We start from the raw sequence: 72089 nt of genomic DNA on the forward strand, positions 1-72089 counted from the left end.
TAAAAAATATAATTAAATGTAAATATGTAAATATGATGTAAATAAAACTGCCCAGTCCCAGTCCTACCCTACCGAGTCACGTTATAGCAGGTTGAGGTTTGTAATTGCTGATACCGAACCCAGAGCTACTGGCAGATGAAACAGAGTACTGATACTCCACGAATCAGTTGGTGAGTTTCTTTTCTGTGATTCTTTTTATCTGTTTAATGTTTATTGATAAATCAAACATTTTCCAGCAGGTTACCCTCACCCACTTCCTTTACATCAGGTTACCCTTACCCACTTCCTTTACAGCAGGTTACCCTTACCCACTTTCTTTACAGCAGGATACCCTCACCCACTTCCTTTACAGCAGGATACCCTCACCCACTTCCTTTACAGTAGGTTACCCTTACCCACTTTCTTTACAGCAGGATACCCTCACCCACTTCCTTTACAGCAGGTTACCCTTACCCACTTTCTTTACAGCAGGATACCCTCACCCACTTCCTTTACAGCAGGATACCCTCACCCACTTCTTTACAGCAGGTTACCCTCACCCACTTCCTTTACAGCAGGTTACCCTTACCCACTTTTTTTACAGCAGGATACCCTCACCCACTTCCTTTACAGCAGGTTACCCTCACCCACTTTCTTTACAGCAGGATACCCTCACAAACCTCCTTTACAGCAGGATACCCTCACCCACTTCCTTTACAGCAGGTTACCCTTACCCACTTCCTTTACAGCAGGTTACCCTCACCCACTTCCTTTACAGCAGGTTACCCTTACCCACTTCCTTTACAGCAGGTTACCCTCACCCACTTTCTTTACAGCAGGATACCCTCACCCACTTTCTTTACAGCAGGATACCCTCACCCACTTCCTTTACAGCAGGTTACCCTTACCCACTTCCTTTACAGCAGGTTACCCTTACCCACTTTCTTTACAGCAGGTTACCCTCACCCACTTTCTTTACAGCAGGTTACCCTTACCCACTTTCTTTACAGCAGGTTACCCTCACCCACTTCCTTTACAGAAGGTTACCTTTACCCACTTTCTTTACAGCAGGTTACCCTCACCCACATCCTTTACAGCAGGATACCCTCACCCACTTCCTTTACATCAGGATACTTTTACCCACTTCCTTTCCAGCAGGTAACCCTTACCCACTTCCTTTACTGCATGTTACCCTCACCCACTTCCTGTACTGCAGGTTACCCTCACCCACTTCCTTTACAGCAGGTTACCCTCACCCACTTCCTTTACAGCAGGATACTCTCACCTACTTCCTTTACATCAGGTTACTCTCACCCACTTCCTTTACAGCTGGTTATGCCCACCTTTTATGTTTCCAGCAGTTTATCCCTGCCCTTTACCTTTACAGCAGGTTACCCAACCCGTCCAATTTACAGCAGGCTTCTATTATTTATTGACTTTACTGCATAATAATCCTGTCTGTTTCAAGCACATGCTTTGTATGGAAAGTTCCCCTTTCTAAAATGGCGGTACCATTGACGTCCTCGCTTACTCTTCAGACGTCATTTTTTTTATTGTCCAAAAGTCTTGTTGAAAAGGTTTTGGCGCCCTCTTGTGGCTAGATTTAGTTCGATTTGATTTCTAGTCTGCACGAAGGATCACTGATTTTAGAGCAATTTAAACTACATTTAAACACATATTGATTATTACCTTCATACTTTATAACGTTTCCCTTAGAGTCGGTAAAAACACTCGCTATCTCGCTAGAATGTAAACAACAAAATTACATAGACTTATACACAGTAACTACATAAACATACAGTAAATTAAACTTTTATATGTGTGTACATTCACCTACATACAATGTTCCTTATATGCCAAAACAAAAACCATGAAATATGTTTATATAAAAATCTTTGTGGTCGCAGTTGTCTTAGAGGGACACAGGGGGTCACAAGGGGGTCATTGCTAGTTAAGATACATTGCAATCTTAAACATGTGGGATTTCAGTTTGGCTTCGGTCTTACTGTAGCTCCAAAAATCAAAAGACCAATACATTGTTTTGTCAGTCACTATTTTCCAGCCAACATTCTTTAATAAGAATACGGCATAGAATTTGTGGAGACAACATAATTTGAAATGAACGTTTAGGACTGGCAGCACAAACACATTTTGTATTTAGAAACTGCAATGCATATGGGGATTTGTTATGGTGGAAGCCCACTGGGGCAGTAGCCCATATTAAGGATCGAACCATGGATCAAGGCTACCTGAGAGAGCACTTTATCTTTTCAGGTGATATTGCTATGACATAAATGCATTTATGTAATAAATTATTATTAGAATTATTATAAAATTATTTTGTAAATACAAATAAACAAGTAGCTTTTATAATTGATCAGCCACTTTCTGTCACTGACAAATAATCAGCAATTTGTCTTGAGGGGTTTGACATGTCGGACTGTAACTGGAGATCCAGCTTGCCATTCCCGGGGGTTTACAGTTGTTAAATATAACCCAGATCAGCCAGCTAAGCAAAAGGAGCCACCACAGGAGCAGAGATAAGCCTGGCATTAGCCATGCTAGCATCTGCACTCAGGCCTGACTTAGCAACCATGAACTGATGTGTCAGATTTGTTTTTTGTTTGTTGTTCTTTGTTTTTCAGAAAATATATAAATGGAATGGTAGCAAAGAAAATGTAAACTGCCTATAAAGACCACGAGGTCTGAGAAGAAATATAGTATGTGGAACTATGAAGGGTAATGTAATGTGTAGAGGATTTCAGAGTACATAATTGTATAAAAAAAGAATAAAAAATTGTATAAATTACACAAACTGAATGGACTACTTGAGTTGCAACAGTGTAAACGTAATATAGGATAAAGTGTATTGTACCAAGTAAAGACATTTTTAGAAAAAAAGGTCTAAATCAGAGTTTCAAGTGTTAAGAGGGTGCAACATGTAAAGGAAGTGTAAATATAAAAGAGGAGATGTACAAAAAGTGTACATAGAAGTGTAAACAAAACAAAAAATACATATTTATTAAAAAGGTTGTAAAAGGAAGTGTACATTGAATTGGAAACATTAGAGGAGTTGTAGAAGAAAATGTACCTAGGAATGAAAATATAAAGTACAACTTGACATGTAGAGCTGGTGTAAAAAGGAAAGCAACTTATAGTAGGTAAATGTAAAAGGAAATGTAAAGGAAGTGCACATGTGAGTGTTAATATAAAAGGAAATGTGACGTAAAGGAAGTGTACATGGAAGTGTAAATGTAAAATAAATGTGATGTAGCCGGAGTGTACATGGGTGTGTGAATGTAAAATGAAATGTTGTGTAAAGGCAATGTAAAGGAAGTGTAAATGTAAAAGGCAATGTAAAGGAAGTGTTCATGTTAAAGGCAATGTAAAGGAAGTTTGAATGTAAAAGGCAATGTAAAGGAAGTGTTCATGGGAATGCAAATGTAAATGTAAGTGAAATGTAAAAAAAAAAGGGGGAAAAGGAAATGTAAAGGAAGTGTAGACGGGAGTGTAAATGTAAAAGGAGATGTAAAGGAAGTGTAGACGGGAGTGTAAATGTAAAAGGAAATGTAAAGGAAGTGTAGACGGGAGTGTAAATGTAAAAGAAAATGTAAAGGAGGTGTAGACGGGAGTGTAAATGTAAAAGGAAATGTAAAGGAAGTGTAGACGGGAGTGTAAATGTAAAAGGAAATGTAAAGGAGGTGTAGACGGGAGTTTAAATGTAAAAGGAAATGTAAAGGAAGTGTAGACGGGAGTGTAAATGTAAAAGGAAATGTAAAGGAAGTGTAGACGGGAGTGTAAATGTAAAAGGAGATGTAAAGGAGGTGTAGACGGGAGTGTAAATGTAAAAGGAAATGTAAAGGAAGTGTAGACGGGAGTGTAAATGTAAAAGGAAATGTAAAGAAAGTGTAGACGGGAGTGTAAATGTAAAAGGATATGTAAAGGAAGTGTAAATGTAAAAGGAAATGTAAAGGAAGTGTAGACGGAAGTGTAAATGTAAAAGGAGATGTAAAGGAAGTGTAGACGGGAGTGTAAATGTAAAAGGAGATGTAAAGGAGGTGTAGACGGGAGTGTAAATGTAAAAGGAAATGTAAAGGAAGTGTAGACGGGAGTGTAAATGTAAAAGGAAATGTAAAGGAAGTGTAGACGGGAGTGTAAATGTAAAAGTATATGTAAAGGAAGTGTAAATGTAAAAGGAAATGTAAAGGAAGTATAGACGGGAGTGTAAATGTAAAAGGAGATGTAAAGAAAGTGTAAATGTAAAAGGAAATGTAAAGGAAGTGTAGACGGGAGTGTAAATGTAAAAGGAAATGTAAAGGAAGTGTAGACGGGAGTGTAAATGTAAAAGGATATGTAAAGGAAGTGTAAATGTAAAAGGAAATGTAAAGGAAGTGTAGACGGGAGTGTAAATGTAAAAGGAGATGTAAAGGAAGTGTAAATGTAAAAGGAAATGTAAAGGAAGTGTAGACGGGAGTGTAAATGTAAAAGGACATGTAAAGGAAGTGTAAATGCAAAAGGAAATGTAAAGGAAGTGTACATTGAAGTGTAAATGTAAAATAAATGTGACAAAGTATAAACAGAAATATAAATAAAAAGTGAACATAGGAGTGTAAATTATGTAAGTAAACGTGACAATAAACAAGGAATTGTAAATATAAAATGAAATGTGACACGTCTGGGAAGTTTCAGGAGGAAGTGTATCGTGCAGTAGGTGTTAATGGGAGTGTCAGACGTAAAGTGGGTGTAGCGTGTAGATGGAAGTGTACAGAAAAGGAAAATGAAATCGAAAACGTGGAAGTGTGAGAAGTAGAATGAGTGTAAATGAAAGTGTAAAGCATTAAGCGAAGTGTGAGCTGCAGGGGGGAAAAGTGTGATTAGGACTGAACGCTAGCGCACTGACGCAGCTTGGCATTTAGCTGCGCACTGAGAGGGCCGGCGGGAGGTAAACAAGATGGCGGCTACCTTGGAGCAGCTGCAGCATTAGGAGCAGAGGAGAGAGGTATAGGACTGCGGTGACAGCACATAGCGGGGGGGAAACGAGCCGGTTTGGGGAATAGATTTGATATTTGCACTTGTTCGTTTCACGGCCTGAGGTGAGACGTTTGCTTGCGGTTCGTTTTGCGGTTTCTCGGGACGTCTCTGTGCTGCATTGACTGCTCGACTAGCGGTTAGCTGATTAGCTTAGCCGTGTGTGTGGATGTTAGTAAACCCTTAGCTAGCTAGTGGACCAGACTAGCCGAAACTTGCTGAAATGGGTTTGGGAGTGAGTTTTGGGTTTGGTGGATATTTTAACCAGATTCTGTAGGTTGGTTTGGGGTTATTGAGCTACCAGTTGCCTTGGCTTTACAACAAATCGATAGGTACAGAGGCGACATGCTAAACATGTGTAAATTAGTTTGAACGTCCACTTAAATGAGGGCCTGCAGATAAAATTGGTCCTGGAAATGTTTTAGACAGAAAAATAATAATTGTGAGAGTAATAATATTTCTGAATGTTTTAAGGAAATATTGCTGTAGCTGTTGACTCCCAGTCAAGTTTGAACCTAAAGGATTCAATTACCTTTCACATTTATTTAACTGTGTAATTTCCCTTTTTTATTTTTTAGAATTGATTTTATTTTATTTAGATTCCCCATAAAAGCATGACCATGTCTAATCAGCTTATTTGACTAACCTGCTGATAATGTTACCTGCTTGTGCCTAACAAGTTGTTTTCAAGTTTACAGATTTCTAGAAAATAATCATAAAAATCATTTTATTCTTTAATTATGCCACCATTTTCCCATTCATCTGATCGCTTTGTGATGAAAAACAGCGTTTCGAGTATAAGAAGGTGTACTTTGATCCGTTTTGCTGTACATTTGTTGATTTGGGACAAATAGGAGGCAAGTTATATCCTGTTAATTTTTTTTAGAAAGTTGACCTTGAATTTCTTTATTTCAAAGTTAAGACTTTAAAGAAATGAACACAAACGGCTTGTCGTGTTCCCGAGAAACCAGAACTTTTATCAGCTTAAAGCATCATATTAAGATCTATAGGTTTCCTCTTAAACAACCACACACACACACACACACTTTATTTCTGTAGATCAAGTCTATATGAATGAGGTGTGACTATAGAAATGATATTAAAGTATTAAAGTTTTCTTTGAGTTGCCGTTATTTGAAAAGGAATTAACGGCGCTATTCATGACGGCTGTGTCCAATTTTGCTTTTGGTTACTGATTAGGATTTTTCCATATTTGCAGGTTTCTCGTCTTCGTTGGATGAGATTTGGAGTGCTTTGAGGGGAAAAATCCATCGTAGCAAGATAATCTGGATCTTCATTCTGGATATCAGTGTGAAAATGCATCACTCCAGGATGGACCTCATGCCCTAGTGGATGTTGTTGTCCAGCAGGAAAAGCCTTAGTGAGTCCCCAAGACGGGTTTCTTCACGATTTCTGAACTAAGTTGCTTTGTACTGGACATGTTGTCAGAGATGAATAGGTGTCCAGTCATTCCAAATGTAGGCTAGCGGCGGCCTCTGATTGGACAGCGTATACTGAATTTGAAAGGCCAGTGCTCGGTGAAGTCTAACGATCTGCTTTTTTTGTTTGTTTGAGCTTTTTTTTTTTTGTTTGTTTGTTTTTTGCACTGGACCTTTTTTCTCATACCCATTCTTGGTGACCCTTGCACTAGTTCTACTCATGTTTACATCCTTGTTTTACCTGAGCCTTCATAAAAGCAGCAGCTTTGTTGCAATTAAGTGTCAGTTCTTTCAAATGCTGTTCTAAAAGGTTTCTTAACTTCCCAGCCAATCAGAATTGGAGATACATACCACATCTCCTTGTAGCTCTTAGGGCGTGAGTAAGGAAAAGGGAAAGGAAGGTTTCAAGAAAAGATGAGTGTCGGGGAGCTTCAGAACGCGGGCTTCCTGACCGAGAACGAGCTCATGTCCATGGACGCTTTCATCCACCGCATCGACTCCACCGAGGTGATCTACCAGCCACGGCGCAAGCGCGCCAAGCTCATTGGGAAGTACCTGATGGGAGACCTGCTGGGGGAGGGATCTTACGGCAAGGTGAAGGAGATGCTGGACTCTGAGACTCTGTGTCGGCGAGCTGTGAAGATCCTCAAGAAGAAGAAGCTGAGGAGAATCCCTAATGGAGAGGCCAATGTGAAAAAGTAAGCTGTTGATTGTGTTTGATGTGTGCTCTCTCGCTCTCTCTCTCTTTCTTTCTCTTTCTTCCTCTTTTTCTCTGGCTCATGGTGCTGCAGTAAAGTTCTTGATGACGGGGAGAAAAAAAAAAATCGTGTTTCAGCACTCAAGTTGTAACTCTCAGTTGCTGGAGAAGCGTAGCAGGCTGCAAAGTGAATCAAATGTGTGTCTCCATTATTTTCATCCTCATCAAGCAATTTCATCAGGGTCGACTCGTACGCAACCGAACCCTTCACAGGTATCGCACTGTCTGGTTACGGATGTCCTCTCGTTTAGCGTTTTGGACTCCAGTGTCTAAAAGCTGTAAATGGGAATCAATAGAGGAATCTTCAAAGTTTAAAAAAAACAAAAAAAACATTTTATTATTGCCAAACCCAAAACAAAACTTTTGCCAGTGGGGCGGTTGCTATTTTATTTGAATTTTTTATAAATTTTGTATTTATTTTTTTTTATGTAAAAGTTAGACGTTGTGGGTACGTCACGTCACATACCAGTGAATGTCTCGAAAATAGCCATCATGTTGTTCTTAGTTACATCGGTTTTAACATGTTGTAAATCTGTTTTATTTCCTCTTCCTTCACCATTGCTTTCTGCCAAAACTTAATATTTTTCTCATTTGCCAGCCAATTTGTGACCTGAATGGTCCGGGTGTAAAAATAAATAGATAATATAAAACAAATTGTTTCTCATACAGTGCTTTGGAACATGTATTATGAAATCCCCCTAGGGTGCCTGGATATGAATCAAAATATGTGACTATATCATGCAAATTTTTAAACTTCTGCACAAACATCAACAGTCCTGTATTAGACACGAAAGTAATCGTTCCTGAAGGTTGGGTGGTATCTATTCGGCTTCAGATCCTTTAGTATAGAAAGAGGAAGGTATAAATTCTTGTTTAAGCATGAAGGTGTTTTTTTTAGGGGTCTGTGGTGGTGAAAACAAGCCACAGATGTAGTAGGTAAAGATTCAGCTGGACTACGCTGGAGTTTTTCTTCACGCTTACAAAAAAATGACTCTTTCCCTTTATATCTTCTGACAATGCGGCATCCAACAGAGGCTTCAGAAATTTTTTCCATTTACTTGTTTACACCATAAACTGGCAAATTCCTTCCTGGCCTGCTCACCGATTCAATTTCCTAAAGGTCTTAGCCAAAAAAAAATGTTATCCCCTAATTCATTTAGAGCTGAGTTTTTTCCGAGTTTGATCACAGCATGAGGTTTAATTAAAATGCTGCAGCGTGGAGCCCCGGGTGCTTCTTTCAATAGCGTTGAGGGTTTAGACCTACATCAGAAAACTTTAGTGTAGCAACGAGATGGATTATCACCAGTGATTAGAAGAGTTCACGTGTATATTGTGTACGATCTTAAGTATATCCGCGTAACGATTTGCTGTAAATTGCCTGTATTCATTAATAGCTGTAAAAGTTAATTGATTCAATCCAGGTGAAAATGTTGCACGGTGAGGACAGAGAAGCCAAAATAAAGATCTAGCCTTATATGGATTGCTGGGATGCCATAGTAGCCTCCTCATTCACAGCAACAATTAGCATTCCTGCTTTCCAGCGGCAGCGTGCCCTGACTGGTGCATGCACACAGGCTCTGGTATTGCATAACAGCCCCTGTTCTCATGGTGGCGTTGGAGGAATGTTGAGGTGGAGTCAAACAGGGCCGAGGTTAGTAGTCCAGAGCCCGGCCTGGAAAGAGTTTTAAAAAATACAAACCAATTTATTTAGAAATAACTTTGAAACGTCAACATGACTCAAACTTTACGCCATATCGTGACGTTATATATAATATATAATGACTACGGAGCCAATTTTCAAATATACACACGAACAATGTAGAGATAAGTGGAGAGTAATAAAGCAAGGCGTGAGAGCAGCTCTGATTTATCGTGCGTATGTTTGTTTAGCTTCTGTAATACACGTGACCGCACGTTTCAGCGCAATTGTAAATGGATAAAAAAGTATAATAGAATCCATTATTAGATAATAGACTTTGAGGTGGTCACAGTAACTCCCTCTCATGTCTGGACATAAAGTTGTTGGTTATTTTTCCTCGAACAACACGCCTAGTCATGTTTTGTCGTATTTCTATGTTGTCGTCGAACATGCGTACAGTTACTGTAGATTGGACTGTTTAATGATTTCTACATGATGTTCTAGAAAGCGCACTTTTTCAATGTTTACTGCTTGACACATTTCTGATAGATGTTTTATTGATTGGACTTTGCTGATAGACCCATAACGTTCCTGTTTTGTGTGTGTTTTGTGAGTTTGCACCACCACCCTTCTCTTTGTGGCTATTTTTTTCCCATTTGGAAACAAGACAGTAGTGTGAACTAAAGCTACAGAATAATGTTAATGTCCTCATAAGGTTGGTTTCCATAACAACTCAAGAACAGTTACAGGTTTAAAGCAGAAATGTCTATTTCATATTGAAGTAGAATTACAGAGAGTTATTTGTGAGTATATGCTGAACAGATCACTGTGCAAAATATTACTTATTTATGAAAGAATGAAATTTTGGCCTTGAAGCTTCTGAGTGTCAAAAATCCAAGATGGTATTAAAAAAAAGGTATTTGAGAAGTTACATTTGCTAGTTACATGTAGAGTTCAGCTATCAAGTATTTTACCAATTATTCCATTGATTAATCAAGTAATATGATAAGTAGTACTTTTTCTCTTAGCAAAGAGAAATACTAAATACAAAATTACTAAATAAGAAAAAATGTACTTGTTGCTGAGGGGGAAAAAAAAGAAAATATAAAAATAATTTTCAAATGACTTTTTTAAAATTATTTTATATATTTGTTTGAATTGATCCCAAACCTGGAAACTTTCTGTTGTGTTCTTTGGCCTGAATCTTTTCCTCACCCCCTCGCCGTTTTTCTCCTCGTTCATCCGTTTTTCATTCTGTGTTGTATGGAAGCCTGTTTCCGCCACATGGAAATTAATTTTTTTGCCTAATTAGGATTATTTTGCATCATGCATTACTTTTTCCCTCACAATTCCGACTATTTTCCTTCATAAACATCCAACATTTCTGGTGCATCCACCGAAAACCATGTTGAAGTTTGAAGCTGTTGGTGTATGAACGACGCTCCTCTGCTTCATCTGTCTTGTTCCTTCATCTCCAGAGCTGATTGTTAGACAAAGTGCTCTCCAGGGATTGGAGGCTCGATTTGATACCATGCGATTGGTTCTATTGATTGTAGCCCATTTCATTTTCAATGTGTAAAACCTTTTGGAACTACAGAGAGGGTGACTCTGAACGGTTGGCAAGAAAATAGTGTTTACATGTCCAGAGCGCTCCCGAGTTTAGCGGGTGGTGCATCAGTAATAATTTTCCATGGGATAACCGTGCTCTGTGTATAGATAAATGGTCAACAAAGCATTTTTGTATTCGGATTACTGGAGATACCCAAGGAATCGTTCCAGCCCTAGTAACATGTAGTCTTTTGTTTTCTTCTACATTTAATGGCCAGATGCTTCCGTGGACATCAGACCATTGCACTTCTTGTAGTTCTTCCTCAAATTGTTGGGATATAAGATGTTCTTTATATGTTGGAATACATTTTCCCTTTAATTTAAACCTGGCTTTTTCTTTCATTTGGCTGAAATTTAAATGTCACTGAAAGTCTTTGAATTCAGTAACAGAATACAACCGATTACATCTTTTTCTCACCAGAAACCAAATGAACAGTATTTTGAGAAATGTATCAACTCAACTGGCATATAAATGTAGTCGTGCGACTCGTTTACGATCCTTCAGGTGACCGTGTTGAGGAAATAAAGATGTATTGAATCATTTCCTTTCTGTTTGGCTTTCATCAGTCTTTGTTCAAAAAGTGCAACTGTGACGTTCAATGATGTCCATCCCCTTCCTCTTTATCAACACTTTACAGTAAATGGGAGCTTTTTGAGTCACAGTACTTGCTCTTTCCAGTAAAAAATGAATTGAGGAAAGATGTTGGTAATTACTTTGTCAGGGAGTGTTAAAGCTGGTCGTGTGGCTTGCAATGGCTTAAGTTCTTAGCTTTTATTTTGTGTCGTCTTTCAATTTGTCAATGTATCATGTTTCATTGGTGTTAAAATGGTTGTGAAATGCCCCAAAAATCTATACATTTGATCTTGTGTAACTGTTTATACCTGTTCTGAAATTTCACATCTTGAGATCTCAAGTGTTGATTAATATTGGCATTGATGTGAACAAGTAATCTGAATTAAAATGATCAGAAATTCTCTTTATACAAATTGATCAGCGTTTTCTGATTAAATTGGATTTAGGAAACAAACAGGTCTTTGCTGTTGTAATAACCTCCACTCTTTTGGGAAGATGTTCCACTAGATTTTGTGGAGATTTGTGCTTCTTTAACCATAAGGGTGTTCGTACAGTTAGTACAGGTACCGATGCAGGGTAAGGAGGCCTGGGGTGTAGTCAGCGTTCCAGTTGTTTCCAAAGATCTCTGTAGCAGGACATTCAAATTCTTGAACAACGAATCATTTGAACTATTTCTTCATGGAGCTGGCTTTTTTATACAGGGGCATTGTTGAGCTGGAACAGGTTCGAATCTCTTGGTTCAAGCAAAGGAAACTTTTTGTTCTGTTGCATACTTGACGTTCTATAAACGCCGATTTCTTCCGTTGTGTACTTTTATTGTATAAGACCGAAGGGACAAACGCGGGGCGAATTGATATTGCCGACAAAGTCCGGTTTTTCAATTATTTTATAAAGTGTATATAATTGGTATATCCAGAATTAAATTCTGATGTCCAACAAAGATTTGAAGCATTCGATTGAATTTATGTTGTATAACAACCATTGATTTAAAGTGCATCACGTTGCTGTTTGTGAGAGAAATCCTAGCAAATTAATTGGGTTTTTGTGTACTTGCAAATCGAGCTTTTCAATTAATTTTTATTTGTATAGCGCTTTTAACAACGAACATTGTCTCAAAGCAGCTTTACACAGATAATGTGGTGATAAAAATAAATGTTCTTTAGAAGTGTAAATTTGTCCCTGATGAGCGAGGCGGTGGCGACTGCGGCAAGGGAAAACTCCCCGAGATGGCATAAGGAAGAAACCTTGAGAGGAACCAGACCAAGATTTTCTCTTTGTATCTCCAGTTTCTATGCAAGTTTCCAAGATTTCAATATTTCTTTTGTGTGTTTCAGGGAAATTCAGCTGCTACGAAGACTACAGCATAAAAATGTGATCCAGTTGGTGGATGTGTTGTACAATGAAGAAAAGCAGAAAATATATCCTTTTGTGTATTGTTTATTATTATTATTATAATTATTATTATAAATTTTTTTGGTAAACGTGAATGTGTTCATCACTGTTGCACACGTTGCTCTCACTAGTGGTGTTGCTTCTCTCATATTCACACACAATCTTGCCGGGGGTATAAAAAGCACTCGTTTGTGGTGTTGAAGTTGATGAATAGCTTGCAGCATGGTGCAAAATGGGCTTATTGAATGTTCTAGAAATGATGTTTGGTGTTGGGTAATGCATGCGCTGTGTTTGTGTACTAATATGTTTGATCTTATCCATAAGCAGAGATGTTTGCTGCTGCATCTCATTTGATTGATTTGCATTAAAAAACCCATTGCTGAAATTTTTCTTTTCCCTCAGGGTTTTTGTGGGGTCTTAAAAAGTTTATTTTCTGATGTCCATTTAGAGCCAACGCTATTGTTTATTAAAATGCTCATGCAGCACTTTAGAATGTTTTTTTTGGTTTGGTTTGGTTTGTTTGTTTTTGTTTTTCTTCGTGGAGTTGTACTTCTTCTTTCGCTAGTCCAGATCTAATTCACTGTATTACGACTACAATCAGCTTTTTGTTCCTGGCACAAATCTCTCTCAAGGATTGTACCACAAATTTAAAAACGGATTTTATTTTAGCTATGAAGAAGTGCAAGTTTAGCCATACTTGAAAAAAAAAAAGTAATTTAGGGCATGGTTCATTTATTTATTATTTTATTATTTTTTAATCTTAAATCTGAAACCTGCAGCAAGCCTGATTTACGACATTTAGCAGACGTCCTTATTTATACCATCTTACAATTATCTAATTTATACAGTTAAGAAGTTGTGGGTTAAAGGCAGCTAAGTGTTGCTGGGGTTTGAACTCGCAACCTTCCGAAAAGAATCCCAACTTCTTGGTTACTGTTATTAAAGCCTACAAATAAACATCATTCCATCGCCATCCCTCTTGGTGTTCTCTCACTAGTTTGTGAATTATAATAAATTCCAGTACCATTTAAAGCCATGCTGGGTGAACCTGGGTGTAGTATAGGCTAGTAAAAGTGTCCCTTTAAACTTTCACTTGAGTAAAAGTACAAAAGTATTTGCCTTCAAATGTACTTGAGTATCCAAATGACTGATTTATAATGTTCCTTTATTGTCATTTTTATCACAATACTTTTTGCTCAATCAACTCTGTTTGTTTGCTCTCAGATCTAATAATTAGCCAAACACTGATTATCAATTTAAATTATCATGAAATTAAAACCTTTTTAACTATTTAAAAAAATAGTTTTGTGCAAAAAAGGCCAGGGATGTTGTGGCAAGTTCGAGTCAGGAGTTCCTTCCATCGTTTATTCCTCTAAATGTTCTGCTTGCTGTTGCTGAGATTAATGTTCGTGTTAAATAGATACCACCAAGCAGCAATCCAAAAAACCAAAAGGAACGACTGATTTTGCTAAATGTTCCGTAAAAAATCAGATATTTTACTTTGAATTGTAGTGAAGTAAAAGTCTCTCTAAATAGAAATAATTACACTACTGGTATCGGAGTTGTTTGAATGCAGGGGAAAAAATAGAATAAGTTTTTTTGTGCACGTTGATATTGTAGTAAATTAAAAGGGCAATTAAAATCAGCTGTGCAGTGAATCAGTTCTATTTTTTAATCAGGTGGATTAGTTGTCATGTTCTTAAATAGCTACACAATTAAAAAGTAATAAACCACTCAGGACTTTATTACAGCACGTTTAATACGCAGTCAGATCCCTTGCACAATTTCAGGGTGTCGTACCTTCCAGAGTGAAACGGTGGGATCTGCGGTTTTAGACAGTAATAGCCTTTTACTGCCGGAGAACTCGCTGAAACGGGCATTTACTTAAATCTAATTAGTTGATGATTAAGTAAAAGGCCTGTAATTTATAACTCTTATGACCAGCAGTGGGCTATTTTTATCCAGGCACTAACTTGAAGGAGGCAGCAGACGCCTTGTCCAATTCTCACCTCAAAACCTCATACAGAATTTGACATGTCCTGATGTAGCAGTGTGAGCGGAAAATATTTGATGTTCTAATATGACGCACAATTATTATTTTTATTATTATTATTTTATTATTTATTATTTTCCCAGTTCAAATGTTTTTTTTCCTTGACCGTTCCCGTACGTATATGGTAATGGAGTACTGCGTTTGCGGCATGCAGGAAATGTTGGATAGTGTTCCTCAGAAAAGGTTTCCAGTATTTCAAGCTCACGGGTGAGAATCCCCGATTCTTCCAGATAATTCAGCTAACCATTGTTTCAGGACAATGTTGGTGTCTCGCCATTCGTCTGACACGTTCATGTAACCCCCCCCCTCCCAGGTACTTTTGCCAACTTTTGGACGGTCTTGAATATTTGCACAGCCAAGGAATCGTTCACAAAGACATTAAACCAGGGAATTTGCTGCTGACCACAGACGGCGCTTTGAAGATCTCTGACTTGGGTGTAGCCGAGGTGAGAAGCTCTGTTTGCTTTATTTTTAATAATAAAAGCAGGTGGAAATGCTTGAAACCACGAACAGCACATTTCAGTGAGTGGAAACGGCTTGTAGGGTTTAATATGCATAAAGTGTGCGATATATTCACTTATGAATCTTCAAACAGTGTTGCACTTTATGTCCTCCTCAGTTAACCTGCTCACCAGTGCAATTTTTTGGGGGGAATAAAAAATAAATAAATAAATAAATAAATAAATACAGTGCAGTGTATAAGTTTCAACCTTCACAGTGCTAGTACCAGTTCTAGCTCATATCTGAGGACTAGTCCAGCTTCCTATCTATATTATCTGTAAAGGTCAATTAGAGATCAGTTTAACACCGGAAGAGGAGCTGCGTGCGTGCGTGTGTGTGTGTGTCTACAGTTAAAGTGAGACGCCGGATTGTGCAGCGGTGGACGTCCCAAAAAATAGACTGTTATTTTGAGTTACTTTGCCCGTGAAACTTCAGTTAAACATGGTGATGTAAAACTCTTTATTTTCACAAGATTAATCATGAAGGGCAAAGTGGTGGTTGTTATTCGTAAATATAAAAAGAGAAGGTCTTCAGAGGACACCTAGGTTTGTTCTGTGACCAAAAAAATGGTCAAATTGTCAAAAGCCCTAGTACTCGAGCATCTTTTTAACCCACTAAATTTACACCGTGAGTTGCGTCATATACATATATAAGTCACTAACAATTGTGACCTTTGAGTCACCGAGCCAAATGATGGTTACAGCCCCAGAAGCTTAAGAGCTGACATTTGACCAAACGTGTGTGTGTGTGTGTGTGTGTGTGTGACCAGCAGAGTGTACATTTACTGCTAATTGCAGTCTACACTCCCATAACCCCTTTGAAATTCCTTAACGCTAGGATGAGTCATTTCCATCTGAGCATTTGCTACTGCGTCATTGACATCGAGACATTTGCATTTGTTACATCTCGAAGCTGAATGCATGCTTGTGTGATCTCTGACCTCCCGCTCTAGGCTCTCCACCCATTTGCGGAGGACGACACGTGTCGAACGAGTCAAGGCTCGCCTGCTTTTCAGCCGCCCGAGATCGCCAATGGCTTGGACACCTTTTCAGGGTTTAAAGTGGACATCTGGTCTGCGGGGGTCACACTGTGAGTGACGTAAACACACAGGGTCAGGCAGCTGCTATTGATCGTCAGGAACTGTTATTAATCCTAGATGAACATGACATTGTATTACTGCAAAGACACGACACAAAAAGCTGCTAATTTTAATATAATCGCATCATCATTATGAGCATTCTGTGTGTGAAGTAAGAATTGGGTATGGCTTTACATGCACTTACCCACATGCACTCGAACACTCGTGTAAAGCCTGTCCAAAAACAACCAGCAAAATCGAATAACCATCCAGTTTCAATAATTCAGCAGTGCTGTGTAGAGATTATCAAATAGGATTTAGGATTTGTGAATAGCAGGCACTTGTTTTTTAACGAATGGTCGACAATCTAATATGAAGGTTTACACACAAAAAATACGGTCCACTTAGATGAGTCTGTAGCACCAATTAATTTATACATTATTATTATTTTTTTTGCTTTTTTACAGATACAACATAACAACAAGCCTGTATCCGTTTGAGGGGGATAACATCTACAAACTTTTCGAGAACATTGGAAAGGGAGATTACACTATTCCAGAGGAGTGTGGGCCGCTGCTTACAGACCTGTTAAAAGGTATAGTGTTGATTTTTGAGCCTTTTTTGTCGCAGTGAGGAGACTTTAAAGCAGGGGTCCTTAAAGTTCTTCTCTGAGGGACACATTTTTTTTTTCTTTTTTTTAATAGGGGTCGGTCTGTAACAGAAAATCACATGGGCCGTAGGGAAGAACGGTTTTATTGTAGAGATTTTATTGTGATTTCAGTGTATTTATTTTTCATAGCCTCCTAATGCTATGTGGTGCGTCAGTAATAATGGTCCGTGGGAAACGCAGTGCTCAGTGTTTAGTTAAATGGACTAAAAAAAATTTGTAATGGAATTGTTATTCGAGGAATCGTTACAGCCCTTTTTCTTTTTTTACATATATTTTTATATAATGAATTATTAATTAATACTCAATTAATTATTTTAAATATATTATATAGCACTCTCCCTGCTGCTCGTGGTATCACCGATTCGTCTCTAGAGGACGCTCTCATAATGACAGCCGACTGGAAGTCGGAAAAACTCTGTATGGACTTTTGTGTTCCAGAAATCAACTATCGGGGCCTCGTCCTCTATTTATAACTAAGAGAAATTTTAGTTTGAAAGTGAACCTTTTTATTATCAAATACAGATATAATATCCGAAACATGTATTTAAAATTACATTTATAAAATACTTCTCTGGCATTGGTCAGAGGGCTGTTACAGGCCGTACTGACCCCTTCTAGGCAGCATTGCTTTATGTGCTGCAGTTCATCGATTTGGAGAGTAGATGGCGCTCTGGCCTCACATCTGCATGAGTGTTTTTTTTTTTTTTTTCTTCCTCTCTGAGTCATAAGTGAGCCTGTATGAATTCCCGGGGTATGTTTTCATTTCTGGCTGATGTTTGGCTCTGAGGAGAGGGAGTTTCAATACTGGAATCTGGAATCACGTCCAACTGGATGCTCATATAAAATGATTTCAACTTTGGAAAGGGCAGCGCTTATAAATGCTGCCGTTTCTCAGTCATACTCTAACATTTAACCATTTGTCTCTTTTACATTTTTATCCCCCGCTTTAATTGTTCTGTGTTAACTCTAAACAGATTTTCCTCAAAGATCTATAGAAAAGTGTCGTCTTGATGTCCTTTACCCCCTCTTTTTGATTTCTCACTGTTTCTCTCTCGATCACTGTCTGCTATTCTGTGTGTGTGTGTGTGTCTGTGTCCATACACACACACTCTCTCTCTCCACCTGTCTCTTCACCTGTCTCTTCATATGTATTCATATATTTTATATATAATATTTCTCTCTCTCTGTCTTTGTTTTTTGTGCCTCCCTCACACGAGTAGTTATATTTTGGTAGCAAACACAGTCTACGGTTACATGTTCTGACCTTTGTTCATTTAGGACAGCTCTGTCCAGTTTTTTTTTTTTTTTTCCTCTGTTCAGTGTGTCATCACTTGTTACTGTCTAACATTCACATACCCACCCACTATGCATTTGTGGTAAGCTCTGACTTCTGCCCTTGAGGCTGGTCACTCGCTGCAGAGGCTCATCATTCATCTAATGAATCAGTCTGCATTTATTACATTCCTCTTGCATGTAAATTTGGTGTGTGAAATTCTCTCACTCTTTTTTTTTTTTCGCTTCTTTTTGTTTTGTTTTTTATGCAGGAATGCTTGAATACGATCCTGTAAAGAGATTCTCAATACAGCAAATTAGGCAACACAAGTAAGTCAATCCGAAAAATGTAATGAGTTTTCTGAATCAGTTTCTTGTAATAAATTTTAAACATCTACAAGATGATTTTTTTTTTATGAAATTGGAATGCATACTGATTCTGAGACTTTTTAAATGTTGACATTAAAAACTTCTGTGTAATAACTTGCTGTCTTTCAGCAAATTGTAATTATGAATTATGAAAGCTAGACATAATATCTAAATATTATGTCTAGCTTTCATAATTCATACCAATTACAATTTTGTGGGACATTTGAAATACACTTTCCACAATTGTTTTTAAATGTAAATCCTTGATATCGGTTCACTTTTTTTTAATTTAATACATAATAGGTTTATTATACACAGCATTTATAAATCAATCTTTCTTACTGCTTTTATCTTGAATAGTAAATAAAGCAAGCGCAACATCGTACAGCTCAACATCGATGCACTGAAAAACTAACGTTAATTTACAGGATTTAATTAGAACAGAATATACACTTAGAGACTATTTAAGAAGTTTTTAAATATTGAAATCCCTGCAACCAAGATGTTCTTGTGTCGGGTTACGGCTCATGGAAAGTGAAACGGTTGGATTTATTCCAAATTTCTTTATTTTCACTTTTTTTTTTTCTTCAGCATTATCCTAATGGGCTGTTTATTAACTTGTTGATGGGGGATAGTTCTAAGTAAAATCAGACATTAAGAACCCCTAATATAACCAAAATGGCAGGACCCATGTTTCATAACACCTTTCACAACACGCACACTTTTTAAACAAGGAAATGCATTTAGGAGACTAATTGCTACAAATCACTGACACTGGAGACTCCTTTCCTAAACTTTTCCTTACTGCACTTTCATTTCTGCACATTTTTAATCCTAGTTTTATGCGGATAGGTGTATTTTCTGCTTTACAGGTCCTTTGAACAAGCTGTTGCTATAGAAACTAATTCATTAGAATGAGCACATTGATATTAACCTGCGACCTGAAGAATCTTTTTCAAGCTGCTTTTCACCCTTTCTGACCAATCGGGTTTTAAACCTAAGAATTAGACATAGATTTAATAATCATTAAAAATAAGTCTGCAGCACTGTGAAACACATTATAAGAAGGTGCTAGAAAAGTCTTTCTGGAAGAAAATGATTTACAAGTCAGTCATTTACGGAGGACAGGAATCTATTTATTTATTTTTTTCCTGTCGTTAGCGTTTCAGGAGCCGACTTTGATTTGATTCCTGAAGAGCACTTAAACACTCGTAAAGATCCGTTTGAAGTAGACTGCTGTGTATTCATGCATTTTGGTAGACTAGCAGAGGACTGGAAAATACTGTTTGAGATTAGATTACGTGCGAGCAGAGCAGGCCTACTGTGACGCCATTCATTTTTGTGCAGGAACGAGAGCCGAAGCAGAATCCGGGGAGAAGAGTTTCTTACGCAATGCTTTATTCAGAATAAAAGAGAAGAGTGGGAGAGTGTCAGAATAAAGAAAATGGGTAAAGATTAAACGAGGGGAGATGTAAGTTTGGAAAATAGGTGAAATGTAGGATTGCGATGGAGCAAAGGAGTATGAGGTAGGTGTTGAAAAATATTTAAAAAAAAAGAGTGGGAGAGAAAACGGGAGTCGGGTTCTGAAAATGAGGCATTTGATGAGGGAGAATGAGGAGAAAAGGCGGCTCAGCGCACTGCTCCCAATGAGTTCATGAGCTGTGATTTCCATGATTGTTAATAACAGCCTTCATGTTCTGCAGGGCTGATTGACCTTCAAACATCTTTTAAAAGAAGTGAGCGAGTAAGTGAAGGAGCTAGGGGACAGAGATGAACAGTATGAAAGAGGTAGAGAATAAATAGAGAAAGAGGAACAAAAGGAGTGGGAAAAAAAGTCTTAGGACTGAAATTGCTGCTGACTTTAATAAAAAAAAAAACTGGATAGTGAGGTCTTAACTATGTATAATCAAGAACACGTCACAAACGTCAAATTATTTAATGCTACTAATTATTTTAACACATTTCTAAGAGGTCTGTTTTAATGTTGGGGAAATCAGTCAACATGTATGTAGTTGGATTAAACCGCAATATGTATTTCTTCCTCTTTTCTATTTTTCACACCTAATTGTTTTTTTGTTTGTTTGTTTTTTTTTTTTTAAACAAGTAGCTATATGGTCACACATTATTTATTCTTTTTAACGTGCCACTAAAACGCTAAGATTATGAGAAAGTTGTGGCAATACGAGAACTAAGTGGAAATTACGAGAATAAAGACGTAGGCGCACCGGTGTTTCTTTCTCTTGTAAAACTCGTCTCCTCTTATATTAGCGCGCAGATGTAACCACCGATATCTTTGGAGTCGATCACTGGGTCGCCATTTCAGACTGCACAAAAGAGCCAGTTTGTGTGTAATATTGACGGTTACATCTCCTTGCTGTTTAAACAAGATATGTTGTTTCTCAAGAGAAAGAGACACCTTCACGTAAGTACTTCAGCCGGCGCCGATACTATTTTATTCTCTTATTGCTACGACTTTGTTCTCATAAACTTGTAAACAATAGTTTCGAATTTGGCCAAAAACTAAATTCTGCACGTGTAACTGTCTTTTCCAACAAAGTCTTTGACCAAAGTAATCATTCCTCATAGTCTTCCAGTACAAATTGTCTGTATGTGAGATAATAAGTGGCTGAACTGAGAATCTCTAATGAGGCACCTAAGGCTTAGGAATGCTGATTACAGCCCTCGTTAGAGCATCTCAACTTTGTCCTTGAGAACCATGTCCAAATACGGACTGTTCTCTTCTACTCGGAGACTAAGAAGAAGGGATAATGTTTGTCAAAGGCAGGCAGACATAAGGCAGGTAATCAAGGGTTGAGTTGAGAACCTCAAATGACTTTCTCCTGGGAATGCTGATTACTGTTTCATACAAAAATCAGAAAATCCTTCAATTTTCCTTCCCATGATCCAGGAGGTGTTCGTGTTAATCAGTTCTCTTGTGTGTATCTAGTTGGGTGAGGAAGAAACACCCACCATCGGAAGACCCTGTGCCTATCCCACCCAGCGCTGAGACCCGGGACACTTCAAGGAGCATGACAGTGGTGCCCTACTTGGAGGATCTTCATGGTTATGGTGAGGAGGAAGAGGATGACGAGATGTTTGACGGTGAGGATGAGATCATCTATACTCAGGATTTCACAGTGCCAGGTAAACGCATGCGTGCACACACACGCACAATTTCTGAGTTGAGTTATTTGTCATTGGTTACTACTATCTGACTCAGATTCATACTTGGCTAATTTTCTACAGGTCAAGTGGAAGAGGAGGAAGAAGAGGAGGTGGAGGAAGAGTGCTCTGCCGAACGGAGCCACGCCGCAATGAAGCCGGTTTGCGTGAACGGGACGGAACCGGCTGCACTGAAACCCAAATCGGATCGGCGCTCCAGCTCTTCATCCAACCCCTCCCGCAAAGGCGTGTCCACAGCCAGCAAGATCCGCAAACTCTCTACCTGCAAACAGCAATGACCACCCCCTCCATCTCTGCCCCGCCCACCTGCCTCTCTCTCTTTCTGTACAGGTGAGCGCAGAAAGGGGACATTGCACTTTGACCTGCATCATTTTGTTTTATCAGTTATAAAAAAAAAAAAAATAATCATCGGAATAAAAAATTATTTTTGTGCTTGTTCGTTTGCTTTTTAATTTGTGTAATAAACACGCCGAAGCGTCTGCTGCAGCAAAGCAAATTTAAGTGAGATGCAAAGCAATTGATGTGCATGCGTCCATTTAAAAGTTTCATTTAATTGGAAAAGTTAGCGGAGTATCAGGAATTAGTGCTTCTATTGTCTGAAATGACTTAAAGGATCATTAGAGGTGTTGGTTAGCCAATTTTCCCAGCTGCCATTAACTCACTGGATTACTCTGTTTATCTGACAGTTAAATACGGTTACTATAAGATTGAAGAGGAAAGAAATTGGATTATAGGGTAGTCTGGAAAATGAGCGCTTTTGTTAACCCAAACGACAAAAGGTGTTCGGTGGAACTCCGGTGTATGAGATTAATACGTTCCTGAAAACCGCTCGTGTTCCCATATGCTCGTACTCACATGTTAATTTTCCCATAAGAATAAATGTAAAAGCGATGAATCCGTTCCCAGACCTCATGCGATCGCTTATTTCAGCCCTTAAAAAAAAAATACAAAATACAAAAACGTTTTATACCTAATTTAACACAAATATACTTGTAACAAAGTATAAACTTAAAAAGTAATAAATTCTAAACAAAGAAATGAATCCTTTTTTGTTTTTTATAATTGTCTGCAATATGGCATGTCCAGTTCAACAGTAAGTACAAAGATCTCACCACGTTCGTGCTTTTCTTTAGATCAATTGTTATTCTTTTCAACAGCCTTCTTTCCAGTACCCATGATGCAAAATTTATAGTGAAATATAGTTTATAATTCATAGTGAGCATGAAGCGTGGGGACGGAGGTGACGAGCGACAAGCAAAACGTGGGACTGGAACCAAACGTGTCAAAAGAAATGCTCGTCTTCCCGAAATATGCTTCTACTCGTACAAAGATTTTTACTAGTAAAACCTCTCGTACTACAGAGCACTCGTACACAGGGGGTTCCACTCTATAATAAAAATACAAATTAATAAAGGGGGAGGGAGGTTCTTACTCTAGCAGCTAAGTGTATGCACCGGTGGGCCCATTATAGCAGGGGTGGGAAAAGATTTTTGGCTTTAGGGCCACCCTGGGTTTTTTTTATTTGACATACGGGCCAGTAGCAGATTTTTTTTATTTTATTAATAAATTAAGAGAATGCTGAGGATGGAGCCACCAGGAAGAAGGAAAAGAGGAAAGCCAAGGAGAAGGTTTATGGATGTGGTGAGGGAAGACATGCAGGTGGTTGGGTTAAAAGAGGCAGATGTAGAGGACGGGGGGGTATGGAGACGGATGATCCACTGTGGTGACCCCTAATGGGAGAAGCCAAAAGAAGAAGAATTTTGAAACCCAGTAGCTAAAGAACTGATTTAATTTCAGTGAAAGTGTTTTTTTTGCCAGCACATCAAAGAATGGTCATTTTAGTGACTCGGGTCTTTGAAGCTCGTTCAACAAAAATAACTCATTTTTTATTTATTTTGTCATTTAGATCGTTTCGTTCCTTTGATCAGAAATATTACATTTTTAAAAAGCAGATTCCCCAACACGTCGCCATACGCCAATTTTGACATGAAAACTGACAATGCAGGCAATAACAAAATTATGATAAACATAATGAGTAGCTTCCCCTCTCATCTTCTGTCGCGTGAATCCCATAATTTTGTAACAGTAACGACTCGAACCAGAGGACTCATGAGATGAACTACACCATTCTGTTTCCTGTGTAGTGCACTGCATAGCGTATATGGGAATCACGTGATAAAAGACCAAACAAGTCGGACTATGTACAGGAAACAGAATTGAGTTCAACTCTTGACTCTTTTAGTCCGAGTTGTTGGTAGTAAATTAATAAATCACTCGTTCTTTTGAGTCACTTTAAAGACTTGTTCGAAATGAACGAATCGTTCGTCAACGACTCGTCGCTAGTGTCCGTTTAGTTGCATCAATTCACAGGACAAATCTCATGGTTTCGCCTGTTAAGTGAGATCCGTCTTGTGCTTTGATGTTCACCCTGAACCTTTGGTGCTTAACTCTTGAAAAGAAGTTTGTCAGGAAAAATAAGTCGCTGATAGGGTAATTGGCTGTCAAATTCGGAGGAGTAACTGCCCTTTCTTGCATCGACTGGTTGCTGGTGTCGTTCGCATGCTCGGTGGAAAAATAGCGGCTGATATTTTATTCTTTTTAAAACGTGAAACATATACAGCCTTTTGGAAAAAAATATATTTAACTGTTCGATCCGTATCCGCAAAGATTCTGCACTCAGTGTTGACTTTTCTTCAATCCATTCATTGTTAAAGTAGGACTCTGCAGTGGCAAACGTGAAGAATGAATATCTCGGTGTAGATGCTTTAGGTAGCGTGTGGAGTGAATAAAACGCAGGGTATTGCAAGAAAAAGAGAGTAAATGAATGCGGTTAGTAAATACTCGACAGTCCAGATTAAACAGCCCAAAAGGGCTTATGTGGTCTGAGGGACCCCCAACCCTTAAAAACTTTAAAAAAAATTTAAATTAAAATTTTTAACAAGGCTTTTCAGACTCTGTGAGAAAACTCATCAGCTTGCTGGTGTGCAAGTGGTGAATGAGCACTCGCCTGTTCACGCCGCCTGTTCTTTCTCATAAAGCTAGCCTATTGCTATTGAGCTGCTAACATAAATGCCTCTGCATCTATACTTGTGTATACTGATAAGCCAGCAAAACGAGCGAGAGCTGAAGCAAGCATATGGGGTATTAAAAATTCCCAAAATGGCCCAAAAAAACCAAACCGATTGGGGGGAGGTTTGGAGAGTGTGTTTGTGTGTGTCTGTGAGAGAGTGTGTGTCACTCAGGCTTAAATGAGAAGCAGAGTGTGTCATGCCGACCCTCACATTGACAAGCTACAGCAGTGCGTCGTGATGACTCACTCCCTCTCTTCATACTTCACCCTCCTCCTTTTTCCCTCCATCCCTCCCTCTTATTCTCATCTTTTGTTTTGTGTCATATCTCCTTCCATCTGTCAATTCAGCCTTGCCCCTCCCATCTTTCCCCGGGGTTCCTCCTTTAGGCTGGGGGATGGATGGAGGGGATGACGGCGATGTTCTGATGACACACACACACACACACACACACACACACACACACTCGCTGCAGAGAGGCAGAGTATTAACACTTTACATGTTTTCTGATGATGACTCAGACCCTTCACTTGGCGATAAACAGTGCTGGGAGTGGGAGTGAGAGAAAGAGGACAAAGGCATGGATTTATCGCAATGAGTCCTGCTTCTCAAAAGGGAGGCTAAATATAATGTTTAAAAACGCTTTCATGTTGATGCACCGTACCGAGGTGACCAGTTTGGAGCAGTTTTCCGAGCAGCATACAAAAAAATTTCTAAAAATTAAGACTGGATGATTTTTTTTTTTTTCTTTTTTTTTTTTTTTTTATGTATTTTTGTTGGTTTTAATGCATTATTCATAATTGTAAGAAATTATAATAACCAGTGCATAATTGTTCTAGTGCCATTTATCACAATTTAACAAATGCACAAATTTCATACCACGCTGTCTATTAAGCCACGATTAATCATGGGCTTCACTGCTTATGTAAATCTGTCCCATGATCCACTGCTTGGATAGATGCCTTGTCATTAGCCAATGTGTCAATGAAAACTGCTGCACCATGCCAGAGCTTTTTTTTTTTTTTTTTTTTTTTGGTCAGTGACGTTACAGAGGGGGAAGTTTTTGTGAAGTTTCGTCCCCATGCTGAAGGAACGTGTAACTTTAAATATAACTTCAGTGTTTTTAATGCTATATAACAAAATATTGTGTTTTAAACCTTTGGTAAGTGTCGAATGGCGAATTATCCCAGAGGGTTTCTGCAGGGTCTTTAAAAAAAATTCTAGTGTCAACTTTTTAAATTTTTTTTATTTAATTTTTTTAGCTAGTGCAAAAAGGTTTGCTGTATTACAAATGAGCAACAGCCAATCAGCTTTGTGTTTTTTGGAGTGATTCTCTTTCAGATTGTTACACAGACATAAAAAAAAAAAAAACAAATAGGATCCTATTTTTCAGCTTTAGGAAACTGCAAGTTCAGCTTCGGGGGAATAAAAGGAAATAAAAAAAAAAAAATAAACAGATTTAGGGACAATTTGCTAACAACAAAGGTCGTAATTTTCATTCTGAATGGTCTTTAAAAATCTCACACATTTGACTTTGTGAAACCTGCAGAAACCCTGTCAAGGAATGAATGTGTCGGCTGTACGTCAGGACCCAAACTGTGTCATTAATCAATTGTCTCTGTGTACAGGTTTGTTATTTTCCCCCCCATCCTCTGTTTTGGATTCTCAGCCATGAAAACACACCACAGTTGCTGACACACACTTCACCATGGACTATGAACCCTAACGGAAAAGATGGCAGGAAGTGTGGATTATATGACACTTTTCGAGGTCTTTCCCTGGAAACGACTGACTGAATTTGGGATGCTGTATAAGGGAGGAAACTCCTGTTCTGCCCCCCCACCACCCACCGACCCCAAATATTTTCCTTTCACTCTGTTTCTTACTCGCTGTCTCTCTAAAGCTTTCTTAGATTAATTCTGTTGAACTCGCTCCCGCCTGGTCTCTCCGTGAGGCTTCTTCCATTCATTTTGCTGAACTCATGACACTTTCTCTTTCTCTCTTCTTCGCTGTCACTTTCTTGCTTTATCTTGTATCTTTCTCCATCTCTTGCTGTGGAACCCAAAGGCGTTCCCCACCCCCAATAACCCCCTTTTCTTTTTTTTTCGTGCTGGGCTTTTGTTGCCCATCAAATCTGACCTCAATGTTTAGTTCTGTAGGTGATCTTTTAATTTTGAACTGCAGTTTAAGGTGCACATGGAGTTGATGTTTAAAAAAATGGCATAAAGGACAGTTATTATTATATAGAAGCCATGATGATGTTGCTGAAGATAATTATACCCATAAGAATAAAAAACTGCATGCTGTGAAGAGCTTTGGGGGGGAAAGGGGGGTTATGATTTGTACAGGCAAACGTATCAACACCTGCTCAGTGCAGGATGGTTTGTTTTTTTGTTTTGTTTAGTTTTTTTTTTTTTTTTGGGGGGGGGGGGGGTTAGTGTTACATTTTTTTTTCTTTTTCAAAAAATATTTTTTAATTATTATTTATATAAAACACCTCCCAACCAAACCAAAGCTGATGCTCGTGTGCATTTTGTTCATTCTTTTTTTTTTTCTTTTTTTTTTAAATTTATTTATATATATTTTTGGATTGACAGAAAATTGGACACAAGTGGACAGAATCGAGGATGAGCAAGCCAAGTTGAAGCTCCTAGTTAATGTCGAAGGTGTTATTTGGGGAAACGTCTATTCCTGAGGCGCTGGCAGCCTCTTTCTCTCCCGCAGCTCTCCATTTTTAGACCCTGTTTTGTAGCTGATGCTGTTAGGAGCAGAGATTTTTTGCTGTTTTGAGCGTTATATAAAATCCCTGTTTAGTGCCTATAGGCCATAGTGACTCACTTCCATTTTTCTCCACTAACACTCAGGATGAACGTTGCAGGTGTGAGGAGCCTTTTGAGGTTGGCAGAATAAGCGTGTGCACCTTTCGCTTATTCCCCCTGAATTGTTACCATTTTTTTTTAGGGTAATCCAACAGCCCACAACACCTAGAGCTGTACAGGTAAAGTGGAATAATTTCCCCCCCTATTCCCTAAACACACTAAGCACTTACTTGAAGCTCTCACACACCCAAGTTCCCGAATAATGTAGTAGGCTTTATCTAGTAGGGTTGTTACCAGATGGTATTTAACAGATCGAACCAGTGGCCCAAAAATACTGTAGCTGAACCAATCACTGTATGGAATATGTGTGTGTCTTTAAACATGAACCACTGGGCTTCTGGATTCTTTTGCAGCTTATTATGACCAAGCATATATATAAACGTTTAATATATACTTAGACTTTTTGCCCAAAAGAACTTCAGAGAAAAAAATTGTTTTTTAAAAAACACTTTTATACCCACACCAGTGGTAGTAGTGGGCTGATTTGATGCACATAGGAACAACCCAGCAGATGAGTTTTAACTGTTCAGCGTCTGTGGTATTAGTTTAAAATAGTAACATGATGGCACCTGTATAAAACAAAGCCCTTTGACATTCTATAAACATGAGCTCATTTCTAATGGTTAGCTATTAAAAGTGTAAACTTGTTATATGATGTTTACCTGAATGTCTGTGTCTTAAACCATGATGCTGTGTGCAGTATTTTGGCAGCCAGGAGAATTCTGTTTCTATACGCCTGCTATAGAATAAATGATGACTTGAAAATCCTGAGAATAGTGTAAATTGGAAAGTAATGCCTTCTGAGTGTTCTACTGAATTTTTTTATTTATATATTGACTATAAAACCCAGAGTACAAAAGCAAAACCAATTAGGAAGGTTTATTTTTAAAGAAAACCCTCTGAACAAATGAAGGATCAATGCATGACCGTTTATTCTGATAAAAGGAAGAGGGCACTCGAATTCTTCCAATAGCATCGAAACTACAGAGAACACCAATGTCATGATTTCCTTTTCTTCTCACATGCAGAACTGCACTTTAGTGCAGCGGTGGGTTCAGTCATCCATGTACACGAGAGACCCGCTGCTATTCTAACGCCTGCAAGCTCCTACAATGGGGTTCAGGTCAGAATTTGCACATACACCAGATATTTATTCCATTTGAGAGAAGGAAAATGGGACAGTGCTTTGATATGACACATGGTTTAGATGGGGTATTGCTTCATATCTACCTGGCTGTTAGTTAGAAGAGATATCCTACAGCAAGCGATTGTCAGTAAATGTAAAATGCTTTGAATAAAAATAAACTGAACAGATTCTACATGGCTGTATGTGGCAGGCTACGGCAGGCAGTATTCTACTTTTGATTTAAGGGTGGGGGGTGAAATTTGAGTGGAAGCTACTACTGGTCCCTTAACAGATGGAAGGTCGGTTGGTGCCGTGACCTCTCGAGTGCTTACTGCGGTTACCATAGCAATGATCTTTTCACTTTCACATCCTCTTGGTGGGGTGATTTCCTGAATAGGGTGCCATTTGTGTACCTATTACTTTTTACAAATTATGTTCATAATGTTACATTTCGAAATGCAACAACCCATGTGCATATTTTTTTTGCCCATCCAAGTTCAATGTAACTGCAGTTTGTTTTGAAAATATAATTAAAATGCTTTAAAAAAAAACAAAAATTGAAACAAACAAAAAAAAAAGCTTGAAACATCCTTTTCTTCGAGTCACATCTATAGGTTGTGGGGAAGAAACAACAATTTTTACATTTGTTGTGTCATGAAATATTTGGAATGTTCAACATGATTATGAAGTGTGTGTGTGTGTGTGTATATTTCCAAAAGTATTGGGTCACCTGACCTTTCCTGCTATATGTGGTTCTTTTCCAAACTGTTACCACTAAGCTGAAAGCCCTCAATTCTACAGGACGTTTTTAGATGGAGTATAATAAAAATTAGCATTCACTTGAACTTGGAAACCCAAATCTGTTCCAGCATGGTGATTCCCCTGTGCTTTAGAGATCAAGATCTTAAGTGGCCTGTTATAGAGCTCTGATCTCATCCCTACTGAGCACTTTTGGAATGAATTGGAATGCTGACTGCACCCCAGGTCTCCTCACCTAGATCAGTACCTGCCTTTTGTAACACACTGGTGGCTGATGATCCCAAATATCCCTAAACACACTCCGAAATCTAGTGGAGCATCTTCCCAGAAGAGTGGAGGGAATTATAAGAGCAAATTGGGACTAAATGTGGAATGCAATGCTCAGAAATTACATACCGTACTTATGACCAGGTGACCCAATACTTTTGGCAATATAGTGTGTGTGTGTGTGTGTGTGTGTGTGTGTGTGTGTATATATATATATATATATTGTTGAAATCATTTGAAGGGTGATAATGTCATCATGCCATTTACATAGTTGCAGGTCAACTTGGCAAAATGAAGCCATCATCAGTAAAGAAACATGAGGTTGTTGTTTGTGATGAGGTAAGACATGATTAGATGGGTTAAATATGTGTTTGTTCTTGTTCTAAGTGTCATTTATCCCTCAATGGCAATGCAGTTATGGAATTACCCACAAAGGATCCTAATGAAAGTACATGGCCACTGTGCTTCAATAGCTATTTGGACTATTCTATACAAACTTTCTGACTGCATTTTATATATATATATCTATAAAAATCTCACACTGTATATATGCAGTGGTCAGTATCTATTAAAAGTGGTCCAAGGAAGGAACAGTGGTGAACCGGTGACAAGTTCATGGGCACCCGAGACTCACTGATGTACATGGGGAGTAAAGACTGGTCCGTGTGGTCCGAACCAACAGACGAGCTCCTGTAGCTCAAATAGCTGAAGAAGTTAATTCTGTTAATGTTCGATGAGTCAGAACTGTTTTGGGAGCAAAAGGAGAACCAATACCATATTAGGCAGATGGTCATAATGTTACGTCTGATCGGTGTCGATCTTTAACTGCATCTAAAGCACTTATAAGGGTTTGTTAATCTGCCATGTGCGATGTATTACATCGTATGTCCTACATCTTGATACAAACTATTATAAGACCACTTCAGGTCTGCTTAGTTGTACGTTTCTGAGGTTGCTATCACCTCATCATCTGATGTCAAGGCGGTGGAAAAACACGCCGTCTCATCACTGCTGTTTAAGGGCTGTCTTTCGTTTGCTTCTAATCAATATGTATTATGAGAACAAAGAGCTCTGTGCGAAAGAAAACGAGAGACTGGTTCATAATCGATCTCCGACAGTTTTATATCCACAAGGACTAGTGTGCAATGAGCAGGCATGTTTAACACGCTTCAGGTGTTCGATTCATGGCAGCCTTTTTCATGGCTCACTGATGCGTTGAAATGTTTATCGGAACTACGAACCCTAGGCTTGATTTCCACCTTATAAATCATTTGGTGTTTGGAATAGTATCGGCGTTTATCGGTTGGTTTTGTAAATTCAGCCACAAGTGAACTCAATACTGTAATTTAGTTCCCGTTAGCTAACGTTGCATATATCTAGTTTTGTGCAAAATTTCCAAAAATAATATTTTAATGCCAGAGATTTTTCTTTACTCTGGACAATCAATATCGCGCTCACACACTCCAAGCTCCGGGCCATTTTCCCATCCCTTTAGTCATGATTAATGTCTGCTTTAAGCTTTCTATAGAACATACAACATTAATAAATATTATAATTACGACTGACAAAAAATAAAATAAAAATCAATAAATAACATTAAGGTATAAAATGGAAAGTGACTTTTTGACTTCTTAGCCAGAAACATGAAAGATGTCCGACACCGCTGGCCCGCCTCCCAAGGTTTGCGCCAGTGTCGACTATACATCATGCCAACAAGGACACTTAAAAAATGAAATGAACAGAACTAATAGTAGGGAGTCAAAGTAAAGTCAGCGCCCCTTAATCAAAAGAGCTCTTTTTTTCCTTTTTGTTCTGTTTTTTTTTTTTTAATGTACTTGATGCTTGACACTGTGGCATGACAGAGGTCTTGTCTCACACGGTGTGAGCTGATGCTAATAAAATCTTGTCAATTATGTTCACATGTTCTGCAGATAAAGTAAAACTTTCCGTCATAAGTGACTTTCTTTTTTTTTTTTTTTTTTTTTTAGCATCTTGGTTCCCTTCTTCAGGGCCACAATTTCACACTCTGCTCAAACTTGCCTTTGGTCACAAACTAAATGGCAAAAAGTTAATTTTGAGTGTTTTTCACATGGAAGGAATTCTTTCACACGAATATCATACCATTTAATGCAGCCTTTAGAATCAAAAGGAAAGGAAGAAGCTCTGGTTATCTGACTACTGGTTTGAAATTGAAGTGCATAACTTTAAAACTCAATGTGAACTTGTCCTCAAATAGGGAAAATAATTTGGGGATGAAGTACTTTAATCCCACACATAAATTGAGGAAAGAGGATTATGAATCAGCATTCTATAAAAAGCTGTGATTTGAAAAGATCTGCTAGGTGCTAGGAAAGGAATAGAGTTGCAATTCCAAAATAGCATAGGACTTAGAGACCCATATTTAGGAGTAATGTGATCATAATTAAATTAACAAGAAACTACTGACTTCTTTGAGGGGGAAAGGCTGATTCGTTATCATAATTTGTAATGAACAAAAGTGCAGTTGAGTCTTGTGGTTATTACTCTGAATTGCCCTGTAACTGTGTTTCACAAAGCACCCTAGTTGACCTAGTTTTCACAGTGCAATTTGAAATAGTCTTAACATTGACCTGGACAAAATAATGTTTTTTTTTTTTTTTTTAGCATAATTGTCTGCATATGGATTTTTCTTTTACTACATTTTCAGACATTTCCCTAGTTTGAGATTGCACCAAACTCACTTACTTAACCCTGCATTAGTAAGGAACAAGCATGCATTATTTATCTGAAAATGACTGAGGATTTGGTAGTGCGGAATCGGGTTGTCTTAACACCTCCAGATAAAAATGATGTACTCTGAGGGGGTTCCTCCTAATTACCCCAGTCACGGTATGGTGCAATTCATCATGCTCTTAGACCTGGCTGAGGTCTGGGGAGGTGCGGGTCACAGTCACCATGCATTCTTGACTGCCTTGAGTCCTCTTCAGGCTGGTGTAGAGCCGTTCATTTAGACTGCTCACCAATTTATCGGAAGGATTGGGTTCCGCTACTCTATGCACATACCCTTTATCCATTGGGTCCTCATCCATGTAATACCTGCTCTCTGGAATGTGAATGCCTGTGTTCCATTGGATGTCACTTGTCTTTACAAGACTGGGGTCTGTGAGAGACCATCTATGTTCATCTGTAGGATGCATAGCACTCCCACAACCCTCTAGTATCCCAGAGTCCCCCCCGGTGCTGTCCATTGAGGGTGTGGAAAACAACACGGTGGGATGATCCCCCTGTGACTTTACTACAGGGCTACTGTTGTTACTGCTGTTGTTGGAATTGTCTTCGGGAGCTGGACCAGAGTCCTGTGCTTTGGCCGATTCAGTGCCTTCACTAGCTGCTCCTTCACTGGCCTCCTCGTCTGCAGCACTAGCAATACGCGGTAGGGTGCTGTGGTACCGTGTATCCAGTGGGTAGTTGGCACTGTCTCCCCTCCGCAGTGCGTTAGTTCGCTGTCTTTCCAGGGACGGTGAGTAGCGAGCAGCTCCAGGGTCACTGTACTGCTTTGTGCGTTGCCACTGCTTGCGCAGGTGAATCCGTGAGCGATGTCTATGCCGTAAAGAAGGTGAACCTTGCTGGTCAAATTGTGGATCGTGGCGCAGGAATTCATTAAACAGCGCATCTGTTTTCTCGTCTATGCTGTAGTCTCTGCGACGAAAGCGAGGTCTGGGTTTGGTTTCTGTCTGCATTTCTTGTGTGTCTTTGAGTGAGACGCTTGCTTCATTCTGGGGTATGGTACTGGGAACTTCTGACGCTACGCTAATGCTGCTTTCTGAAGCTTCATCTTCCAGCTCCTCTTTGAACAATCGGGTCTCAAAACTCTCACACACCGTGCCCTTGCGGCCAGCATTCGTAAAGAAGCGGCGCCGTTCTGAAGCTGTCTTGCCTGAAGTGCTTCCAAACAGCCGTAGTTCCTCTGGTGCTTTGCATGGTGCCTCAATGGAAGCATAGCCACTGTCCATTTGCAGAAGCTTCCTGCTTCCAGCCTCACTGTCACTGCCTCTCTCCGAGTCCACACTGTCCCTGCCATTCCTTCTGCTGCTCACGTCTCTGACCACATCATCATATGGAAGCTCACCATCCCCATCGATCTCATCATCTATGTCTTGCGATTGGTAAATAAGCATACCGGTTCTGGAGGCACCAATGGCCCCTAGTGAACAGACACTATCAGCATCACTGCGTGTAGAGTCTCTGTCATTGCTGCTCAGATCAGAGGAGGCATACTGTTCCAGAGATGCTCGTAGGCTCCAGATGTCCCGGTACATATTGGGCTGCTCCAGACTTTCCTGTCTGTTCATTAAACCAAATTCAGAAGGCCCTTCAGTGATAGTATCCTCTCCTCCTGTTGCTCCTAGTATAATCTCTCCAGTATCTCCATTCTTTTCCACTTCATCTTCCCCTTGAGGCGCAAAGGATTCTGGTAACTTGAGGGCTGTTTGGGTCTTGATGTTTTCATCCCTCACTTCAAACACAGCCTTCACCTCTAACCTACAAAGAACCAAAGTTAAAGCAAACGACCTGAGTCATAACGTTCCAGCAGCCATTTGGGCCTTTATCAATTAATGGAATTGCATTTGTAAGAAAAGAACTGATGAGTTCACATAAGGACCTTATCTCAAAACCTTATATTTCTGTGTGGTACATACAAGGTGGTATCAAAATGTTTCAAGACTGGTTTTGTTTACAACAAAGTACTTTATTCATCACCATTTACACATTATAACCTTAAAAATTGTCACCTTGCACAGCAATACAGCGGTCGCAGCGTTCCTGACACTTCTGGAATATGTCCTGGAAGTCTTCTTTTCAAAGTATGTCAATTCGCTCTGGATCTTCACGATGGTGTCAGAACAGCAAACTTTGAGCTGGATCTTCGTGAAGGGGCGAAGTCCCAAATCTGGCAAGTAAGGGTGGGTGCGGAAGTGAGATTATGTGGATTGTTCTCCGACGATCGTCATGCACAAGTTGCCGAATAGTTTTGACATTTCTGGGGGTTAAACTTGTGGAATGTCTTCCTGATCTCTCGGCACCTTTTCGAATGACTCATTGCGCCATCGGCGTAAATATGTATGTCAACCGTCTCTGTGGCAGAATTTCACATTTGCTCTTTGTTTTAATCTGCTGTCTATGATGGAATCACAGACATAGTAATGCACGTGGTCAAAATAGCGGCAGTTAGCACCACAAGTCTCGAAATGTTTTGATACCACCTTGTATGGTGGGAATTTGCCAGGCAGATGGACCTGAGGCACTGTAAGTGATCAGGTGAAAGTACTGTACCTCCTGAGTGGGGCTTGTGGAGGTGGACAGCCTGTAGTTGATGACTCCAAAGAGCCAGCAGAGAGTCGTCTTGGGGGGTCAACTTGTTGCTGAGGGAGATTGACATGCAACAAAAAATCACTTTCTGCACCTGGTCCAGACTGCTGGATGTCCTCCTCCCCCTGTTCAAAAGTCTCACTTGCTGCTCTCTGTCTTTGAAATGCCCGTCTCCGTGGTGAACCTGAGATGGAAGAAGAGCATAAAAGAACAGAAAGGAAATGTAAGGTATTAGGTAAGATCAGCCTATTTTATTCAAGATTAGTTGTCTAGCAGTTAGGTTACTGGTATACCCCCTTCCTGCCTATAATATACTGTACAGTATATTCCATATTCAGGATCCGTGGTGGTCTGTAGCATAGAGGGTCTATATGATGAATAATGGAAGGCACAATGAAAGAATATACACAATGGACCAAAAGACAGAAAGGTCACTAAGTCCAGGCTGTGTGTTTAAGCAATGCTCTTGTACTCCAGTAATAACACTTTGTAATTGCATCTAGGCCTCATTAAGAGGAAATGAACATGCCACACTTGCTGACCTTTCACATCAGGTGAAGGATAACAAAATTATTACATCATTAATTTAGCCGGCAGAATCTCTTTATCTTCCCCTGTTCTGTCTGCAGCCACTTCTGAGCTTGCAGTCAGTCTTCACTCAGCTTCACTAACGACACACTTATTGATCCAGGATTGACTGGTCTCCAATGGCCTGTTCATTAAGCCCTACATGGTGCTCGACGCTGCCTTTCCTATTGCTGTCATGTGTTGCTAAAGAGCAACATGACATATGCAAATAATCACCGAACCCCAGACAGGCAACATTTTAGCTCCTTCAGTCTCCCAGCACAACTCCAGCTGAATGAAAGGTTGTTTGGTTCAGATGGTTCTCTAGCTATTCATTCATTCCTACCCATATGACTGCGTTATTTAGAGATATAAACAATGAACTATAGTGGTACCTCAGGCACAGACATTTGAAATAGCAGCAGGAAACAAATCTGAATAATCTTCTTACAGACCAAACAACATCTGGATTTGATTTTCATCCACAAATGCTTCTCCTTTTATCCTGACATTGGAACCATGCTTTGCTTACTTCCTCACTTCTAGGGCTGTGTATCGACAAGAATCTGCCGATACGATATGTATCACGATACAGGGGTTGCAATACTATATGCTGCGATACTGTAAGCAAGGCAATATTTTGGGATATGAATTATTTTAGGAATAGGATATAATTTTAGGAAAGATATTATTAAGAACATACCAATAATCGCAAACCTTAAATAAATGGATTTACCCAGAACACAGTGGGCTCTACATTTGCATTAATTTCATTTAAAATGACACTACTAATCCTAACCCCTTAAACCTTCCTATACCATCAAACCTGTGACAGCCTTCCCCGTATCACACCTCAGTGCCATCAAGTGTATTGCAATATATGAACACAATCAATACCTAAAAATGGTCATTTTATTTATTTTTATTGATTTTTTTTTTTATATATATATATATATATGCACATAGTCATAAAAGACACCTTATTTAAATTGGGATTGATTATGTATTATAATATTAGTATTATAAACTAGTGTTTTACATCTAAAAGCTACATCCTAGCGAGGCAAGATAATAAAGAGTAAGAGCGACTATTATTTCTTTTATAATGGTAAAGATCTAGAGTTAAGGAAATATATTATATATATATATATATATATATATATATTATATATATATATATATATATATATATATATATATATATATATATATATATATATATATATATATATATATATAGCACTGTTTTCCAAGGTTCAAATTAAGTTTTGTCTGGTGCAACCATGAACAGCCAATATTGTTCCTGAGATTTTCAACGCCATTGTAACACATTTCCCGCCTGAAAAACAAAACGCACATAAACAAAACACATTGCTGTTGGCGCAAGCCAGTTAATGCTTCTACCATTTCCGGCGAAAGTTATACCCATAATCGTTTTTTACAGCAGCGCCACTAAGAAACAGGTGGATATTAACGCTAGCATTAGTGGCGTGCCCTTATGCTAGTACTGTATTATTCCTGTCACTGTATATACTCAGAGATAAGGAGACTGCTATCTATCTAGCGGGCAGGATAAGAAACTGCTAGGAATCTTGTATGATTTGCGTTTTTGAGACTCTACAGTATCAGCAAACAAAATATCATGATACTCACGTGTATTGATATTTTCTTACAGCCCTGCTTACCTCTCATGTCCAGACTGGCTGCTCTGTTACTGCTGTCTAACTTCCACTTTTTGATAGTGAAATAAGGGCTGGCTCCCTCTAGACTCGCATGTCGCCTGAGTCGGGACAGAAAGTGCAGCATGGTGCCCTGGCCTGAAGATGAGCCGCCGCCTCCTCCTCCTCCTCCTCCTCCTCCAGATGATGCACATGCTCCTGTCACTTGGGAGGATCCGGGGTTGCCATCCATCTTTGAAGCAGCATTTCCTATTGCCTCAATCTGAGAAAAAGAGTGGGGTGCTAAACAGGAGCTCAGCCAGCATGTTCAAATCAGTGAATACCTAAGTATTAGTGCTTTTTTTTTCCATCATGACTTCTGTAAGAACTTTTTTAGGAAAAACTATTTTCTAGTGAAATCTGGTTGAGAAGCCCCTTAGTAGACACAGTGGCAGGGTGTGATGACGTGAGTCCTGAGGCAGTGTGTAATTTAGTAATGGCTCATGAGTAATGTGTGTCTGGTGTCAAGTGTTAAGGACTGAAAAGGCTCCTGATTTTTATTAGCAGGCATGTTAAGTGCCACTTTCTACCTGCTTCTCAGAACTAACACACAGATACACACACATTCTGGTGATCTGGTGTTTTTTGTCTATGTGAGTGTCTGAGTTACTCACTGTCCTTGATCGAGGTGGTTCTGTGCTTCCTTCACTAGTGCTGGATTTAAAGGTGGTGTCCAGGACAGAGTTGAGGGCGTCTCCAGGAAGTGCACAACTTGGGCTCTGGCAATTCCATGGCACTTGAGATTCAGGCAGGGTGCCCTCACCAAGCTACAAACGCACAGATCCATTGCAAACTTGAGTATTTTATGGTGTGTCAGGTAACACACATGGTCTTAAATATTAGATCATTTATTGCTTGAGCAATAAAGGAAGTGGTAGCTCAGAGGTTAAGGCTGGTTAATGCTACTGGTCAGGGGTTCAAGCCCCACTATTGCCAAGCTGCTGCTCTTGGGCCCTTGAGCAAGGCCCTTAAGGCCTCTGTGCTCCAGGACTCTAAAACCCAGCTTCCTAACAACACTGGGAGATGCGAAGAAAGAATTTCACTGTGCTGTAATGTACATGTGACAAATAAAAAGCCCCTTTTACCCCTCTTTAAACAAGAACAGAAACCTAGGCACTTAGTAAAAAATTGTGAACATCACATAGAAAGAACCTTTAAAAACAAAACTTTGTGTGCATAACCTGAAATATCGAGAGGGAAGGTTTGGGCTGCAGCTGTTCTCGCAGACTAATGCTGTTCTCAGGTGAGTCACACTCCATGATGGTCAGGATGTTCAGCGCTGGAGGAGCAATGTGCAGGTGGGTCAGGCGTGCCTTCTTCAAGTGGTGAAAATCACCCTCTGTAAGGGTATACCTGACACAGAAAGAGAATGGGTGTTTAACAGATGCTGACTGCTTAGGGTTTTTTTTATTTATTTCCAGTTCACATAAAGGCCAACTAAACTGGAATCTCTTGTAAGGTTAGTTCAAAAGGTAAGCCAGGAAAGTGACAAATATAAAGAAAAAAAAAACAGAAAAAAACCTTGAGAACTTGCTGATAAACAGGAAGTAAATATGCCAAGTTTGTTGTGAGTCATATTTTAAGCACATATGCACACAAGAACATTTCTAGTTTCTGATTTCCAATAACATTCAACAGCATGAGGTTCTATTTATACTTTACTATACTAGAAATCATCAGCCAAGCTTCCTATATATATAAAATTACACACACACACAAAGTTGTTCATTTCAATAAAACCAAATTTGGATATGAACATTTGTTAAAAGTGACAACAGTTTTGCCAAAGCTTTTAGTTTCTTTTATTGTATACTTTGCAACAGGATCAAAACTTTACACATTTTTTTATCAAAAGTCAGGCCAAAGACAAAGGGAAATGATGCAGGACATTAAAAAGAGGTGAAGTTGCTTCTGGTTTTGATTGCATTCCCTTTGTGCTGACGTTCTTGGTGATATTCAAGTGAGTGTGTATAACTGCTGTGTTTTTGGTTTGTCGGAAAAAATGAAACAGCAGTCACCCAAGACATTTGCGTTATTGCTTTATTTCTGAAAGGAAAAAAAAAAGATTTGCCTCGTCCACTGATGTGCGATAGGGCTTTTGTGATTTATGTTCTGTCTTTGATATGCCAGACCTGGTTTGTGGAAAAGAACAAACATTTATTTATGTCGACCCCAATTTGGACAGAAAACAACCCACACCACTTAACCTCAAATAATATATTCCCTGACCTTCGGCCTTTCTCCTGGTTCTTCTTGCTCTGCTCATAGATGGCCGTCTCGTTGAAGGAGACCCGCCGGCCTGTGTACACCGAGGACTGAAAGCGCTCTGTGTTCTCATCTCCGTGACAGCTGGAGGTGGACAGCGTGTCCGTGCTTTCCATCCTAATGGTGATGTCTGTCCGAGCAACATGAACATAAAGCCACTTCAATGAAGGCTTTTACTTCCTATTCTGATTGTCATGTAAACTAAATTTGAATGATACACTAGAATCAACGCTCCCTTATATATATTAGGAAATGAAGAACAAAAGCTACATTACTGGAGCTGATGAATGTAAGTAAAATGTTATGGTTGATTACCTTGAGTAGGTTGACTCTCTTCCACATATGTGGTGTTGGTTTTCTCCAAGTCATCACTGGCCCTATGCAATCATGTAAAAAAACATGCGTGACAATGAGTAGATTATAATGTATGAGGTGGTATGAAAAAGATTCAAGACTAGTTTTGTAACACGCCAACAGATGGCAGCACAAGGCTGCATGCACAGTCACAGGGAGCACCGACTTTTTAAAGTCAGTGTGCCAAAAGACATTGCCTTGTGTACATCGGGAGCTGTGTAACTGGTGCTATTCTGAACACGTTCACACCCTATCACCCATTTGGCATCCGTGGACTCGTCCCAAAAATAAAGATCCAGCTCAAAGGTCGCCGCTTTGACACTATTGCGGAGATCCAGCATGAATCGCAGGAGGTGCTTGAAACGCTTTGAAAAGAAGACTTCTATCACACATTCCGGATGTTGCAGGAACGCTGGGAGGGCTGTATTCAGATATTTCCCCACTGTGGGATGAATAAAAGTATTTCTTATCTTTGCTGTGCAAGGGGACTATTTTGAAGTTAAACGTAGATAAAAGTAAACGTCTCGAAACTTTTTGCCACCACCTCGTATGCAGTAGTTTGCACTCTCCATATTACCTTTTTTTTTTAAATGTAAAATAAAAGCAACAAACATTTCTATTAAGAGGACCAGAAAAGTTTAAAAGCAGAGGAACGAGTGAATTAGTTTTAAACTAATACGATCTTTCCTTTTTTTTATATATATATATTGATATACACAATTTGACAATGAAGAAACCTGACCTGAAGCCTGACACAATAAATGCATCAAAACCACCACCACAAATGCATACATAATCCAGTTGATCCTAATGACTCTGACACGCGAGTTATTTCCGTTTAGCCCGAAATACATGTAACCGGTTTTTTTGCTCCTGCTGTCAGGTCTGTCAGCGTGGGTTTCCTTCGCTCATAAACACAATGCCATGTCGGCTCCAGCTATACGAGAGCTTAATCGGATTGCCTCTCCGTGCATGCAGAACACTGAAGGCATACAGTGCTCCTAGTGTTGTGATTCAGTTCAGCTCCTGACTTCATTCAGCCGGGCTTTGATTTCTCCATCGGCGTGAAAGACAGATTAATTTTTTTCTCTGTGCGCGTTGGACGGTTCCTTCTCGAACATCAAAAGAGCCTTGTGATGTTAGCATAATAGCACACCTGTTTTGCTTTGGAAACACGTTCATGCGTAGGTTAAGGGATCTATTTGTGGAGCGTGCACCATCGTATTCAGGTTATACAATCCCTCAACTTGATATGTGAGAGAACAATATCTAAAAACCTGCATTCACTGCAATAGGCATCGTCAAATCAGGAGATCTCACCTCGAGTAGCGGCGTCCGCTCTGACAGCAGCGATGGCAGAAGATAAGGAGAACGGAAAGCAGGACCAGCGTTCCGCCGGCAAAAACGCACAGCATCACCAACAGCAGCACATAGTTATCCGGCCTGGCTGATGCCACTGGAACATCCTACACAAACACACACACACAGTTTGAGATTCATTTTTAAATTACAGATTTGAAGGCATGAAAGGGATACAACCACAATGAGTATAAAGGCCCTTCTGCTGCCTCCACACGCATACTTTCCTCTGCTGGCCTTGATACTGAAGAACAGAAAATAATACCGTGCCAATCTATCAGTTCAGGTATGACATGTGTGCTGTATGTGCTTGTTTTTATACCAAATGTATCTTTAAGGTTAAGAATATCTGATTTGATTCCATGAGTAAACTGCTTAAAAAAAAAAAACCCTAAAGCTGTGATGAAGGTTAAGGTTTGGGTTGGATGTAGGTGGAGATATTGAATGATTCGCAATAGTTGCGTTAATAATAATATCATAGAAGGTCCACTCAGCTTTACACAGAAAAAGCAGTAATCAAATAATGTATAAGTTTGTTACTTATAATTGTAAGTTTGTCCATAATGAGTGAGCGAGTGGTGAGTGTGGCAAGAAAAAAACCTCCCTGAGACGGCATGAAGAAGAAACCTTGAGAAGAAATACACTTCAAAGGGGTCCTCATCTAGGTGGCACCAAATGTACATTTATTACAGTTATAAATACAACCTGTGGTCCTGAGCCATTTTAATAGACTTGATATTAATTACAGTCCAGATCCATCCCTAAAGATCTTTCGTTGCTCAGTAATTTCATGGCTCTTTAGGCTTTTGAGGTGGAACTCAGCCCAGCTGCACAGAGTGGTCTTCAATTGACGAGACCTCCATCCAGAGGAGGGGCATTGGAATGAATCAGGCAGATCCAAAGAGAGGAAGAGGTTGAGCCTCTAAGTTTCGTTGAAGTGAATTTGTAAGGCTTTGTTAATATAATATAATATTGTGTTGGTCTCATTTTGCTGCCAAAACAGTCCTGACCTGTCGCTTATTAACAGCACAGGAGCTCATCTGTTGGATTGGACCACACGGACCAGCCTTCGCTCCTCATGTGCATCGGTGAGCCCCCATGACCCTGTCACCGGTTCACCACTGTTCCTTGCTTGGAGCACTTTGATAGATATTGACCACTGCAGACTGGGAACTGCTCACAAGAGCTGCAGTTGTGGAGATTCTCTGACCCAGTCGTCTAGACATCACAATTTGGCCCCTCACTCAAATCCTTCCTTCTGTATCTGTATTTATCCAAATCATCTTAATTTGCAAGGAGAGTATTTAAAATAACTCCCACCCTGGCACTTAATGCTGTTGATTTTGGGGTAATATTGGTCCCTGAGTGTTTAAAACAAGATACTACTTGAAAAAAGTTATATTTTCATTAATATGAATGTTAAAGATTCATGGAGAGCAAGCATTAGTGAAGCTGTGATCCTGAGGTTTTAATCAGCAGTGAAATCTTTCATTTTGCATGTCCAATGACCAAAAGCCATGCATGACCAACAGTATGAACAGTGAGGTGAATAGGCAGAGTGCAAAATCTAATGTTGGGTGATCGTTAGTTCAAATCTCATCAATGCCACAGTCATCCATGGCCTGGAGCCAAGGAAGCAAAGGGGGCCATGCTCTCTGTGAGATAGGGATACCATACTTCATCTTCCTTCACAATCACAGGGATACTAGCCAGCATCTGTGAATTACTGTATACCCAAGGGAGTTTGATAGAGTTTTCCTCTGAATGCTGCACTCTGCCCACAGCATGAGCTGCAGTTTGGAAAAATGCGGTTGTTCACTTCACACGTTTTTCTCAGTAAGCAAGTTTTAACATTCACCCTCCCTGGTTGGTAGCTGTCATATAATCGAGGAGATCTGGCAGCTACATGGAGATTTGCAGGTGACCAAATTGTGGAGAAAATAAAAATGATCTACCTTTGTGCTTCTTAATATAAGATAAAACTTACAACTGGAAATCGAAAGCTGCCTAAAATATTTGTAAGCATTGAATAAGGACATGGTTGGGCATACAAAAGACTCTTAGAACAGAGATCATTTTTGTATATTCTTAATGACATTTATGGATCCTAACACACCATCTGGCTTGGGGTTTTAAACAGAAATGATACCAACAATATTTTTAAGAAACCCAGTACATGTTTGAAATTCAAATTTCAGCTGCAAACTCACAAAACACCAAAGCACTAAATCTGGGTGCCAATGAATAAATGTTGTCTGCTGTTCATTTTTAATGAGTTTGTCCCAGAAAAAAAACAGGCTTTAAACACAGTCCATTATAAACTAATCCTACTACAAAGTGTGGGCATATTGTAAAAGAAAAAAACAAACTGTAACTACAGATTAAATACTTCTAGAGTAGGATCAAAGATGAATCTTCACGTATATATTTTTACAAAATGCAATACTAGTTTGCAAACTAGTGGCTTGATGAACCACACAATTTCACGTAACCAAGAAAATGGAGTACAACTGGACTAGTAAAGGAAACACTGTGTAAAAATTCACAGAGGAAATCCAATGAATTGCCCTTTTTTTAAACAATGGAAACTATTATTTGGTAGTAGATTTAATGAGTGTGAAGTCTGATGCATCTTGACAGCACTAAAAAGTACAATTAACTTTGCATGAGGCTGTTGAGGAATAAGTTCTGGCTCATAAGTGTGCACCAGCAGTCCATAATCAAAATGCTAAATAGAGCCTAACTTCAATTCTGCAGCTCATCTGAATGAAATATGGGGCAGAGGCGCTTTTTTTCCCCTTTTATTTATATTACTGTGGCATTTCGGGGCTTTTATGTGAAGGATGCTGGTCAGCACAGGTTTTGTTCTTGTGTTTTTTCACCTCTTTTTTTTAGGGTGAGCTGTTAATAGAATGACTATTCAGAAAAAAACAACCTCGATGTCCTTTAAAAAATCCACTACCTCCATTAAATTAAGACCAGAAAAACTACTAGAAATGTCTATAAAATGGAAAGATACCAAAATGTATAAGTATACCATTGGCTTTATAGTTTTGACAGTGTTTGTTAGATATTTTAAAAGTTGGACTAGTTTAAAGAATTGGATATACATAGGAATGCGCTAAAATTTAGATCACCAAAGCTAAAACAAATCCAATTAGGGTTGGAGTTAACATCAGGATGCTTAAATAAACTCATGAAAATACTGAACTGGCTGCTGAATATGTGAACGGATGCAAATCTAAATACAAAATAAGTGCTGTTGCATATCACAGTGCATGCTGAGTATTTCTATTCATCATATTCTAGACAAATTTCCTTCTTTCCCCTGCTATAGAAACTTCTAGTGGCCTTTTTTGTTCCTTCTCAGGAACTGCTTTACACATCTACAGGCTTAAACACACGGGAGAGTCTCCAGGCAACAGCCGATCCCTGTGGATGCCTTCCCCTTAGTACTGTACACTCTTGCAACAAAAAGCAGCCATACAATACTTTGCCGTATATTAAAATATAAAATGTGACTACTAAAGTGTTTTGATTCCACTTAGGCACAATCATGACAATGTGCTAATCATTTTTATTCAACAACATGGACTATCTGTGGAAAAGGTTCGCTCCTTCTTTCACCAGCATCTCGTTTTTATCTTGGAACACTTCTGAGTAAAAAATGCCAACACCATTCAGAAATATAAAGCCAGAGCTTTGCCTCTGACTGTTGCAATGCAATGACACTGGAGACTCCTTCCAAATATTCCCAATTAAACATCACATCAAACTGAAATCAGTTCATCAACAACCAAATCCTCAGAGTAGAAGTTATTCCAGAAAGAATAATGTTTTAGAACAAGTGCATTAATATAAACCTTTGGTTCTGCCATGGGGTTGGAACTTAAATCAGAGCTGCTGCTGTAGAAAAAGAAAGAAATCCTTCTGACCAATCAGAAACATGCATTCAACTTACACCTTGTGACATTTATACATGTCGGTTAGAGCGAATTCTGCCGTGATCTGTAACTGCTGAAAATGCAAATGGAATCTGAACTAACGGTTTCCATTACGTATAACCGACTGCGTAATGGAAACTCTTACACCATTACATGAGTCCTCATTTGGATTTTCATTAACATTCTGACCGATGCATGCAGCAGGTCTGACAGAAACACAGATGTGAAACTTTCAGTCAGATGTGTTTCCAAACGAGAGAGTTTGTGAAATTCTTCCAGGTAATTTTTTTTGCACACTTTCAGCTACGCTGCCTCAGACTGATGCAGCTCCATATAACATCAAGGCTTTGAAAGCTGAGAGCAGAGCGGAATACAGATGCGAAGTGCTGCTTCCTGTGTAAAGGCAAACTGCTCAACATGGGCTTTCTTAGGAGACTGTAATTCTGTCTTGGCCTGTGAAATAAGTCAGGGTGAGGAAAGTACCGATTTTGAGATCAGGGAACAGATTAATTATGGGAGGTGCTTTAGAAACAATATCAAGAATGAATTATATCACAAGGTAATTCCAGATGATTCATACGCCGTTTAGATCCAAATGTCTGATCACAGGTATATTTGGGAAAATCTGTACATTGTAGTACTGTTTAACTATGAATAGATTTCCCATTGATTCAGGGTTGATTCAATAGCAAATAAGATCTCTTTCAATATTGGGATCCATTCTGATGGTGTTTTTGTGTCATTTTTCATCCTATTTATGAACATTATGTATATCAGGACACACTATCCATAATCTAAATTAGACTTTTGAAAATGACTTTTCATCCTCATCAGAGAAATCCCCACAGCGAATATCCAACTCAAACAATTGTTTTCAAATCGGATTGAAATCGAATGCTGTGGACTGTCTGAGGAACAGATTAGCTTCTATTCCCACTTGCACTAACTGATCTATACGATCGTTCCCCAGCGTTGTGAAGTATTCGAGTGTATGTATATTTCGTTACTTAGGTAAATTTTTTTAGCTACTTTCTAGTTTTACTGCATATCAAAGATATAAGCAACTTTTACTCTCTATGCTAATTCATTTATTTTTTAATATATGTACTTTTTACTCCACTATATTTGAGTTGAAAATGACTGTTACCACTTACATTTTGTAATCAGTCAGTCAGCTCTGAATATGTGGTTTTACTTGATCTATAATTATTTACTATAATTTTATTTGTCCATTGAATACTAATGGTTCTTCTACTTCTACTAATATTACTACTTTTTTTACCGATTTGTCTGATCTTTGTTTTTGGCTTTTCACTAACACGTGTCTTGGTGTTGAGGACTACTGCATTTTTGAGCACATTCAATATGAGTCAAATACTCAAATACTGTTCAAATCAGATATTTAAAGACTTTTACTCATGTTATATTGGAATTGGTGATTTGTAATGTAAGTTTTGCAGAGAGGTACCTATACTTTTTCAGGTACTCTTTACACCTCTGTCGTTCCCCTCACCAGCCTCTTGTTTGGTCTGGTCGATTTCTGAGCGACTTCAAAATGGAAATTGGCGTTCGTAGCGAAGATGTGCCTGGAAAGTTGAAGCTACAGCCTTACCTTTGACTGAAAGTGCTGAAACTGGAGACTCCTTCCAGAAGTGCTCCAGTGCTCAACTAATTCTTAACTGATGTCTTCTCTCAAAGAATTACAGATTTTATAAAATGGGTTTGTTGCAAAAAACAATCTAAAGAAAAAAATAGATCTACTTAATATTGTTCAGATTTTTATGTTAAAGAACATGATTTTGATAAGAGAAACAAAACATCTCATTTAAGTATGTTTGATGTTTAAGATTTCTAAAGAAAGTTGAACTATTTTGCCATATTCAAGTCCATCAAAGCTTCTTCAATTAACTGAGAGTTCTAGATGTTTACAGGGAAGAGTGCCCAACCCAAACCCCTCACTGGTTCCTGCTGGTTTTTTCCCCGAGCGTGTACTTGGTTAAGGCAGGCATACTCACAGTGGCGTTCTCCGTGATGGTGGTCAGCAGAGGCGGCTCATCGCTCATGGTCCTGGCAAGAATGTGCACTTCCTGGATCAGAAGAGACACAAACATGACAGGCAATCAGATAGACAGCTACTTTTCATTCGGCAAACCCACCGAGTGTCTTGCTGACTCGGCTAATCTGTGAGCAGCTGCATTAGAGCGAGCTGGCTCAGATGTTCACATGTTCCTCCCCGTTCTCCCTGCTCGCCTAGTTTTGGCTGCACTTCAGGGACACGATGTGAGAAGGTGCCAAAACATTCGAGCTACGAGTGTAATGCTTTGAGGTGGACACTTCTTTTCCTTTGCTTTAAAAAGCACACCAATGCAAAGCCTTCATAGAGCTGAAACAATGAAGATGATGATGATTAAACATGAATAGTGACAGCTATAGGAGGAGATTATATAAGATATATATTATATAATCGGAAATTAGATAACCCGAAAAATGAAGACAAAACATGACTTGGAGGAGATTTGACTAATCCTTGTGGGTCAGATCACTTCCTTCCTTTCTTATCAGTGATTTTCTCACAAGGCTGAGTGCCTTGTTAACACTTTGTTTTCATCTACAATTTCACCCATCTTCTTTCGAATAAATATCTTTGCAGTATCAAAAAAAATATACAAAGGTATTATTTCCTTTCTTTCTTTGGATACTGTGGTTATGTTTAAAGGAGCTATTTGTAAATTTGGAGCCCTCTGCTGCCTGAAAAAGGTATCACTAGTCAATAAAAACTAACCACCTTTTAGAGGGAAAACAGTGGGCATGCTTTTTTATTAAATTTTTTACTGACAGTTGAGCTTTTTTCAGGGCCAGGAAAATGTAAACACATGAAATAGTCAAAGATTTTGCATATAAATATTTGGTATTATTGATGTCTTTAAAATAAGATTTTCAGGTGTAGAAAAACGAACTAAATACTAAAATACAAGACATTTTCAAAAGCATGTGGATACCTGACAAGAAGATTCATATTTGCTTTATTTCAACACCTCATTCCAGATGTAGTCTCCAATTTCTGTTATAATAACCTCCACTCTTCTGGGAAGATGTTCCACTAGATTTTGGAGTGTGGTTGTGGAGGTTGTGCTTGAATGTGTGCTCATTCAAGCACAAGGGTTTTAATAAAGTCATGTACTTATGTCGGTGAAGTGAGGAGACCTGGGGGTGCAGCCAACGTTCCAATTTATCCCAAAGGTGTTCAATGGGGTTATAGAGCGCTATAGCAGGCCACTCAGGATCTTCCACTCCAACCTATAGATCTTCATGAAGCTGGTTTAGTGCACAGGGGCATTGTCATGCTGGAGCAGATTTGGGTCTCCTTGTCCATGTGAGGGTAAAATTGAATGCTACCAAATCCAGAGAAATCGTGTACAATTGTGGTAACAATATATCAATTTATCCACAAATATCCACATACTGTTGGAAAAGTTTGGTGTCCCAATACTTTAGTCCATGTAGTGTATTTTATATTTCACCTTTAAGATAAAGTGGTTTGGTGGTGTTATCTAGTGAAATTCCTTCATCTTTATTGTCATCTTCCTGCTGCTTTATCCTGGTCAGGATAACAGTGAATATCATGGGAACAGTGTGTTAGGAGAGAATACACACCTGATAAGAAGTCAGAATTTCCGCACCGTGCGCGCACACACACACATATACACACACACACACACACGCACACACACACGCACACACACACACACACAAATTTATACCTAAATTTACTAATTTACCTATCAGCAGCTGGAGAAAGGTTGGCGGAAACCAGAGTGGACTTGGACGGCGAGCAAAACAGTGCCGTAACCTGAGCTCAGGCTCAAATCAGAAAACCAAAATCTAAAAGATGGAAACACTTCCGAGTGCTAATTCCGTTAAAATAAACAATTATCATGTAAGTGGTAGTGGGGAGGTGGTAGATTAGTGGTTAAGGCATTGGATCCCATTGTCATAAATTAAAATCCCAGTTCATTTCTGGGCTCCTAAACAAGACCCTTAACCCATCGCTGCTCAGTTGTATGAATGAGATAAATGTAAGACGTTCTGGATAAGGGCGTCTATCAAATGCCAGAAATATTAATGTAAGTATGAAAGCAAGTCTATAATTGAATAATTAGTAAGGAGGATCACTGAAGTGTACTATGTGTGAGTCAGTTTCTAGGGACACACTCTTAGGAGTCATGTGATGTTCACTGTACTGTGACTCTGCTGTAAGCGACAGCATCTGTGGCAATACTACATAGCACTGTGCTTACCGTGCTATACTGCAGTGCACACACACACACACACACACTCACAAAACTGAAATCATCTGCTGAGTTCATTCTGTGTAGGAGTTCGTTTGTGTCTGATTTTAACATACACACACATACACACACATACACACACACACACACACACACACACACACATACAGAGCAAATGGAAAACAACAAAGCTCTGTACAACAAGAGCACTTCAAAGCCCACCTGTCCTGATTGCCCTCACCCTCATTTTCTCATCTCCAGCAAAAACACAAATGCACTCTCTCCCCTCTGTATTCCTTTTTCTCTCTCTCTCTCTCTCTCTCTCTCTCTCTCTCTCTCTCTCTCTCTCTCTCTCTCTCTCTCTCTCAATTCAATCTCCTCTTCTCTCCCTTCTGTTTTCCCATGCCTCCCTCTTTACCATGGAGATGCTAGGCAGGCTGCAGTGCTCTGAGATCTCTAATGATAAGTTTGTTGCTGGTTGGCTGGTTTTTCTACCATTGCGTCTAAACTAGTCGTTGAGGAAATCCTGAAAGGGGAAAAACATAGCAGGCTTTTCTCAGCTCCAAAGCATTTACTAGATTTTGTAAGCCTTTTCAGATCTATATTTGCAGCCTTTTCTGCTTTTATCTACTTGCATGCTTTGCATCTCAATCAGCGAGATTACCAGTCATTCGATGTGCGCTATAAAATGAGATATTAGTTTGTAAACTCCCTGATTGCCAGAGCCAAAACAAATCGCAAATGTGTGGAAAAGTTCACCTCACTAACATGTATAGTGGGTGAGAACTGATATGTACCGCATACAAAATCGGCGGATTGAAAAATGCGCCAGGGAGGCGGCACGACAGATTTCCTTCTAGAAAAAGTTTTCAGCACAATTTATAATGGTAAAAAAAAAAACAGTACTTATAAGCAGTGAAGCTGAGGATCTCTGAAGGGTTTTACAGCAGACATTTCTCAATATATACTGTACAATGTTGGAAACAACTTAAAATGGATCCGGTGGAGCATCGATTCCAAATAAAAATAGCATGCGATTGTGTGCTTTCAAGTAGCTTCAATGTTCAAATGAGTCTTCAGAAGCTCTTTTAAGTTATATTTAGTTGTTTATATGGCAGTGTGACAACACAAAACTTTCTTTCGGCTTCTCCCATTAGGGGTCGCCACAGCAGACCATCTGCATGTTTGATTTGGCACATGTTTTTACGCTGGATGCCCTTCCTAACGCAACCCTCCCCATTTATCTGGGCTTGGGACCGGCACTAAGGCTTGTGCAACTCTAATGGCTGTGGTTGGTTCCCTGACCGGGGATCGAACCCGGGCCGCAGCGGTGAGAGCGCCGCATCCTAACCACTAGACCACCAGGGAACCTGCCAGTGTAACAACACTAAGCAATGAAAAAGAAGACTTGCCGTGCCACAGATTAGTGCTGTTAAAAACTGGTCAAACACGAGGCAGCCACCAATCAGGGTCTGTTTTGATTGGCGCTTGGTGGTATCTCCTGAGCATGAACATACAGTTCAGCGTGAGTTCAACAGCAAGCAGAACATTTAGAGTAGAAACTCCAGACTCGAACTCGCCACAACACATGTGGTCTGATTTGCACGACTTTTTCTAAATATTCTAAAGAAGGCTTTGGGCTGATGATAATTGTAATAGATATCAATCAGTGTTTGACTCATTAATATGATTCTATTAATAGATTGTTGTGCTGAGAGTCACATTTGAGTCTCTTCACAGTTGATTAAGCAAAGAGTCTTGTGACAAAAATGATAATATGACATTATAGCCATAATAAATCATAGTACTTTGGATACTTAAGTACATTTGAAGGCAAATACGTTTGTAAGTTTACTCAAGTAAAAGTTCAAAGGGACACTTTAAATTTTAGTGTAATAATATTTTAGAGTGTATCTCTAAGTAAACATGGTTTGTGTACCACTGTGAACCAAATTTCTCTCGCATTTAGAGAGCTTTTAAGACTGAACAATGAGAAAGAAAAAAGATTGTCTTTAGACTATACAACTTCACCTGGATTAGGCACAAACAAATAAACCAATCCCTCAGGAGCAGCTTGACTCTACGACTAAACACACATCAGACTATTTGACTGTGGGAACCTCCTACGCATGTTACACTCCGGGCCATAAAACCACTCCACCTGAATGTACTGAACACATCCAATTCATTTTCAGCCAAGACCATTAACAGGCATTAAAATGTCCCCATCCTTAGCCCCATGCATACAATCTCCATTAAGCCAGGCTGTAATGGCTCCTGAACATGAGCAATGTACGGCAGCTCCGGACTTAAAGTGGTATGTTTCTGCCCAATGTGTATTCATGAGGAAAGGAAATCTCTACGGTGCAGTAAAGCACCTCCAGGGCCCCCTGTCTCACTTTCTCTCTCTCCTGCACACTTCCTTTCCAATGCTCAACAAGGCCTAATCTTTCTGTTTAGGATGCTCCAAAACCTAGTGTATGTGTGTGTTAGTCAGTGTGTGTGTAGTGAGGTAATGTTTATGTAACAAGGTTGGAGAAAAGTCACCAAGGTCAGAGATCATCACTCCAGCAAATCAGAGATGAGATGTGTTGAGTAAAACCTCCTTGAGTTGAAGGAATACACCGGTTTTTTTTTTTACTTAATTATCTGCATTTGTCGCATACATATAGATGGATTAATAATGACATGATTCAGTGTGAACAGCTAACCGCTAATTGGGGTCCTCAGTCAGCACGTGCATTTAAGTGGTAGTTTTTAGAACTTTCTTTTTTTTTTTTTTTTTTTTAAGATTCAGCCCTAAAGCTAGATCTTTCATCCATTTTTAGTGCAGGTCCGCCTTTTTACAAGGAAGAATTTGTGGTTATGTGAGACAATTGGAGTGTTGTGCGGATCAAATTATTGAAGACAGCATCAAAAAGATCCTTTGGGGAAACGTTACGTAACCTATTTTCATTACTGTATTGCTCCAGTGTTAGAAAATTTTATAAAACTTAAACAGCTTTGACTTTTAATTCTATGAGATGTCTGTCTCATATTACATCTGGATGTTGCAGTTTTGAACTTTTTTGATATAATAAGTTCATTCATTCATCTTCAGTATGTACTTCATCCTGCTCAGAGTGAGTCAGGGTGGATTTCAGGGCCCATCATGGAAACACCGGATGTGGGAATTGGTAGCTCATTGGGAAAAAAGTGTTGGAATTCTAAGTGGAAGGTCGTGAGTTCATATCCCAGCACCTCCAACCTGCCACTGCTGGGCCCTTGAGCAAGGCCTTTAACCCTCAACATCTCAAGTTGTAAAAATGAAATACTTGTAAGTCGTTCTGGATAAAAGGAAAATACAATAAATGGATGTGAAGTGGCAGTACGTCCTCAATATCGCACCATGTAAACACGATCACACCTAAAAATTCATTGTAACCAGTTCACCTACTGGCACATTTTTTGAGGGAAGTAAGGATACTGGAGAACGCAAAGGAAACCCATTTAAACTTGGTAAGAACTTAGGTAACTCCTAATGGACACTATCCCTAGCTTGGGATATACCCTTGGAGCTCTAAAGCAGCAAATCGTTCCCTCTTAAATAAAATTCTTTATTTGTCATTTCTACATTTCAAAATTGTAAAAGCCATTTATTCGCATACACCAGTTTGCTAGGAGAACCCGGGTGCAGGATTATGCACTGGATCAAAGAGGATTAAGGGCCTTACTCAAGGGCCCAGCAGGGACAGCTTGGAGTGTCTGTGGCAGAGCTTGACACCCAACCTTCTGCTTTGTAACCCAGTGTTGAATTTACCCAGAATTTGCTCCACCATGCCACCAATTCCCTTGTATAACTAAATAAATAATAAATACGGATTGATGTAATGCTGGAAAATTCCTTTAAGGTACAGACTGTTTAAAAGGGGAGTGGGTGGGGGAGCCCAGGATTTCACCCCTGTTCGGGAACTCCTCAAGTAAATAACTCATTCTGAGCAAAGCAGATTTTGACAGTGTCGATAGGATCTCTTTTAGGTCTTGTTTTTGTTGTTATTATTTCATGGAAATACAGAGTGCTCGGGTTTTACATTTCTTCCATTCCAAGAAACTCATCTCACCCCCACAGGAACTCAGGAATAATGATCTAGGCTGCACTAGCAGTGAGCTGGAAGCATCTCAGAAACCTTTCTGTTGAAACCAAACATCTCAGTCTGCATCGTCACGTCAGATGTGCACTGCATTTGGCTGCTTTACGGGTCGATGAGAATAAGAAGGAGGACCCCCATTTTTCTCCTGGAGAGAAGCACTTGCGCATCCCCAATCGCGCCATAACCGCGCTGAGGAAGAGACGCACTTTAGAAAGCCGAGCTGCGACCATCTAAACCCTGAAAGCATCTTCAGCCTCACCGCCACATCCAGTCCGGTTATCGTCCCGACCGCGGTTCTTATACAGCATCAGCACCGTTGCAGAAATCACGCTTGCATCATCATCATCAATGAACCACAGCTGCAAACCGCCTTTCAGCATCACCACATCTGGCTCACATCTCATCACATGCGTGACTTATTCGCTCGTCCACGCAGCCTCTGATAAACAGTCCAAAGCTTTCTAAACACACACACACACACACACACACACACACACACACACTGCCCAGAACACGTCCTAGGCGTGTCCCAGATAAAGGAGGGAATCACTCACCTAGTTGGGCTGCATGCGGCTCTTCACTGGGCGCCTTTCATTTTCCTCCAGAGCTGAACCTAGTTATGAATGAACCTCGGGCTCGATAGGACACGCCCACCAACCGGTTGTGGACCGACACCACGTGATCTTGGGAGGTGGCCCTATCAGCGGGATTCCGCCGCGCGATAGAACCCGGGTTATGTCCCAAACCAAATAACAGTGTAGTGTGTGTTTTTCTTGACTATTGTGCCAAGACGGTATTTTCTTTATCATGCAAAAATGTAAACCTGAGCCCACCAGGTGCTGCAGCAAAGATATGCTTGTGATTCATTCATTTTTTCTGGACACCTTCATATAAGCTGCAAAACCTCTCATTAATAATTTAGGGTTGTTGTTTTTTTATAATTGGATGGTGATGAAAAAAAAAAGAAATTATTAGTTTCTTTATAATTGCATGATATTGTTAAATGCTTCCATCACCTTTATTGCAAAACAAACGAAACATTATTTATTTATTTGTTTGTTTACACGGGTTTTTTTCTTTCTTTACTCAGCAAATGTATTAATGAATCTATTTGTTTATTGTGTTTATATGTGTTTGTTTAATTCTTCTGTTTTATGTATGTATTTGTTTGATTGTTTATTTTTTTGTTTGCAATCACACACACCCACACACACACACCATTCCGACTCTGAAGCGCTTCAGTGTGTGGTTTGGGACGCAGCCCTGATGTGCGTCAGGCAGTGAAAACAGAACCGCACTCGTCACACCGCCGCCTCTTTGTTCAAGCTGATTCAAAAAAAAGGCGAAATGGGCTGAATGAAAAATTGCTTCCAAGTGATCTAAATATAGATTTTTCAAGGTGATGTGCAGCCTATTCATCTAATCTCACCAAAAACATATATACAGCAGCATCAGATTCACTTCCTCGTACACGTGTGTTACATGTTCAGCAGATTATACAGGGCTCATGTACATCACCATCACCATCACCCCCAATGACTTCCTGTGATCATTACAAAAAATGCACTGGGTTTTGCTTTAGGTTCTGCTGAGATCTTTCCTCTTTTAGATACATGAGGCATGCAGCCCGAGGATGACTCATAGTTTGAGTTAGAGTTGAAGATGGTGATTTTTATAGCACAGTAATAATAATAATAATAATAATAATAATAATAATAATAATAATAATAATAATAATAATAATAGCAATAATAATAATAGCAATAATAATAATAATAATAATAATAATAATAATAATAATAATAATAATTACAGTAGTGGTAGTATAGCTGGTGATGCTGGTACAGAGCTATGTGTTTTGTATGCATCGTATATATATATATATATATATATATATATATATATATATATATATATATATATATATATATATATATATATATATATATATATATATAAAAAAAAAGATAAAAAAAAAAAAAGAAAACTTTTTCCAGAGAACTGCGGCGCTTTTGCGTCACCTTTCACGCAAGAGGGCGCGTGCAGAAAGCACGCCATTGCGTGCACGCGTTGCACGTCTTCATGAAAAAAAGAATAACCGGGATGCGTGCACTGCACGTGTGAAAAAGGCTCGAGGAAATCTCTTACACCAGTGACATTTAATAAGATAATAATATGTCTTTATTTTGTTTCCGTTCGGGATTATTTTCAGTCGCGAGAAAAAACAAAAACAATGCAAGCACATTACATAAAAGAAGCCAGCACAGGAATATCTAAAGGTTGCATTGCGCCATCGTCTGGCGAATTAAAAATAGCATTAGTTTGTATATACATTTGTGTTAACATCACTAATTTCTTGTACTATTTATTTACTTTTATAAACCTTACCTTTCTACTACTACTACTACTACTACTACTACTACTACTACTAATAATAATAATAATAATAATTATAATAATAATAATAATAATAATAATAGATAGAGAGATAGATACTAACTAGCCTGCATTCTAGTTTTTCTATCTTTATATATTTAATTTTTTAGAGCTTTTTAGATTAATATTATTACATCATTCAACATCCAAGGTGCATAATTTTCCACTGAATACACGACCTGTAATCCGAGCTGCAATATCTGATATGACAGGATGGTGTCAGTGTTGTATTCGTTTTTATACCATCCACTCATTTTCCCTGAACTCGCCCACTATGCTAGCTAATACATTTGCTAGTCAGGTTGAAAATGGTAATAATTTCTCTACTCTGCCTTTAAATTATCAATGACTTGCATGCTACCTGAGTTGCAGAAATTTGAATGAATTAATTAGGCGAAATAAATTATTTAGCGATTTTGTATTTTTCCTTTATAGTCAGTGGGAATTTAGTGTCTATCTTGTATAATTTAGAGTCCATATAGTGAAACCATTTTGCTTATGACAGATGCTCATCAGTGTGTGTTCTGTTAATCAGTCAGCCATATGATGATTCCAGGAAATTGTCCTATCTGTTAGATTAGGCTGTTTCCTGTGAACTTCCTGTGCCAAGCACAAAAAACATGGCACAAAACACATTTTTCTTAATAAACACACAAGCTCATTTGTAGCCAGTGACCGGTACCGGATTTTTAACCATTAGGTGGCAAAAGGGAGGGACCGGATCCAACCATAGATATGTATCAGACATGGTTGCATAATATCTTATTTGTTTGTTGGTGCAAAAAAAAAGCTGACCTCATAAAGACTGCAAATAATTAATCAAATCTTGTTAACTCTCTGTGCCTTGGAGCAATAGACCTTTGAGATATGTGAATTTGGATGAAAGTTTATGCCATCCTGTTCGACCCATGTGGCCCTGCCCCTGACAAATATGGGACGTTATGTCTGAGAAGTCACACAGGTTTAAAATTAAAATTCTTTCTATTTCTCTTATACACATACACACACACACACACACACACACACACACACACACACACACACACACACACACACACACACACACACAGTACAATGAACAGATGGTTGGGTCAGGGGAAAAATCTGTACTGCTGACATCCAAGGACGTTTTGTTTTTCTCTCTCTTTTTTGCTTTTCTTTTTGAGCAGGATGCTAACATACTTTTAAGCTGCTCTGATATCTGTTGGACGTTTCACTGTTATACGACCCTAAATTCTAACTCAATGGGAAACGAAAGTTCTGTAAATGAGGTTGGCAGTATTCATGGGTGAGAAAGAGGTCATGAAAGTTGCTTTCTCACTGTTTGGAAAATGAAAAACCAGGTGGGCCGATGCAAAGCAAACAGACATTACAGGAATCGTAAAGGTTTCACAATATGAGCTTTATAATACATTTACTGGATTACTGAGAAAGCCATAAATACACACTGAAAACCCTACACTAATATTTTTCAATTATTACTGTAAATGCTTGGAACATAAATAGACTTTGAAAAGATAAAAAAAAAACCACCTCTGTGGATATTCCAAATGAAAAATTGCTTGATTTGTTCTGCTTTAAAAAAAACTATTTAATCTACATTTTTTAAGATACAAAGTCCCAGGTTATAATTCAGAGAATATTTTACATTCAGAAATCTGATTAATGAGAAGGTAGTGAGTAATTTCTTATTACTTCCAATACTGACATTTACAAACCACAAGTCTCTTGAAAAACTGTTTTTCGAGCGCGTTCGCTCAGCACCGCTGCCGGACGTGAATATGACGTATCACAACACTACGGAGACGAGGCGTTTCCTGAGAGTCACATAGAATACAGATAAACATGGCAGAGGTAGAGCTGCATCTTCCTGGAAAACAAGAAAGGAACGTCTGGTTTTATTTATCTGGCCTGTTTGTGAAAAGGTCATGCGTTAGAAGTTAGAAGGCACTTAAATAAATTTATGTTTTGCTGTCTGTCTGAACCACAGAAATAAAACCGATCTATTTGCACCATATTGAATTGCATTTCATCACTTTGTTTTTCTTTTAGCAATATTTTGTGTTGTAGTCCATCAAACGAGAAAAAGAAACAGATTAAAAATGTTTAACATTTTAAAAAGGAGTCTTTAGTGTCAGTGATGTAAAACAGTCAATATGTTTTCCAGCACATGAAGGTCTTGGTGAAAAAAATGACTTTTTATAGCTGCTATAAGACAGAATAAAATGTTTCACAAACATACTACATTGAATGTAACCCCAACCTGACCACATTATGTCATTTCTTTAAAAATAAAATTCAAAATGAATTCCTCTCAAGCTGCTGTGGTATAAAAGGAACAAAACCATTCAGTATATACTGTTATAGAAAAACAATCAATTCAGGGTGATAAAAGAATGTGTCCTACCATAATACACAACCAGGCTGTTGATTTTTTTCCCAAAACATCACATCTCTTTATAACCAATTCTTATATCTATGTTCAGAAATTGAAGTGAAACTGACATTAATAAGAAATGTGTGTACTCTCTAAAACAGTGTTTTCTGAATTGGTCTTCTTGGAAGCGTTTCTCCAAGGTACCAGATGGAACCCTTTATTTCCAAGAGTGCATTTACGAGAGAGAGGAAAGTACGAGGTCCAGTCATCGTTATTTTGGCAGAACCAGATGTGGTAGACGTCTTCTTTGCTCTTTATGTTTGTGTAATATTTATATCAAGTTACACAACGCCATATAAAGTGAAAAGGGCAGATGTTTTTCTCTGAGTCAGAAAAGAGGCTTCGATTCCAGTAGGAGGAATCATGCTTGGAAAATCTTTACGTACCCTTTACAAAGCTCAGTGCCAGTTTCCATTCCGGTAAATACCAGACCATGTGTGTGCCCTGTGTCTGAACACACATTATCAGCTTTAACCCTGTGTGCCATTAGCGGAACTCTGGTGTCAGACACGTCCTAAAGGTGAAATACAGCTCAGACAACTGGTGCAGAGCAGAAGCACTGTGTTTTGTCAGGTGGAAGAGGAGTCTTTCTTTCTTTCTTTCTTTCTTTCTTTCTTTCTTTCTTTCTTTCTTTCTTTCTTTCTTTCTTTCTCACACACATCTTTCTTCCTTCCTTCCTTCCTTCCTTCCCTTTCTTAATTCCTTCTCACTCACAGCCTGTACATAGTTTCCTGGAATCAAAACATAGATTACGAAATAAAACTTCAAGTGGATTTTTAAAAATTAATCGTGAGCTCTCAGAGTAGAATGTCCTGTTCGATGTTTGTTCCAGATTTGTTTAAATGTGCTCTTCTTATTTAACTATGCACCTTAAATGTTCTCTCCTCCTGTGTGGCTGAGAACAGAGAGTCCAAGCACACATTTGACCCCTACTTCACAACTGTTCTTGTTATTATCCTCAACTTCCTGCCAGGTGGGCCTGTCCAGTCCTCTTGAAGTCCAGTGTGTGAAAATGTGTGTTTTTCTGTCATGCTGTTTGTTTTGGCTTGTGTGGTGGTCATTTTTTTCTGAATAGCCCGATGGTGTGTCAGACACGCCAGACTGTGTGATTCTTCTCACTCTCACTTGATGAGATTTGAAGTTGTAAGAGTACAGGCAACAAAGGGTTAGGTGCCGTGATTCACGTGTGACACAGGGTGTACGAGTCAAGTCATATCGAAATTATGCAAGTTTGTCATATCTGATTTGGCTTTCTATTTATCATGACAGTTTCCTGGACCTCTGGGTAGTACAGTTCCCTAATTAAAATTTCTTGATTTATAAGTAAAGACAATAAAGTTCATTTTGTGTGTGTATATATATATATATATATATATATATATATATATATATATATATATATATATATATATATATATATACACACAAAATGAACTTTTTTAAAATTTCTATAAAAATCATTGCTAAGAAAAAGGTTTAAATTGCAATTTTAGGGCGGAACCTCTGTCATAGTGTAAACTTTCACTTAAGTTTTTCACCACAGGAAGGTTTTTCTGTACCATAAAAGATGCTGTTTTTTTTTTATTATTTTTTATAAGAGATAAAGGGAAAAAAAAGAAAGGCTGCCAATAGTATTATGTGTTGCCATTTAATTCATGAAAACTGTAGATGTTTGTGAATTGCACAACACCACAGGCCATGAAAATGATCAGTACTGGGCTGGAAACAGATTCATAGATCCATTTGTCTATTAAAACTTTTTTCTGTTTACCTGCTTTTTGTTTGTTTGTTTTTAGTTTTTTAGATCATTATTTATTGATTTTTCAATGCCTTCTGATTTGATCTTTTTTTCCCATGGCTCGGTGATGATTTCCACTGCTGATAATGGTCTCCATAAACACACAAATCATTTATTTTTTTTATTCCCTTCTCTGGCTCTTGGTCAATATTTTTTGCTTAAAGTCTTTTGATAGCTGTTTTCCGTCTCTTCCCACTGACACTTAACTTGGCAGCTTACACTAAACTGTTTGAGCCTGTTTGAGTTTCTCATGCCTTTAAAAAACTTCATACATCTTCCTTTTTAAGTCATTAGACTCCTTCAGAAGGCAAACTCAAATATAATAACTAGACCAAGCCAGCAGGGAGTTAATTTAATAAAGATTAAATGCTCACTGAGATTCCATTGCTGTAATATTTAGGTCAGTGCATAGTGAATGAGAAAATACCACTAAATGAATATGGAATTCTGCTTAGCAGCTTTACCAGTGGGGTGGCACAATGACTAGACCCACTGACTTCACTGTAGTGGCAATCTATTTTGGTCATAAAAAATGACAAACACATCCTATCAGAGTTTGTTCATCATCTAACAAACAACAAAAAAAGAATAGCTAGCTTAAATCTATCTATCTATCTATCTATCTATCTATCTATCTATCTATCTATCTATCTATCTATCTATCTATCTATCTATCTATCTATCTATCTATCTATCTATCTATCTATCTAAATATTATGTTTGACCTCTATTTGCATACCTGGTTTGTTCACTTTCTCAGTGATGTGTACATGTGCTGGCTACTTACACTTGCTTGTTCTGTACCTTTGTGCAAAAGGATTGAATGAACATTCAATCATATATATTATTTGAACTATAGTTATATAGTATTTTTTAAATAGACTATTAATTGTATTTATCAAGTTGTTTAGTTTTGCGTTATATGACATTAGTTAGATAGAGCCATGTTAATACCATAGATAGATAGATAGATAGATAGATAGATAGATAGATAGATAGATAGATAGATAGATAGACAGACAGACAGACAGACAGACAGACAGACAGACAGACAGACAGACAGACAGACAGACAGATAGATAGATAGATAGATAGATAGATAGATAGATAGATAGATAGATAGATAGATAGATAGATTTTATCCCAAAATAAAATGTTAGTCGAAACCTTACTTCAAATCCTATCAGGCTTCTAAAATGTTTGTAGCCATTGGAGCTCTTTAATTGTAGTAAATAATAAACTGTATATTCAATTGTAGAAAATTCCCTCAATACATTTATATCTGATCATCATAATAATATTATGCTAAAATGTGTACATTAATATTGTATTTCTTTATCAGAGCTAGTCAAACAGGGTAATAACTATCAGAAGTCAACTATAGAGATTATAACATCGATAGTTATAAGTGATTTCCTCTTCTTTCAAGCAAAACTTTTAAATATCCAACCCCTCTAAGTGTTCTTCCTGACCTATGAACCATTTCTTCACAGCGTGTACTCCAGAATGATGGGTTTTTGTGAAACTAAATTATTTATGACAGCCTCCATGAAAACACCTCAATGTTTAACATATGAAATGTAATTCCAGGTCTGGGCTTGTAAGGCAGGAAATCTCTTTTTTTGGATGATGGAAGAGAATAGAACAGAAGTCAGTTAAACAGAAGTATTCATCTAAGCAGATGTTTATCAAAAAATATCTTTTTAGGTGTAGTGATTGGTTCCATTTGTAATTGCAAGGTTTCGAGATTTACGGGTTTGTCCAGCTTTAGAGGTTTTTGCGACACCGTAGCCTGACACACTATTCCGGATTAAATGCCACGCTTTAGTTCAGTCTAAAACAGGGCAGGATTGTTTTCTTGCTGTGCAGTTATGTTTTGTATTGTATGGAGGTCTGACTGACAGCTGGCGCTCTGAAGCGTGGCAGTGCGAGCTCCTGCACATTCCTCACTGGTGATGCACGAAGAGGGCTTAGCAGCACAGGAAGCGGGGGAGGGGCAGGGAGCAGGAATGCTAGCACGTGGGGATCCAGGCACAGAATCCGACTCGTCCCGGTTATTCTGACGTCAGAATCTGCCAAGATTCAGATTCAGCCAGTAAGGCTGAGCTCGGCGTTGGTCGAGTCCCAAGATTTTACGTGCCTCTGACATCAGATTAGACGCACGCAGTGTAAGCGGTGTGCATTAGCATTTTCCAGAGGGCAAAACAGGTTCAAGGCTGCAAGGGAGAAATATAGGCTAATCCTATCAGCATTATAATGCCGGAAGAATCTATGGAAAATGAAAAATAGATCTCATATTTTAAGAGCTGGTTACCTCAATGAAGTTGAGATCATTATGACATTAGTTTAAAATCCCTATTTAAATTCTTTTTTTTTTTCTATTTTACTATTTTTTGCAAATTTCATATATTTTGACACGTTTAGCTTCTGGTAAAGGCACAACTTTGCACACCTTTTAGAAAAGAACCTCAATAAATGTCTTTACAGGTTTTCAATATCTTCACTAATAACAAAAAAACAATTGGATGTACAGGAGCTATGTCATTGTTTCAACCATAGCAGAAAACACATGTTAGGAGCCATAGATAGATTTATGTTAATATTTGAACATGGTTATTTATAATTACTACTTGAAATTACTTCTTGGTTTGAATGGTGTAATGTTTGTGTGTGTGTGTGTGTGTGTGTGTGTGTGTGTGTGTGTGTGTGTGTGTGTGTGTGTGTGTGTGTGTGTGCCCTCTATATTTAATTCAATTCTTTTGTATTTTATAGCACTTTTTACAATGAACATTGTCTCAAAGCAGCTTTACACAGATAATCTGGTGATAAAAATGAATAAGATGTTCTTTATAAGTGTAACTTTGTTCCTGATAAACGGGATGGCAGGGAAAATCTCCCCGAGATGGCATAAGGAAGAACCCTTGAGAGGAACCAGACTCAAGAGGAAACCCATCCTCATCTGGGTTGCACCGAATGTCCATTTATTACAACTAAACGTTGTTGAGGTGCAGTGAAGGTGATAGGATGCAAACTGTAGTCCTGAGTCAGTGTAGCAGACTGTTGACATTAACTACAGTCCAAATCCATTCTCGAATCTCTTGTTCTTACTTTGTAATTTCATGGATCTATATGTCAGGGAGGTTATAAAGGCAAAGCATAGCTGAAGCGGGGTTGGTGCTTACGCATGCTATTATGGACCGTAATACACAAGACTCCTTAATGCTACGAAGTTATGCTTATATGTTTCCTTTTTCCCTTTGTTTAAAGTAAATATCACCTGTTTACTTTACATTGATCTCAACGCATCAACAACACAATCTCACCAGTATCCTCAGTAGTGGTGAAGTACAGGAACAAATATAGGAGCGCTACACCTCTTCTCAGCATGATAGAAATTGTCTAATAAATTGTATGCCCATGTTTTCATATACTGTCTTTGTATCTTCAGAACATTTATTTTTCTCTTTCCAAACCGTTTTTTTTTTTTGTTGATTTCACTTTACAATTTGCATTGCTGTCTTATTGGAACATACACTCATAGTTAAGATTTTTTCTTTCAGAACAAACTGAACCAGATGGACAATAAGGATGCCAGATAATGTCCTCTACTACAAAAGAACCTTAATTTTGCTCCTTAGTGGCACAACAAAAGTAGTTATCTGCCATAAAGTTCAGAGATCAAGTTTGTATCTTGACAAAGCCACAACTATTCTTTTGCAACAGCCAAAGAGGCTAAACTGGCTGTTTTCTGAATGAGAGCGATGGCACACTTTCTGAGTAACGCTAGCCAATGTGCATCTGCAAACTTGTTACGCTGTATGTTATGCTGCCCCTCTGATGTAGCATGAGCAGCATTTGGAAAGACGTGTGTTTATTTTTCACACCATAATGTGAACTTGTGATAAATAATTCCTTGTCATTACTGGGACCACAAAAAAAAAAAAAAAAAACGATCACACGATTTCTCCATCGTGTTGCTCATTTCAACCTTTTTTTTGGCACTTTTGTTCTTGTTCTCAGCACGTTCAGCACTACCGAATTGGTGTGTGAATACAATTCCTCCGTAAATAATTCACTTATTCTTCCGATTTAAAATAAGCTTGCAAACCGAAATAGCTCTGCCTTAGATCACACCTCAGGCAAGGCTATTTCTGGTGTTTCGCAAATTATGTTGGGGAGAGAAATGCAGAGATAAAAACTGAGGAAAAAATGGAGAGAGAGAGAGAGAGAGAGAGAGAGAGAGAGAGAGAGAGAGAGAGAGAGAGAGCACAGGGAAGAGAGTAAAAAAAATCAGTGTTAAAGATACTCCTACACAGTACAGTTACTCAATTTAACTCTCAGCTCGTTGTAGGAGGTAATTAGCACTGTGGGAAAAGAGAGAGTAGATACTTGCACATACACATATATTCACAGGAGAGGAGAGGAAAGGAAAAAAAGAAATAAAGAAAGCGAAGGAGAGAAAGGATGAAGATGTGGGCAGTGATGCTCTGACGCAGCCTTTGGAAGGAAGAGAGATAGAGAGATGGAGAAGAAGGGGTTTGGTGAGGCTATTTTAAGCCTGCGACAGGGAGTAGTGGATTGCTGCTGCTATGTGTCTGCTGCTGAGTACGTCATTGCTTTGCCTAATCCCACTGAACATACAGGATACACAAACAAGCACAGAAACACACACACACACACACACACACACACACACACACACACACACACACACACAAGCACACTGAAACAAAACCAAACATGTCTCGATCAATAATGATCATACTAGCGGATGCAGCCAAAGCTTTACATATTAGACAAACACTCATTCATAGAATATTATTTTTCTATTTATTTTTGTTTGCTCATATTTGGCTACCTGACAATTCCCACCTATTAGATTTGACTATAGACTATTTTTTAAGTCTATAGACTTTTTCTCTTGTGGCACCTTGATTTCAGCGGATGAAATGTTCTTTAAGAGAAAAGCTCATACTTTTGCGGCCAAGCTTTGAAACCCCAACATTAGGGTACATTCCAGAATGTAATTTTTTCGGAGGAATTTTTCCAGAATTTCATTCACGTCAGTGGAATTAAATGATTCATTCAGATTTGTTTACCAATTTCAAATATAAAGCTTGTTTATACCACTGTTCACACAGTGTACAAATAGTTAATACTCTGATTGGGCTGGTTTGTATTAGTATATCCATAACATGCTTGTATGTCTGTGCACAATCTAAACAATCGAAACCCAACCCGAAGCATACACACACACACACACACACACACACACACACACACACACACACACACACACACACACACACACACTAAAATGCAGGAAATGTCCAAGCCCAAGCCACGACTCATTGAACTCATTGACATTGAACTCACTGAATTAGAGAGGCGTGAATCTCAGACATGACTGGAAGATCTGCTGATTCAAACCCTGACACACACTAAATGAAAGATCCCGACTCTGTTTTACAATACACCTGCTGCTACTTGTAAACAGCCTTACGCAATCCATGAACTATGCAAGTTACAGATGTGTATCGATTCGAAATGACTCACCAAATAGCAGGGATGTATACTGATTTGTTCATCTCATTTGTTATCTGTTTAGAAATCTCAGCATGGTTGTGAATAGGTTCATGGAGAAAATCATGAGGGCAATCTTTTTTACTAAACAATGATACAAAATGTTTTTTACGTTGTCAGTTGGCCGAATCAAATCTGTGTATGTATGATTGTAAAGATGACATTATACATAAGTGGAATTTCTTTGAATGTATTGGTTTGTGAAGTTGGATAAATCTCCATAAGAACACATATCCATCTCATCATACAAATGATCTCAACAACTATAGTCATGATTTCTTGAATTCAACAAGTTGGACTGTATAATTAAATATAGAGAATGAGTTACTCTTAATTCTATGTCCTAAATTTCAGTAAAGATATTGAATTGGTATGTTTGTTATGTGATGGTGATTACAGCTTTTTAGAACAGAATTGTTGCTGTTTTTTTCCTCTTTCTCCTGTACCAATGTTAGTTAGTTCCCAAATCCTACCTATAGACAAGCCTTCTCCATAGGTCAGCACTTGTCTTATAAACAACCATCTCATGCAAAACAAGCTACAAAACAAAAACCAGTCCTGTGTATGTCGAGCGAAGGGTGTGGAACAACACGTACACCCTATAATCTATGGTATGGCGACAAAGTGCATCTCTATTTCCTCGTCCCCGTGCCATTGTAAACCAGGCAGTGAACTAAGTGGTACACAAGTGAGTCATTTTACAGTAACCTGGTGATTGCTACGCCCAGTTTGTACGACAAACACGAGAAGAATGCCGTTTCATAAGGCCAGAATGTCCTGATTGAAAGCCCCATGGGTCAGGCTGTTTTGATTACACACACATACACACAGATTCCTGCCTGGCTGACTTGGCTCCATGAGCAAAATTTTTCGAAGTCCGCCTACACTCTGTCTCCGTCTCTCTTTTTCTCTCGCTATCTATCTTACACATACATACACAATCACATAGAGCTGGATGGGAATTGAAATATGAATTGGACTTGGCAGGATGGAGGTGAATAACAGCTTTACAAGACAATTACAAACTAGCAGACAACGTGTGCCACTTTGTCACAAGGAAATTGAGTCAGCCACATGGACACACCCAGTTTGGCATCACACAACCACCAACAACAAAATACATTAGCTAGGAGCTACAAGGTGAGTAAACAAAAGGTCTCTTCAGGACACATGACTCATTGCTCTTGATTGTGTTTAAGCTCCGTGTTGGAGCAGACGGACCGTGCTTTGTGACTCCACTGTCACGAAATTGCCGTCATCCTGTCAGCACCTGTCTCCATTACTTGACTGTAAACATTGGCCTGGCAGCCAGCTAGAAATCACTATTGTTTCGAAATGCATAAATAACACACCTTTACGCACACAGGGGCAGAATAGGGTAGAATAGATTGTAACCATTCCCCCCCCACCCCCACCCCCCTCCCATCCAGCACACTTCTTTCAGTCTTGAGATAGCAGACTACAAAAACAACTTAGACATTGTGACTGTTTTCTTCCCCCGAGCCGTAACCCTGTGGAATAACAGACTCCCTAACGGCTGAAATACTGGATTTACTGTAAGGGAAATTTTACTTGGCCAGAAAAACTACTCTTCATTGTCCAGTCTGTAAAATGGCTGCCTAATGGGGGGTTTAAGAGCCTTTTCATTTCATTTAGATTATCTTTACAGCAACTTATGAATGTAAGTGTTTATTATTCTGACATTTATTTAAGCTTTATGTAAATGTACATTTATTAAAATAAAATAAAAAATAGACCAGTTTTTAACAAGTTAGTGCTTATAACATTAACCTCTGACGTATCAAAGCAAACTGCACTCATGAAAACCTGGAATGCTTTACTTCACTAACAGCTTTATCTGGTCAGAGTTACTGTGGATCCTGGGAAGAGCCAAGAACACTGGGTTCTAGGAATACTGTGAATACCAGTGGATACCAGGCCATGCACACACATTCACACATTTACCAGTCCGCCTACTAACATGTTTCGAGAAGTGGGAAGAAAAATGGAGAACCCGAGAAAAACCTATATGGACACATGAGAACATGGAAAACTCCATACAGACAGTAACGTGACAGGACAGGGTTAACCCCAGGACGAACCCAAGAAAGTGTGTGTATATAGTGCATATACAAACACTGTACAATCCGTGTGCCGGCTCTAGCATTGTTCTGAACCATTCACAGAATCTGCTTCTCCACCTGATGCAATGCCGGACACGTAGTCCCCCAGCTGGGGGGTAGGGTGGGATAAACAATATGTTCCTGATTAATAATAAGTGGGATTTAATATAATACAATACTGACAGTATTTGTTGTCATGATGAGGTTACATAACTGACTAAATGGTTTAGTTAATTAATAAAATCCGGGGTTAATCATGTATTACATGCTCCATTCTTCAGTCACTGCTTTATCCTGGTCAGGGCTGTGGTTGAAATCTAGCCTATACTGAGAACACTTGACTTGAGGAAAGAATATACCCTGAAGTGTTCATCACTACATTTGTACACACACACACACACACACACACACACACACACACACACACACACACACACACACACACACACACACACACACATATATATATATATATATATATATATATATATATATATATATATATATACATATACATATATACATATATATATAAAATCGGGCATAACATTATGACAAGTGAAAGTAAATAACACTGATTAGCTCTTCATCGTGGCACCTGTTTATGTCCTCAAAATTGATGTGTTAGGAGCAGGAAAAATGGGCAAGTGTAAGGATTTGAGCGAATTTGCCAAATTGTGATGTCTAGACAAGCGTATCAGAGCATCTCCAAACCTGCAGCTCTTGTGAGATGTTCCCCGTCTGCTGAGGTTTATTAGAAGTGGTCCAAGAAAGAAACAGTGGTGAAAAGGGCGACAAGGTCATGGGTTAGTATTTGACTGTAATTTGACAGTAGAATTAAAAATAAAAAAACAACATTGTTTTATCCATGTTTTTTTAGATATTCAGGTGCAAACTGGATGAACATGTGCTTTATTTGGTTTGCCTGCATTTCAGGACTGGTTGCCAGGTGACGGTCTCGAGCCAAACTGTTATGAATGATTAGAGTAGGAAGTTGAAAGGACGCCTCTGATTGGCTGGAACGATCCTGCCGTGGGAGAGAGGGGGTGGTCAGGGGCGTGGTCTTTTTTTTTCGCGTGTGGGTGTGACGCGAAAAAAGACGATTGGGCAGAGACCCGGCTCGAGAAGGAATCGAATCGCTAGGATTGGATGGTGGGCGGGGCGTAGGGATGGGCCACGTTAACAAATCGAGCTCGGCACGCGTGCGGCTCGACTTCGAGTCGAGAGAGGAGAACAGGGAGGAAACCGGAGAGACAAGAACGGGGAGAAAAAGCGCTCGTGTGTGAACAGTTCGTGCGTTCTCTTCTACGCGATGCATTTTTTATATTTCATAAACAATATCTATATAGATCGTATTTGACCCGCTTTGGGTTTAGTAATAGATCCGACGTTCATATCGGATCTCGGTTACAGATCTCAGAGTTAAAAACAAGCAAAACATCTTAAGAGAGGAGTATATTCACGTGGAACAATCAGACACGCGTCGAGGTTGTGCGCGTGTGTGAGAGTTGTGTTTTTTTTCTTTTGGGCCGCTCGAGCGCGAATGGAGCAGCACGCAGAGGCGCGAGGCTGCACCGGTCACGGATCGCGATCCCGGTGCTCCGAGCTCGTGCACAACGAGCACTGCATGCATCTGTCCATCCAGTCAACGACCGGCACGCGCTTCGAGCTGTCCCTCCCCGCGGAGGAGACGGTGGAAGGGCTGAAGAGGAGGCTGTCGCAAAAGCTCCGGGTGTCCAAAGACAGGCTCGCGCTACTGCACAAAGACACGTGAGTCTCTTCCCGGAGCGTAACAATACACGTACACGCATGCACGTTAATCCGTACTTGCATGAAATGAATTTGGCACAGGAAACTAAGCGTCTCGTGCACGCAAAACCGCATGCTCAGCCATGCCACGTCCGCACGCCATCAGGTCTAATAAGGATGAGGTCACAGTCAAGGAGTAGACTAAATGCACACACGTGCATGAAATTGTTTGCGTATATAGTGTCTTTATCTATAATACAATTCCAAAGGTTCACCCTCCTGCTCCGTTAGACAGCAGATTTAAACCAGATTACTTACTAACTACTACTAGGAATGACTATGTGCTGCTTGCATGCACCTACAGACCCCATAGACACAATATTTTCCTGAACTGTCTCGAGAATGTCATGCAGTATTGTAGAAGATGATCTTCAGTGTTTGGTTTAACACCTCCAGTGTTTACACAAGTCCAGCTGGACAGGGCGAGTTCATTGAGCACTTGCAGGTGTTCAGTCAACACTGGGGAGGTGTGTGTGTATACAGGAACAGTGTGCAACTGCCATGTCTAATCAGCAAGCACACACCTGGCTGTTTGAGCTCTTGTCTGTTCCAAAAAACAAAAAAAAACAAACAAAAAAAAACCCACTCGGGCTGGTCTGTGTCAAGAGTGCAGATGACGTAAAAAGATCCACCACACACACTTCACAGTGAGGTACTGAGGTGGGTTTATCATAAACTATCATAAACACACACGGCTGCTTTTCCAGACACGGAGGAAGCATAGTGCAGGATTACAGCCAAGTGCTGTAAATGACATCTTGTACAAAGCCCAGACTTGGATTTGCGTAACTTCGCATCTGTATTTATTCTGGTTTGTGTCAGCGATCCAGATTTCTAGATTCAATCCGAGCATTTTTTCCAGTTGAGGGATGCTCGTTCTCTTCTCCCTCTTTTCTGCGCTTCCAGGAACCCTTGAGACTCTTCATTGCCCCTTTCCGTTACTGAATAATGGAGAAGTTACTACGGAATAGCAAGAGGTTATATATTTAGTTGTGGCAGTAATGAGAAACTGAGTTCTGAGAAAGTTGAGCAGCTCGGTTATAAAAAAGAGCTGGAGGTTTATTTCACTTTCAGAATGAGTGCATGTGAAAAAAATAAAGTAGAATATCGCCTCTGCTGATGACTGGGCCGCATACGATGATTTATGCTTTCGCAATAAACCTGTTTTTGATATTCCGCTTCTTTTAATCTTAATTTGTTGACCATTTTTATGTTTTCAATGACTCATCGTGCTGTTACACGACGCTGTTGCCTGTCAACGAGACGACAACAGTAGTCTCGCCACGTCTTTTTCTTCTGTCTGTTGAATACAAATGGAGCTTGTTCTGTCATCAAGAAAACTGCATGTGAAATGTTCAGAGCTGCTGTTATCTAAAACCTACTAACTCCATTTGCTGGGGTTGAAGTACATGCAAAGCTAGTCCGTGATCATTTACGGTTGTGGATGCTGTCTTGCAGGAGGCTAAGCTCAGGGCGGCTCCAGGATTTTGGGGTTACGGACGGGAGTAAGTTGACCCTCGTGCCCTCGGTGGAGGCAGGATTAATGGTAGGCTTTAACGGATACTTCTGCTATTAACTTCTTTTTCGTGTTTAAACTCGAGCACGTCGAGGTTTCACAAGTTACTGACGTTTTTGTTTTCTCCCAATCCAGTCTCAGGTCTCCAAACCAGAGCAGTCCATCATGCAAGCGCTGGAGAGTTTGACCGAAACTCAGGTAAGAAATAGTTCATCGGTAATTACGACAAATCTGTTGATCAATGCTATAACATGGCCTTGACCTCTGTTGTCAGTGTATTGTTCTGGAGTAGGAAAAAGTAAAAAAAAAAATTTGCATAATTATCTACAAGTTTGCAGTTTATTATGTAAATGTAGTGTAGTATTTATGTGACCATCGAACTTAATGGAAAATAATTCGATTATTATTAACCAGTAAAAATGCTGGAAGCTATTTCTGTAAATTAGATAAATAACTAGCTAGCGACCTATGAATATAAATGTAAATGAATATGAATAAATGAATATAAATATTGGTTATAAATGAATATATTAAACAACGTTAGCTAGCTCTGAACTAGCATTTTTTTATATATATATATATATATATATATATATATATATATATAAAATTATAAATAAAATGTCATAAGATACTTATAAAAGTAGGTGTAACGATCTTATCGATTTTATTTAACAATAAAAAGAAAGAAGTTGTGAAACTTAAACAGGTGTAGTAGAACGTGGCTATGAAGCTAACTAGCATGAAGGAAAGACGTGTTATAAAGGTAGC

At 39.0% G+C, this 72089-nt stretch overlaps 3 protein-coding genes across 7 annotated transcripts in view; 2 read left to right on the forward strand and 1 right to left on the reverse strand.

Annotated features, from left to right (window-relative positions):
• The first annotated feature begins 4655 nt into the window (after positions 1–4655).
• Positions 4656–27124, forward strand: stk11 (serine/threonine kinase 11). 4 transcript variants are annotated; one of them, XR_014530814.1, is made up of 11 exons: positions 4682–5072; positions 6227–7144; positions 12359–12442; positions 14587–14676; positions 14783–14915; positions 15923–16059; positions 16516–16643; positions 18263–18320; positions 21307–21503; positions 21606–21872; positions 26239–27124. XR_014530814.1 is itself a non-coding variant. In XM_083525319.1 (10 exons), the coding sequence occupies exons 2-10, from the start codon at positions 6861–6863 to the stop codon at positions 21818–21820; spliced, it is 1326 nt and encodes a 441-aa protein (XP_083381445.1). In that variant the 5' UTR covers positions 4656–4978; positions 6227–6860; the 3' UTR covers positions 21821–21980. The 4 variants fall into 4 exon arrangements, 2 of the variants coding, with proteins under 2 accessions (XP_083381445.1, XP_083381446.1); XR_014530815.1 differs by having other exon boundaries at positions 4682–4978; XM_083525319.1 differs by lacking the exon at positions 26239–27124 and having other exon boundaries at positions 4656–4978; positions 21606–21980.
• Positions 27125–31436: 4312 nt separating this feature from the next.
• Positions 31437–54275, reverse strand: cbarpa (CACN subunit beta associated regulatory protein a). 2 transcript variants are annotated; one of them, XM_083525270.1, is made up of 10 exons: positions 54171–54275; positions 47213–47284; positions 41215–41360; positions 39856–39917; positions 39505–39670; positions 38457–38628; positions 37890–38042; positions 37243–37498; positions 34955–35174; positions 31437–34162 (listed from the first exon to the last, which is right to left on the reverse strand). In XM_083525270.1, the coding sequence occupies exons 2-10, from the start codon at positions 47258–47260 to the stop codon at positions 32533–32535; spliced, it is 2853 nt and encodes a 950-aa protein (XP_083381396.1). In that variant the 5' UTR covers positions 47261–47284; positions 54171–54275; the 3' UTR covers positions 31437–32532. The 2 variants fall into 2 exon arrangements, with proteins under 2 accessions (XP_083381396.1, XP_083381395.1); XM_083525269.1 differs by lacking the exon at positions 54171–54275 and having other exon boundaries at positions 47213–47408.
• Positions 54276–69188: 14913 nt separating this feature from the next.
• LOC310717380 (midnolin) overlaps positions 69189–72089 on the forward strand; it is a 16237-nt gene continuing 13336 nt past the window's right edge. Inside the window, exons 1-3 of the mRNA XM_083525312.1 lie at positions 69189–69763; positions 71261–71348; positions 71454–71516. Coding sequence (XP_083381438.1) covers positions 69537–69763; positions 71261–71348; positions 71454–71516 — 378 coding nt within the window. The 5' untranslated portion in view covers positions 69189–69536. The remainder of the gene's footprint in view (positions 69764–71260; positions 71349–71453; positions 71517–72089) is intronic.

Source organism: Silurus aristotelis (genome assembly GCF_946808225.1).
Source record: "Silurus aristotelis genome assembly, chromosome: 22".
Classification (NCBI taxonomy): domain Eukaryota; kingdom Metazoa; phylum Chordata; class Actinopteri; order Siluriformes; family Siluridae; genus Silurus; species Silurus aristotelis.

What these genes read in the sequence shown, in the direction of transcription:
- stk11 (XM_083525319.1), top strand. Translation starts at nt 6,861, where the DNA reads ATGAGTGTCGGGGAGCTTCAGAACGCGGGCTTCCTGACCGAGAACGAG. An exon ending in CAGCAAATTAGGCAACACAA is followed by an intron (nt 18,321 to 21,306) that starts GTAAGTCAATCC and finishes GTGTGTATCTAG; the next exon opens with TTGGGTGAGGAAGAAACACC. An exon ending in TCAGGATTTCACAGTGCCAG is followed by an intron (nt 21,504 to 21,605) that starts GTAAACGCATGC and finishes AATTTTCTACAG; the next exon opens with GTCAAGTGGAAGAGGAGGAA.
- cbarpa (XM_083525269.1), bottom strand. Translation starts at nt 47,308, where the DNA reads ATGTTTGTGTCTCTTCTGATCCAGGAAGTGCACATTCTTGCCAGGACC. An exon ending in CCATCACGGAGAACGCCACT is followed by an intron (nt 41,361 to 47,212) that starts GTGAGTATGCCT and finishes GTGTTTGTGTAG; the next exon opens with GATGTTCCAGTGGCATCAGC. An exon ending in CCACAAGCCCCACTCAGGAG is followed by an intron (nt 34,163 to 34,954) that starts GTACAGTACTTT and finishes GGTTCTTTGTAG; the next exon opens with GTTAGAGGTGAAGGCTGTGT.